The sequence below is a fragment of the Hylobates moloch genome, unplaced genomic scaffold (genome assembly GCF_009828535.3).
Source record: "Hylobates moloch isolate HMO894 unplaced genomic scaffold, HMol_V3 SCAFFOLD_15, whole genome shotgun sequence".
In the NCBI taxonomy this organism is placed as follows: domain Eukaryota; kingdom Metazoa; phylum Chordata; class Mammalia; order Primates; family Hylobatidae; genus Hylobates; species Hylobates moloch.
The window spans coordinates 54,329,932-54,392,886 of NW_026652290.1; the positions used below are offsets into that span (position 1 = coordinate 54,329,932).

The 62,955-nt window shown below is 47.0% G+C and overlaps 2 protein-coding genes across 7 annotated transcripts; one reads left to right on the plus strand and one right to left on the minus strand.

The window, feature by feature from the left end:
• The first annotated feature begins 233 nt into the window (after nt 1-233).
• On the plus strand, nt 234-43,862 carry CUNH2orf42 (chromosome unknown C2orf42 homolog). 6 transcript variants are annotated; one of them, XM_058429059.1, is made up of 11 exons: nt 522-711; nt 5,218-5,273; nt 9,104-9,369; nt 10,385-11,219; nt 12,656-12,766; nt 16,528-16,632; nt 22,831-22,935; nt 27,835-27,942; nt 28,285-28,385; nt 32,682-32,844; nt 43,179-43,862. In XM_058429059.1, exons 4-11 carry the CDS (start codon nt 10,397-10,399, stop codon nt 43,385-43,387), a joined length of 1,725 nt encoding a protein of 574 aa, XP_058285042.1. In that variant the 5' UTR covers nt 522-711; nt 5,218-5,273; nt 9,104-9,369; nt 10,385-10,396; the 3' UTR covers nt 43,388-43,862. The 6 variants fall into 6 exon arrangements, with proteins under 6 accessions (XP_032034912.1, XP_032034914.1, XP_032034915.1 ...); XM_032179021.2 differs by lacking the exons at nt 522-711; nt 5,218-5,273 and adding an exon at nt 234-281; XM_032179023.2 differs by lacking the exon at nt 5,218-5,273 and having other exon boundaries at nt 235-711.
• Nucleotides 26,023-26,503, minus strand: LOC116484161 (large ribosomal subunit protein eL31-like). Its single transcript, XM_032753661.2, has one exon. The coding sequence runs from the start codon at nt 26,495-26,497 to the stop codon at nt 26,084-26,086; it is 414 nt and encodes a 137-aa protein (XP_032609552.1). The 5' UTR covers nt 26,498-26,503; the 3' UTR covers nt 26,023-26,083.
• Nucleotides 43,863-62,955: the final 19,093 nt, after the last annotated feature.

Consider the following 62,955-nt stretch of genomic DNA (forward strand, 5'->3'; position numbering starts at 1 on the left):
GAGCCTTGGAGCTGTGCCAGCAGTAAGATCGGCCAGAAGCACTCCAGCTCCAAGGCAGAGCCTGAGTTTTACATACGCTAGGTCGGCGTAGGTTCTACCACCGCATTCCCCCAGAGTCTCAGCGGTCTCTGAAGGAGAAAACTAAAACTCCCATAAGACAACGCGAGCTCAGGTGGGCGGCCACTTGCCGCGCGTAGGCGGCTCTGACCAATAACGATTGTCGTTACAGCGAACAGTTTGGCCCCGTTTGTAAAAGGCCGCTGCAGGCGAAGAGAGAAGAGGTGAGGGCGGTCATCAGCGAAGGGCTCCGGGGCTCCTGGGGGGGGCGCAGGGCAGGTAAGGGGGTCGGGTTGAGCGAGGACCTGGGCGGCGGTGGGGCAGGGGTGTAGAGCTGGGGTTCCCAGCGGAGAGCATGTCCAAGGAGCGGCTGCTGGCGAGGTGATGCTTCTGCCTGGGCCTACTTGGGACCGGAAGTGAGCGCTCGCGCGGGGAGGATGCCGGGAAGCAGGTCCCAGGGGATATGTGTGTGTCGCTGCAGACCCATCCCGGAAGCTGGCCGGGAGGTGAGCGTCCCAGAGTCGGGCGGCCGCTCCGTTGACTGCAGGGCCCCGGCGGCCTTCCTTCGCTGTTCCGAAGTCGTTCAGGGCTGATGTGCCCCAGCCTCCCACTTGTGGTTTGGCAAGCCATCCAGCCGACTGCAAACCCACGTTTGTGAGTTACCTGCTGGCTGTGACATTTCCGTCAAATCTGAGTAACAGTTTCCTCATCTCTAAGATGGGTAACATAGTATCTACCTCACAGGATCGTGTGGGCAGTACACGAGTAAATGCATAGAAAGGATTTAACACGCAGTGTACTCAGCTAGTTTTATTATTTATCCGTGATGATCATTTGTTCTCTTCCCCTAACTGTGCCTCACAAGCATGAAACAGCATCCACCAAACATTTAGGTCTGGGTAGTGGTTGGATGGAAACCCACCGCGGGTTAACGCTTCCAACACCAGTCCCTTGACACTCTCCCGCCGAGGAGGCTGATTTGTAAACTTGCTGAGAAGAGACTACCCAGCAGATCTTTCAGGTTTCAAATCCAAGTTCTTTACAAGTCGTGTTAATTGTTTGTATATGCTTTCGATATAGAGCCTCTAGGAAGTAATACTAGTACGTGTTTTAAAATTCAAATACTGCCAAACAGTGAAATGTAAGTCTCCCTCCTAACTTCTATTTCCGAACTCCCATGTCGTTTCTTCTGAGGCAATAGACATTGTATGTGTGTGTGTATAGATAGATACATATGTGTATCTCTGGTCTTTTTTTTTTTCTTTTAAAAGAGTAAAACCAAGAATAGCATATTACAAAGTGCTGCAGTTTTTTCACTCCACAGTGTATCTTTTTTTTTTTTTTTTTAAGAGACAGGGTCTCACTGTGTTGCCCAGGCTGGTCTTGAACTCCTGGGCTCAGTGATCCTCCCGCCTCAGCCTCCCAAAGTGCTGGGATTACAGGCGTGAGCCACCACGTCCAGCTACTCAGGCCATTTTTTTTTTTTTTTGAGATAGAGTCTCACTGTCGCCCAGGCTGGAGTGCAGTGGCACGATCTCGGCTCACTGCAGGCTCCGTCCCCCGGGGTTCACGCCATTCTCCTGCCTCAGCCTCCCGAGTAGCTGGGACTACAGGTGCCGCCACCTCGCCCGGCTAATTTTTTGTATTTTTAGTAGAGACGGGTTTCCACTGTGTTAGCCAGGATGGTCTCGATCTCCTGATCTCGTGATCCTCCCGCCTCGGCCTCCCAAAGTGCTGGGATTACAGGCGTGAGCCACCGCGCCCGGCCGTTTTTTGTTTTGTTTTGTTTTGAGATGGAGTTTCCGTCTTGTTGCCCAGGCTGGAGTGCAATGGCATGAACTTGGCTCATCGCAACCTCTGGCCCCCAGGTTCAAGCGATCCTCCTGCCTCAGCCTCTGGAGTAGCTGGGATTACAGGCATACGCCACCACGCCCGGCTAATTTTGTATTTTTAGTAGAGACAGGGTTTTTCCAAGTTGGTCAGGCTGCTCAGGAACTCCCGACCTCAGGTGATCTGCCTGCCTCAGCCTCCCAAAGTGCTGGGATTACAGGTGTGAGCCACCGTGCCCGGCCGTGCCATTTTTTTTTTTAAACAGCTGTAAAAATATTTTATTTTCTGGAAAGTATTCCATTTTATAGATATACCATAATTAATTACACCAGTGTCTTCTTGAGGGACATCAGGTTGTTTCCTATATTTTACTGCTACAAAGATGCTTCATTGAGTTGCCTTATAATTTCCCTCATTTCACACATGTGGGAGTCAGTCTGTAAAATAAATTCTTAGTAGTGTAATTGCTGGGTCAGAATATCAGATCAAAATATACTGATTCCAAATATGCAAGGAAGATATCAGACAAGCTCAAATTGAGGGACATTTTGTAAAATATTTGACTCTTCAAAACTGTCAAGATTAGGAAAAAGAAAGACAAACTCACGGACTCAAGGAGACTAAGGAGACATGATGACTAAATGCAATGTGGTATCTTGGATTGGATCCAGAAACAGAAAAAAGGGGCAAAGTCTAGAGTTTAGTTAATAATAATGTGGCAACGTTGTTCCCTTGGTTTTGACAAATGTCCCATGTTAATATATGATGTTAACATTGGGAAACTGGGTGAGGGGTGTTTGGGAACTGTGTTCTGTCTTCCACTTTTCTGAAAATCTAAAACTAGTCTAAAAGATTTATTCTTTTTTAAAAGGGAGATTTTTTTTTTTTTGAGACGGAGTCTCGCTCTGTCACCCAGGCTGGAGTGCAGTGGCGCGATCTCGGCTCACTGCAAACTCCGCCTCCGGGGTTCACGCCATTCTCCTGCCTCAGCCTCCTGAGTAGCTGGGACTACAGGCACCTGCCACCACGCCCGGCTATTTTTTTGTATTTTTAGTAGAGACAGGGTTTCACCGTGTTATCCAGGATGGTCTCGATCTCCTGACCTGGTGATCTGCCCGCCTCAGCCTCCCAAAGTGCTGGGATTACAGGCGTGAGCCACTAAGCCCGGCCTTTAAAAGGGAGATTGAGGCCAGGCGTGGTGGCTTACGCCTGTAATCCCAGCACTTTGGGAGGCCAAGACAGGCAGATCACCTGAGGTCAGGAGTTCGAGACCAGCCTGGCCGACATGGAGAACCCCTGTCTCAACTATAAATACAAAAAAAATTAGCCAGGCTTGGCCGGGCGCGGTGGCTCACGCTTGTAATCCCAGCACTTTGGGAGGCCGAGGCGGGCGGATCACGAGGTCAGGAGATCGAGACCACGGTGAAACCCCGTCTCTACCAAAAATACAAAAAATTAGCCGGGCGTGGTGGCGGGCGCCTGTAGTCCCAGCTACTCGGAGAGGCTGAGGCAGGAGAATGGTGTGAACCCGGGAGGCGGAGGTTGCAGTGAGCCGAGATCGCGCCACTGCACTCCAGCCAGGGCGACAGAGCAAGACTCCGTCTCAAAAAAAAAAAAAAAAAAAAAAAAAAAAAAAAAAAAAAAAAAAAAATTAGCCAGGCTTGGTGGTGGACGCCTGTAATCCCAGCTACTCAGGAGACTGAGGCAGGAGAATTGCTTGAACCCGGGAGGTGGAGGTTGCAGTGAGCCAAAATCACGCCACTGCACTCCAGCCTGAGCGACTGAGCAAGACTCCGTCTCAAAAAAATAAATAAATAAAATAAAAAAGGGCATTAGTGGACAACTGGTAAAATCTGAATAAAGCCTGTAGTAGAGTTAATAGTGTTGTACCAATGTTAAGACCTGATTTTTAGCCAGGCGCGATGGCTCATGCCTGTAATCCCAGCACTTTGGGAGGCTGAGGCAGGCGGATCACAAGGTCAGGAGATCGAGACCATCCTGGCTAACACAGTGGAAACCCGTCTCTACTAAAAATACAAAAAAAATCAGCCGGGCGTGGTGGCAGGTGCCTGTAGTCCCAGCTACTCGGGAGGCTGAGGCAGGAGAATGGCGTGAACCCAGGAGGCGGAGCTTGCAGTGAGCCAAGATCGTGCCACTGCACTCCAGCCTGGGCGACGGAGCCAGATTCCGTCTCAAAAAAAAAAAAAAGACCTTATTTTTGACAAATGCCCCATAGTTATGTGAGACGTTAACATTTGGGGAATCTGTGTGAAAGGTAGGTAGGATGTCTCTGTACTGTCTTTAGCTTTCCTATAAAAGCCAAAATGTAGTTGGGCATGGTGGCTCATGCCTGTAATCCCAGAGCTTTGGGAGGCTGAGGTGAGTGGATCATCTGAGGTCAGGAGTTCGAGATCAGCCTGGCCAACATGGTGAAACCCTGTCTCTACTAAAAATACAAAAATGAGCCGGGCATGGTGGCACGCGCCTGTAGTCTCAGTTAATTGGGAGGCTGAGGCAGGAGATTTGCGTGAACCTGGGAGGTGGAGGTTGCAGTGAGCTGAGATCACGCCACTGCACTCCAGCCTGGGTGACAAAGTGAGACTCCGTCTCAATTTAAAAAAAAACTAAAATTAATAAATTTGTTGAAATAAATTTTCTAAAATTATTCCAAAATTGAAAGCATTTTTAATAAAGAAATATGTATTTATAATGTTAAAGATGCTCACAAATCACCCACTAGAGGGCATAATCAAAAAGTAAAAGAAAAGACAGGTGGCTCACACCTGTAATCCCAGCACTTGAGAGGCTGAGGCAAGTGGATCACTTCAGGTCAGGAGTTTGAGACCAGCCTGGCCAACATAGTGAAACCCTGTCTCTACTAAAAATACAAAAAAGTTAGCTGGGCGTGGTAGCAGGTGCCTTTAATCCCCACTACTCGGGAGGCTGAGGCAGGAGAATCGCTTGAACCCGGCAGGTGGAGGTTGCAGTGAGCTGAGATCGCGTCATTGCACTCCAGCCTGGGCAACAAGAGTGAAACTCCGTGTCAACAACAACAACGAAAGTAAAAGAAAAGATAAAAGAGTGCAACTCCATTGTTGATGCTACAGCTATTCCTATGCTAAAGCTACAGCACCAACAGCTGGCAAACCACCTCCTCCCTTAATGACAGAAAGGTTTTTTTCTACTTTGATAATATGTTAAATCATCATTAGCAACATAATTTTTAAATTAATTTTTTCTAAGCTCTTTCTATATATAAATTGTATATATATATATGTGTGTGTATATATATACATATACATATATGTATGTCATATCGTAATTTTGCAGATGAAAAAATCCTGAAGCTCAGAAGTTAAAGGACTTGGTCACAGAGATCATTCATGGTAAAGAACAAACTGATCCTTCATGTTTTGACTTTGGAACAATATTCTAAGAATCCATGTGGGACTGAATGAGAATACCTACTAAAGAAGTTCATTGAGCTGGGAAGGAATGCTGTGTGAACAGGCTAAAGATGCTACATCAGTGGCTTTTAACTGGGGAAGTTTTGCCTCCAGAGGACATTTGGCATTATCTGGAGACTTTTTTTTTTTTACAATTTTTTTTTTTTTTTTTTTTTGAGACGGAGTCTCGCTCTGTCACCCAGGCTGGAGTGCAGTGGCGCGATCTCGGCTCACTGCAAGCTTCTCCTCCTGGGTTCACGCCATTCTCCTGCTTCAGCCTCTCCGAGTAGCTGAGACTACAGGCGCCCGCCACCACGCCCGGCTAATTTTTTGTATTTTTAGTAGAGACGGGGTTTCACCGTGGTCTCGATCTCCTGACCTTGTGATCCGCCCGCCTCGGCCTCCCAAAGTGCTGGGATTACAAGCGTGAGCCACCGCGCCCGGCTACAATTTTTACAATAGGGATGGGGCTTGCTACCGGGACTTAGTGGGTAGAAACCAGGGATACTGTTAAACATTCTGCAATGCATAGGATGCATAGGATAGCCCCCACAACAAAGAATTATCCAGCCCTAAATGTCAGCAGTGCCAAGGTGGAGAAACCCTGCTATGCATCTTATTTCACAAAGCACTTGTTTTCCTTAAAATATATATATGTGTGTGTATATATGTGTGTGTGTGTGTGTATATTTTGTGTGTGTGTGTGTGTGTGTGTGTGTGACAAAGTCTCTCTCTGTTGCCCAGGCTGGAGTGCAGTGGTGCGATCTTGGCTCACTGCAACCTCTGCCTCCTGTGTTCAAGCAATTCTCATGCCTCAGCCTCCTGAGTAGCTGGGGTTATAGACATGTGCCACCATGCTTGCCTGATTTTTGTATTTTTAGTAGACACAGGTTTTCATCATGTTGGCTAGGCTGGTCTTGAACTCCTGGCTTCAAGTGACCCTTCCACCTCAGCCTCTCAAAGTGCTGGCAATTATAGGTGTGAGCCATTGTGCCTAGTCTTCTTTTTAAAACTTTTTTTTTACACGGAATTTCACTCTTGTCGCCCACACTGGAGTGCAATGGCGTGATCTCAGCTCACTGCAACCTCTGCCTCCCAGGTTCAAGCGATTCCCCTGCCTCAGCCTCTGGAGTAGCTGGGATTACAGACGTGCACCACCACGCCCAGATAATTTTTTTTTTTGTATTATTAGTAGAGACAGGGTTTTACCATGTTGGCCAGGCTAGTCTTGAACTCCTGCCCTCAGGTGTTCCACCCGCCTCGGCCTCCTAAAGTGGTGGGATTACAGGCACAAGCCACTGCGCCCAGCCTAAAACATTTTTTTTTTTTTGAGATGGAGTCTCGCTCTGTCGCCCAGGCTGGAGTGCAGTGGCGTGATCTCAGTTCACTGCAAGCTCTGTCTCCCGGGTTCATGCCATTCTCCTGCCTCAGCCTCCCAAGTAGCTGGGACTACAGGTGCCCGCCACCACGCCTGGCTAATTTTTTGTATTTTTAGTAGAGACAGGGTTTCACCATGTTAGCCAGGATGATGTCGATCTCCTGACCTTGTGATCCACCCACCACAGCCTCCCAAAGTGCTGGGATTACAGGTCTGAGCCACTGTGCCCAGCCTGAAACTTTTTTTAAGAAGAATAGAGAGCACTGGGCATGGTGGCTCACACCTGTAATCCCAGAAATTTGGGAGGCCGAGGCAGGAGGATTGCTTGAGCCCAGGAGTTCAAAGCCAGCCTGGGCAACATAGTGAGACCCCATCTCTATAAAAAATTTATGGCCGGGTGCGGTGGCTCACGCCTGTAATCCCAGCACTTTGGGAGGCCGAGGCGGGTGGGTCACAAGGTCAGGAGATCGAGACCATCCTGGCTAACACGGTGAAACCCCGTCTCTACTAAAAATACAAAAAAAATTAGCCGAGCGTGGTGGTGGGTGCCTGTAGTCCCAGCTGCTCGGGAGGCTGAGGCAGGAGAATGGCATGAACTTGGGAGGTGGAGGTTGCAGTGAGCCGAGATCGCGCCACTGCACTCCAGCCTGGGCGACAGAGCAAGACTCCATCTCAAAAAAAAAAAAAAAAAATTTATAATTAGCTGAGTGTAGTGGCACATACCTGTGGTCTCAGCTATTTGAGAGTCTGAGGCAGGAGGACTGCTTAACCTTGGGAGGTCAAGGCTGCAGTGAGCCATGATCTGCACTCCATCTTTGACAACAGAGTGAGACTCTGTCTCAAAAATAAAAAAAAAAGAATAGGGCCAGGCACAGTGGTTCATGCCTGTAATCCCAGCACTTTGGGAGGCCAAGGCGGGCAGATCACTGGAGGTCAGGAGTTCAAAACCAGCCTGGCCAACATGGTGAAACCACATCTCTACTAAAAATACAAAAATTAGCCAGAGAATTGCTTGAGCCCGGGAGGCAGAGGTTGCAGTGAGTCGAGATCACGTCATTGCACTCCATCCTGGATGACAGAGCAAGACTGTCTCAAAACAATTTTTTTTCTCTCTACATCTTCTATAGTCCACTGATTAACAAATTGGAAAGTACAAATAAGAATAGTTTTAAAATGTCCACCTTTTCCTTGGTGCTATGAACTAGTCCCTGACTGTAATTTTTACTGAGTAAATGAAGCTTTGTGGCTTACACCTGTAATCCCAGCACTTTAAGAGGATAAGGCAGGAGGAACACTTGAGGCCAGGAGTTCAAGACCAGCCTGAGCAACAAAGTGAGACCCCTGTCTCTACCAAAAATTTTTTAAAAAATTAGCCAGGCATGGCAGCATGTACCTATAGTTTCAGCTACTTGGGAGGCTGAGGCAGGAAAATCACTTGAGCCCAGGAGGTTGAGTCTGCAGTAAGCCGTGATCACACCACTGCACTCCAGCCTGGGTAACAGAGCAGAAAATAGTAATGTATTACTATTAGGAAGGATGAGTTATTGACTAATTATGTAACATAGCTCTAGGTGTGTTCTTTTTTCTTTTTTTTTTTAAAGAGATGGGGTCGGCCGGGTACATTGGCTCACGCCTGTAATCCCAGCACTTTGGGAGTCTGAGGCGGGCAGATCAGGAGGTCAGGAGATCGAAACACAGTGAAGCCCCATCTCTACTAAAAATACAAAAAATTAGCCGGGCGTGGTGGCATGTGCCTGTAGTCCCAGCTACTGGGAAGGCTGAGGCAGGAGAATAGCTTGAATCTGGGAGGTGGAGGTTTCAGTGAGCCGAGATTGCGCCACTGCACTCCAGCCTGGGTGAGCAGGGTGAGACTCTGTCTCAAAAAAAAAAAAAAAAAAAAAGGAGATGGGGTCCTGCTCTGTCACCAAGGCTGGGGTATAATGGCACAGTTTGCAGCCTTGCTCTCCTGGACCCAGGTGATCCTCCCACCTCTCCCTCCAACGTAGCTGGGACTACAGGTTCACACCACCATGCCCAGCTAATTTTTAAATTTTTTTATGGAAATGAGGTCTCACTATGTTGTCCAGGCTGGTCTTGAACTCCTGGGCTCAAGTGATCCTCCACCTCAGCCTCCCAAATCTCTGGGATTACAGGAGTGAGCCACCATGCCAGACCTCTAAAGTGTTCTTGATAACCCCCTTTGTAATGACATTAGCACCTTTTTACATTCTTGCAGTTGGAAGTACAAAACACTTAACCATTTCCATAATCATTTCTGTCAAATATTTCTCAAGTAATGTGAAAGACTTTGATTCCTATTCTGTTTGATTTCTAAGGAAAGAATCATCCTGTCTTTGTATAACTTTGATATTTTTTCTTGTTTTACTTGCAGACTATCAAGATCTCCACTTAGGGAAGTGGGAATCTTATTTGCGGAACATTGGGCAGAAGCTTTGCCATTGGCTGGTGAAGCAGGAGGCAGAATGTCTGCATTGTTACACCATACAGCTCAAACTTCAGAAGACTTTGGGTTAAGCAGTTATCATTAGTCTGCAAATGATCGTGTTTTCACCTGATCATTAGAAACTAATGAAACACCTTTTAGGTCTTATGAATTCAGGTTACACTGTTTTCCAGATGCCTTGGCAGCTGGTACAGGTAGGATTGGGCTGGGTTTTGTGGGGAATGATGGAAGGGAAAAAACTCATCTTTCATGTTCTCTAATTCTTTTTTTTTTTTTTTTTTTTTTTTTTTTTTTTTTTTTTTTTTTTTTTTTTTTTTTTTTTGAGACGGAGTCTTGCTCTGTCGCCCGGGCTGGAGTGCAGTGGCGCAATCTCGGCTCACTGCAAGCTCCGCCTCCCGGGTTCACGCCATTCTCCTGCCTCTCCGAGTAGCTGGAACTACAGGCGCCCGCCACCGCGCCCGGCTAATTTTTTGTATTTTTTAGTAGAGACAGAGTTTCACCGTGGTCTCGATCTCCTGACCTCGTGATCCGCCTGCCTCGGCCTCCAAAAGTGCTGGGATTACAAGTGTGAGCCACCGTGCCCGGCCTTATGTTCTCTAATTCTTGCTGAAGTTAAACATCTGGGCATGTAAAGATTAGGTTAACTAACTTCCGTTGTTATATAGAACAGTGTTAAATCTGGAGAAATGCTTTGATTATTAGGATTTAAAAAAATAGGTATGAAAGGCAGTTTCCTCCACTTTCATTTTGTTTGTGGGTTTAAATTTATGTTGTTTTGTGGTACAGTTTAAAAATAGTGGATAGCAGCCAGGCACGGTGGTTCACACCAGTAATCCCAGCACTTTGGGAAGCTGAGGCAGGTGGATCACAAGGTCAGGAGTTCGAGGCCAGCCTGGCCCACATGGTCAAACCCTGTCTCTACTAAAAATACAAAAATTAGCTGGGCGTGGTGGTGGGTGCCTATAATCCCAGTTATTCGGGAGGCTGAGGCAGGAGAATCGCTTGAACCCAGGAGGCGGAGGTTGCAGTGAGCCGAGATCGCGTCGCTGCACTCCAGCCTGGGCGACAGAGCGAGACTCCGTCTAAAAAAAAAAAAAAAATAGTAGATAGCTTTTTTATATTTTGCTTTCTGTACTAAATATCATAAGTGATTTTAACTTTTTGTGTGTGAAGGTATACTCATACTGTTGGGTGTATTATCTTTTGTAGAGCCTCTGAAAAATGGAACCGAATTCTCTGAGGACTAAAGTCCCAGCTTTCTTATCTGATTTGGGGAAGGCCACATTGAGGGGAATCAGAAAGTGTCCCCGATGTGGCACATACAATGGAACCCGGGGACTAAGCTGTAAGAACAAGACATGTGGAACCATATTCCGCTATGGTGCACGCAAGCAGCCTAGTGTTGAAGCTGTCAAAATCATTACAGGCTCTGATCTTCAGGTCTACTCAGTGCGGCAAAGAGACCGGGGCCCTGATTACCGATGCTTTGTGGAGCTCGGGGTTTCAGAGACGACAATCCAGACAGTGGATGGGACGATCATCACTCAGCTGAGCTCTGGACGGTGTTATGTCCCCTCATGCCTGAAAGCTGCCACTCAAGGCGTTGTGGAAAACCAGTGCCAGCACATCAAGCTGGCGGTGAACTGCCAGGCAGAGGCCACCCCTCTGACCCTGAAGAGCTCGGTCCTGAATGCAATGCAGGCCTCCCCGGAAACCAAACAGACCATCTGGCAGTTGGCCACAGAACCCACAGGTCCTCTGGTGCAGAGAATTACTAAAAACATCTTGGTGGTGAAATGCAAGGCAAGCCAGAAGCACAGTTTGGGATATTTGCATACATCTTTTGTGCAGAAAATCAGTGCCAAAAGCTTGCCTGAGCGCCGCTTCTTCTGCTCCTGTCAGACTCTGAAATCGCATAAGTCAAATGCCTCCAAGGATGAGACAGCCCAGAGATGCATTCATTTCTTTGCTTGCATCTGTGCCTTTGCCAGTGACGAGACACTGGCTCAGGAATTCTCAGACTTCCTAAATTTTGATTCCAGCGGTAGGTGGTGTGGTTAATATGGTTATTATGTTTTTCTAAAATTGCAGTGAAAGAGTTCCACTGATGCATTTGGAGATTGTCTTAGCAACCTTCAGCCTTCAGAAACAGTTGCTAGATAATTCAAATGAAAAGTGTTCCTTCTTTTTTTTGAGACAAGGTCTCACTTTGTTGCCCAGGCTAGAGTGCAGTGGCCTGATCACAGCTCACAGCAGGCTTGACCTCCCAGGCTCAGATCCTCCCACCTCAGTCCCCGCAGATAGCTAGGACCACAGGCACGTGCCACCATGCCTGGCTAATTTTTAAAATTTTTTGCAGAGATAGGGGTCTTACTTTGTTGCCCAGGCTGGTCTTGAACTCCTGGGCTGAAGCAGTCCTCCTGCCTCCACCTCCCAAAGTGCTGGGATTACAGGTGTGAGCCGCCACACCTGGTTGCATTCCTTCTTTCAGTCCCAGTCAGCACACTTGCATAAAGGTGGTTGGTTGGTTGAAATTAATGATCAAGAGACAGAATCTCGTGAGTCTCATGTCTCCAGGCTGGAATCAATGGTCAATCTCGGCTCACTCAATCTTCACCTCTAGTTTCAACTTTTCTTCCCTTATACAGGCGTGTGCCACCATGCCTGGCTAATTTCTGTATTTTTGGTAGAGACGGGGTTTCACTGTGTTAGCCAGGATGGTCTCGACCTCCTGACCTCGTGATCCGCCCGCCTTGGCCTCCCAAAGTGCTGGGATTACAGACGTGAGCCACCACACCAGGCCCAAAGAACTTATTTTAAAGCAAGCAATCACTCCATAATTTTGTTTTTGTTTTTGTTTTTGGTTTGTGTTTTTGAGACAGGGTCTGCCTCTGTCGCCCAGGCTGGCATGCAGTGACATAATCACGGGTCATTACAGCCTTGACCCTCCTGGGCTAAAGTGATCCTCCCACTTCAGCCTCTCGAGTAGCTGGGACCGCAGGCGTGCTAATTTTTTATTTTTTGTAGAGATGGAGTCTGCCTATGTTGCCCAGACTGGGATAATTCGTTTGGGTGATTTTTAAAAAGAAATTGACTTTTTGGGCCGGGCGCGGTGGCTCACGTCTGTAATCCCAGCACTTTGGGAGGCCAAGGCGGGCGGATCACGAGGTCAGGAGGTCGAGACCATCCTGGCTAACACAGTGAAACCCCGTCTCTACTAAAAATACAAAAAAAATTAGCCAGGCGAGGTGGCGGGTGCCTGTAGTCCCAGCTACTAGGGAGGCTGAGGCAGGAGAATGGCGTGAACCCTGGGGGGCGGAGCCTGCAGTGAGCCGAGATCATGCCACTGCACTCCAGCCTGGGCGACAGCGAGACTCTGTCTCAAAAAAAAAAAAGAAATTAGCTTTTTGCTACATAGAGGCCCATATTCATACTTACCCTTGGATAGGATTAATAATTCAGAAATCTTCTGTTTTTTAGGTCTTAAAGAGATTATTGTACCCCAGTTAGGTTGCCATTCAGAATCAACAGTATCTGCTTGTGAGTCTACTGCCTCTAAGTCAAAGAAGAGGAGAAAGGATGAAGTATCTGGTAAGAGTCTGGTTGGCTGGTTTGGTGGTATTGTCTTTAGAGATTGTTTTACTGCATTTTATGTCTTTGACTGAACCTCAGCAATTACAAGAAAATACTATATTTTATTTTATTTTTATTAAAATAAAGAGACAGGGGTCTTACCATCTTGCCCAGGCTGGCCTCGAACTCCAGGCCTTAAGTGATTCTCCCATCTTGGCCTCCCAGAGTGCTGGAATTATAGGTGTGAGCTATCACACCTGGCCAAGAAATATTATGTTTTTGTTCTTATGGGTTTTTTTCCTGAGAAAAGTTTTACTCTCCATTGATGATTCTTTTTCAAGTTAAGCTAAAAGTTTGATCCCTTAGCCAAAAATAAGATCCAACCAAATTCCACTTTTACTGTATATGTTTGTACTTCCCTTAAACAGATTAATCTTATACCTTAATCTGCCTTAGGATAGTATTATGAAGTTTTCATCCATAGAGTGTTTAAAAAAATTTTGCGACAATGGTTATATTCCTCACACTAATTTAGAAATATAGGTTATTGTCTTCATTTTCAGTATATGGAGACACACACACACACACACACATTTTTTTCTTTTTTTTTTTTTTTTTTTGAGATGGAGTCTTGCTCTGTCGCCCAGGCTGGAGTGCAGTGGTGCGATCTCAGCTCACTGCAACCTCTGCCTCCCGGGTTCAAGCAGTTTTCATATCAGCCTCCTGAGTAGCTGGGACTAAGGGTGCACGCCCAGTTAATTTTTATATTTTTAGTAGAGATGGGGTTTCACCATATTGGTCAGGCTGGTCTCGAACTCCTGACCTCAGGTGATCCACCCGCTTTGGCTTCCCAAAGTGCTGTGATTACAGGCCTGAGCCTGTAATAAATAAGGCGTGAGCTGCTACACCCAGCCTTATTTATTTATTTATTTATTTATTTAGAGATGGAGTCTTGCTCTGTTGCCCAGGCTGGGGTGCACTGATGCGATCTCGGCTCACTGCAACCTCCACTGCCCAGGTTCAAGAAATTCTTCTGCCTCAGCCTCTTGAGTAGGTGGGATTACAGGCGCCCACCACCATGCCCGGCTAATTTTTGTATTTTTAGTAGAGACGGGGTTTCGCCATGTTGGCCAGGCTGGTCTTGAACTCCTGACCTCAGGTGATCCACCCGCCTCGGCCTCCCAAAGTGCTGGGATTACAGGCCTGAGCCACTATGCCCAGCCAGGCCACATTTTTAAATTCAAATACTTAATACTAGTGTCAGTTAAGGACTTTGATAAATCAATATAAAAATGGTGAAGTATCCTAGTAGGTAAGCATCAAGAGACCTAGAGTCTAAACAAAATGAAAATATTACTTGGTCCACACCTGTGGACCAAACTCCAAACTTACTAGTAAACAGAGAAATGCAAACATTTTAGAAATGCAAAATTAAAACAGGATACCTTTTGCTACCAGATTAGCAAAGTTTTGTGTGTTTTTTTGTTTGTTTGTTTGTTTTTTAAGAGATGAGTTCTCACTGTGTTGCCCAAGCTGGAGTGCAGGGGCACAATCATGGCTCAGTGCAGCCTGGACCTCCCAGGCTCAGGAGATCCTCCTGCCTCAGCCTCCCAAGTAGCTGGGACTACAGGCACAAGCCATCATGCCTGGCTAATTTTTTGGTTTGTTTTTTGTAGAGACAGGGTTTCACTGTGTTGACCAGGCTGGTCTCAAACTCCTGACCTCAAGTGATCCTCCTGCCTCAGCCTCCCAAAGTGTTGGAATTACAGGTGTAAGCCACCATGCCCAGCTGGCAAAGTTTTTTAAAATGATGAGACCACAGGCAAAGGTAAAATCCAGGCTCTCTGGCATGGCTAGTGTAGTATACATTGCTATAATCATTGGTATATAGCTTATAGTATCTGTTAAGATCCTTAAAATGGTCCTACCTATAGGAAATATTGCTAGGGATGGATCAGGTGGTCATGCACAAGAGTTTTGGTACTGGGAAGTTGAAGAAAGATGAAGAAACAAAGTGACATGGTCATTTGTGCATTTTAGAGAGGCAATTCTGGCAGGAATATAGAGCAGAAAATGTTGTTAAATGTTTACTTATTAGTCTTTCCCTTTTTTTTGGAAATGGAATCTTGCTCTGGATTGTGCAGTGGCGTGATCTCGGCTCACTGCAACCTCCGCCTCCTGGGTTCAAGCAATTCTCCTGCCTTAGCCTCCCAAGTAGCTGGAATTACAGGCTCCTGCCACCACGCCTGGCTATTTTTTTTTTTTTTCTTTTTTGAGATGGAGTTTGGCTCTTGTCGCCCAGGCTGGAGTGTGATGGGGCGATCTCAGCTCACTGCAGCCTCCACCTCCCGGATTCAAGTGATTCTCCTGCCTCGGTCTCCTAAGTAGCTGGGATTAAAGGGGCTCGCCACCACACCCAGCTAATTTTTGTATTTTTAGTAGAGATGAGGTTTCACCATGTTGGCCAGACTGGTCTCAAACTCCTGACTTCAGGTGATCCACCCGTCTCGGCCTCCCAAAGTGATGGGATTACAGGTGTGAGCCACCATGCCCGGCCCCACTTCTAAATAATCTTTTCTAAGGAAATAATTATTGGTATAGGAAAAACGTTTTGTCTGGAGTGTTGATTTTATGATTATTTAGAATATTAAAAAATTAGAAACAACTAAGGGTTAACCACTGGAGATAGTTAAATGAACCATGGTAAAGTCACTTTACCATAGAATATCAGGCAGGCATAAAAATGATTATAGTCTGGGTGCAGTGGTGCATGCCTGTAGTCCCAGCTACTCAGGAAGCTGAGGCAGGAGGGTCCCTTGAGCCCGGGAGCTCAAGGCTCTAGCACACTGTGATTGGACCTGTGAATAGCCACTGTATTCCAGCCTGGGCAACATAGCAAGACCTCATCTCTACAAAATAAAAATAAAAAATAAGTGATAATAAAGAATTTGGGAAAATGCTCAGATCACTTGGGTAGCCAGATAAAGTATAGAATACTCAGTTAAACTTGAATTTCAGTTAACAAATAATTTTTTTTTTTTTTTTTTTTTTTTTTGAGATGGAGTCTCGCTCTGTCACCCAGGCTGGAGTACAGTGGCGCAGTCTCGGCTCACTGCAAGCTCCGCCTCCTGGGTTCAGGCGATTCTCCTGCCTCAGCCTTTTGAGTAGCTGGGACTACAGGCACCCGCCACCACGCCCGGCTAATTTTTTATATTTTTAGTAGAGATGGGGTTTCACCATGTTAGCCAGGATGGTCTCAATCTCCTGACTTCATGATCAGCCCACCTGGGCCTCCCAAAGTGCTGGGATTACAGATCGAATAATTTTTGGTATAAGTATCTCCATGCAATATTTTTGACATACTTTGATACTAAGACATTATTTGTTGTTTATCTGAAATTTAAAAGAACATTTTCTTTTTGCTAAATTTGGCAACTCTGGTAAAATCACAACTACTTAAAAGTCACAAAACCAGCAACATATTCACAGAGAAGAAAATGGGAGACAGTTCACTAGAAAATTCATCGTAATTGTCTGACAGGTGGGAGCAATAAGTGAATTTTTTTCTTCCTTTCATTTCTGTTTATTCACCCAATTTCCTATAAAGAGCATAAGAAATCTAAAATTTTATGTGTAAGGGCTAATGCTAACTCCTTCTAGAAATTGTGAAGCTAACCTAGAAATTAGCAAAGACTGTTTATATGTTTTAGACTCTAAAAATTAACATCAATTTATATTTAGCAGATACATTGTTAAACCTGTAATGATTTGTGGTTTAGGTGCACAGATGAACAGTTCACTACTGCCTCAAGATGCAGTGAGCAGTAATCTAAGGAAAAGTGGCCTGAAAAAGCCTGTGGTTGCTTCCTCGTTAAAAAGGCAGGGTAAGTTTCCCTTCCCTGGAATAGGCTACAGTGGTGGAAAGTCATCCTAAAGAAGCCAGAAGCAGTATAATCAAAAGAAATTGTTGCACATTGTTACCCAAAGAGTCCCAGCATAAACACTAACAGAAGCAATGAGGCTGAGGTCTTTCCTGTCCCACCAGTTTCAAATCATGCTCAAAGCTAAATTATGCTGGAGGCCATTATCCTTAGCAAACTAATGCAGGAACAGAAAACCAAATACAGCATGTTCTCACTTATAAGTGGGAGCTAAATGATGAGAATACATGGACACATAGAGGGGAGCAACACACACTGTGGCTTATTGGAGGGTGAAACGTGGGAGGAGGGAGGGAAGGTGGAAGGGGGTGAGAGGATCAGGAAAAATAACTAGTGGATACTAGGCTTAATAACCTGGGTGATGAGGCTGGATGTGATGGCACATGCCTGTAATCCCAGCACTTTGGGAGGCCAAGCCAGGTGGATTACTTGAGGCCAGCAGTTGGAGGCCAGCCCGGCCAACGTGGCAAAACCCCATCTCTACTTAAACAAACATACAAAACATATGTGTAATTAAATTTAAAAAATACCTGGGTGATGAAATAATCTTTTTTAATTTAAAAAAATAATTTTTTAAAAAAGCTAAATTATGTCTAAAACCATAAAGATGGAGAACAGATTAGTAGTTGCCAGGATTTAAAGAGGGGTTGGGGCTGGGCACGGTGGCTCACGCCTGTAATCCCAGCACTTTGGGAGACTGAGGCAGGCAGATCACCTGAGGTCAGGAGTTTGAGACCAGTCTGGCCAACATGGTGAAACCCTGTCTCTACTAAAAATAGAAAAAATTAGCCAGATGTGGTGGCAGACGTCTGTAATCCCAGCTACTCAAGAGGCTGAGGCAGGAGAATCACTTGAACCCGGGAGGCGGAGGTTGCAGTGAGCCAAGATCGCACCATTGTCCTCCATCCTGGGCAATAAGAGCAAGACGTAGTCTCAAAAAAAAAAGAAAGGGGGTTGGGAGGGTTGTAACAGCAGCAATTAAAGAGTAGCACAGGGAGTCTTGTGATGGACTGTTTTACGTCTTGAGACGGACTGTTTTACGTCTTGACTGTGGTGTTGGTCACACAAGTCTACACATGTCCTAAAATGCGTGGAACTATATGCATGCCTACCACACACAAGTACATAAAGCTGGTGAGATGTGAATAAGGTCACTAGATTGTAACCATGTCATTTTCCTGACTGTGATGTACTATAGTTTTACAAAATGTTACTCTTGGGTCAATCCGGATGAAGGGTATAGAAGCCTTATATTTCTTACAACTGCATGTGAATGTACAATTATCTCAAAAAGTAATTTATGTATTTATTTTTATTTATTTATTTTTTGGAGATGGAGTCTCACTCTGTTGCCCAGGCTGGAGTACAATGACGTGATCTTGGTCGCTGCAACCTCTGCCTCTGGGTTGAAGCGATTCTCCTGTTTCAGCCTCCCAAGTAGCTGGAATTGCAGGTGCACGCCACCATGCCCGGCTAATTTTTGTATTTTTAGTAGAGATGGGGTTTCACCATGTTGTCCAGGCTGGTCTCAAACTCCTGACCCCAAGTGATCTGCTCACCTCAGCCTCACAAAGTACTGAGATTACAGGTGTGAGCCACCACGCCTGGCCTAAATTATGTCTTTAAACAAAAAAATTCTGACATGTTTAGCAGCAGGTGTCTTGCAGGATGTGTTCATCTTATTGCTTATTACTCATGTGCAATTGGTATAGGGATTCAAAGTTGAAGGAAAAAGGCGTTTTATGTGACTGGGTGTGGTGGCTCACACCTATAATCCCAGCACTTTGGGAGGCCGAGGTGGGAGTAGTGAGACTCCATCTCTACCAAAAAAAAAAAAAAAATTAGCTAGGTGTGGTGTCACATGCCTGTAGACCCAGCTACTTAGGAGGCTGAGGTGGGAAGACTGCTTGACCTGGGATGTTGAGGCTGTAGTGAGTCATGATTACACCACTGCACAGGTAAAAGGATGAGATCTTGTCTAAAATAAAGAAAAAAAAGAATAATATAAAATAATACTAATTAACTAATTCATTAAGAACTTATGACCAGGCGTGGTGGTTCACACCTGTGATCCCAGCACTTTGGGAAGCTGAGGCGGGCGGATCACTTGAGGTCAGGAGTTCGAGACCAGCCTGGCCAACATGGTGAAACCCTGTCTCTACTAAACAGTACAAAAAACATAGCCTAGTGTGGTGGCGTGTGCCTGTAATCCCAGCTACTTGGGAGGCTGAGGCAGGAGAATCACTTAAACCTGGGAGGCTGGGAGGTGAAGGTTGCAGTGAGCCAAGAAAGTCCACCCCACTACAATACAGGCAGCAACCTGAATAACCATCTCAAAAAAAAAAAAAAAAAAAAGAACTTATGCATTCTAGGCATAAGTGTTTAAGGAAAGTCACAAAGTAAGCAGATCAACAGTATCAAATAGGTTTTTTTTATTATTTATATACATATATTTTTTCAAGACAGAGTCTTGCTTTGTCACCCAGGCTGGAGTGCAATGGCACCATCTCAGCTCACTGCAACCTTCGCCTCCCAGGTTCATCTCGTGCCTCAGCCTCCCGAGTAGCTGGGATCACAAGCATTTGCCACTATGCCCATCTAATTTTTGTATTTTTGGTAGAGATGGGGTTTTGCTATGTTGGCCAGGCTGCTCTCGAACTCCTGGCCTCAAGTGATCCGCCTGCCTTGGCCTCCCAAAGTGCTGGGATTATAGCCATTAGCCACTGTGCATGGCTGATTTTTAATAATTTTTTGTCACTTCCTTTGGTGCAAAGAAAAAGGAAGATAGCTTCAATCTAAATTATCACTGTATGCCTTTACCTCTGATAATCTTAGTTTTAAATGAATAGTCATTGAGGCATTATCTCTACAAAAGGTGATACTGTGCTTCAGACATGTGAAGATATTTTGTTGTTGGCGGTATTTTTTTGTTGTGTTTTTCTTTGACACAAGGTCTTGCTCTGTCACTCAGGCTGGAGTGCAGTGGCGGGGATACAGCTCACTGCAGCCTCCTGGGCTCAAGTTATCCTCCCACCTTAGCCTCCCAAGTAGCTGGGACTACAGGCACATGCCACCACACTTGGTTATTTATTTGTATTTTTAGTAGAGGTGGAGTTTCGTCATGTTGCCCAATCTGGTCTCAAACTCCTGGGCTCAAAAGATCCACCCGCCTTGGCCTCCCAAAGTGCTAGGATTACAGACATGAGCCACCGTGCCCGAAATAAAGATATTTTAAGAGAAGAAATAGAATGATAGATCTGTGGAAGGCTCTTGAATTTGGAGATCATCCAGATGCATATCTTCATCTTAGAAGAGAGGAACTTGAGATATGGACCCTGGTCACTCAGTGGGTGGGGATCCTAGGTCCCATAGCCTTTTTTTTTTTTTTTTTTTTGAGACAGAGTCTCATTCTGTCGCCCAGGCTGGAGTACAGTGGCACAATCTCAGCTCACTGCAACCTCCACCTACTGGGCTCAAGCGATTCTCCTGCCTTAGCCTCCCGAGTAGCTGAGATTACAGGCGCACACCACTACGCCTGGCTAATTTTTTGTATTTTTAGTAGAGACAGGGTTTTACCATGTTGGCCAGGCTGGTCTCGAACTCCTCACCTCAGGTGATCCACCTGCCTTGGCCTCCCAAAGTGCTGGGATTACAGGTGTGAGCCACTGCACCCAGCCTCCCATAGCCTTTTGACTCCTAACTCTAAACTCTGGCTCCATTAAATTCTATCACTCGTTACTGTTTTTTCCAGTTATTTACTCCAGGGCTGCAAGATTTCACTCTTTCACTTATATTTAAAAGTGAATTCGGCCGGGTGCGGTGGCTCATGCCTGTAATGCCAGCACTTTGAGAGGCCGAGGTGGTTGGATCATGAGGTCAGGAGTTCAAGACCAGCCTGACCAAGATGTTAAAACCCCATCTCTACTAAAAATACAAAAATTAGCCAGGCACGATAGCAGGCACCTGTAATCCCAGCTACTCAGGAGGCTGAGGCAGGAGAATCGCTTGAACCCGGGAGGCAGGGGTTGCAGTGAGCCGAGATCGTGCCACTGCACTCTAGCCTGGGCAACAGAGCAAGACTCGGTCTCACAAAAAAAGTGAACTCATTCATTTTACATTTCTGAATACAAGGTTTTAGGTTTTAAGTCTAAAGGTATTAATCATTGCAACCCACAGTGCGTGCATCACTCAGTCATCTATTTGTGCTCAACCTTGGCATGAAACAATATGTTCATTATTGAGAGGGTCTGGGGCATATGGATACATATTCATCAGGAATAGAACTAATTTATAAACCTCTAAAACAGCCATTATTTTTATTTATTTACTTATTTTTATAAATATATATATATATTTATTTTATTTATTTTTTTTAACTTGAGATGGGGTCTCACTCTATCACCCAGCCTGGAGTGCAGAGGTGTGATCTTGGCTCATTGTAGCCTCTGTCTCCTGGGCTCAAGCAATCCTCTCACCTCAACCTCCTGAGTAGTTGGGACCACAGTTATGCACCACCGCGCCTGGTTAATTTTTTTTTTTGAGATGGAGTCTCGCTCTGTCGCCCAGGCTGGAGTGCAGTGGCACAATCTCGGCTCACTGCAAGCTCCACCTCCCAGGTTCACGCCATTCTCCTGCCTCAGCCTCCCAAGTAGCTGGGACTACAGGCACCTGCCACCTTGCCTGGCTAATTTTTTGTATTTTTCGTAGAGACGGGGTTTCACCGTATTAGCCAGGATGGTCTGGATCTCCCGACCTTGTGATCCGCCCGCCTCAGCCTCCCAAAGAGCTGGAATTACAGGCGTGAGCCACCGCGCCCGACCTCGCCTGGTAATTTTTTGTATTTTTGGTGGAGACAGGGTTTCGCCATGTTACCCATGCTGGTCTCAAACTTCTGAGCTCAAGTGATTCTCCTGCCTCAGCCTCCCAAAGTGCTGGGATTACAGGCGTGAGCCACCAAGCCCAGCCTTAAACAGTCATTATATAGGACCATTCTTTAACATGCAGTTCAGTGTTGCTTCTCATTTCCTATTTTCTTTTTCTTTTTTTTTTTGAGACAGAGTCTCACTCTTGCTCAGGCTGGAGTGCTGTGGCACGATCTCAGTTCACTGCAACCTCTGCCTCCTGGGTTCAAGCAATTCTCCCACCTCAGCCTCCAGAGTAGCTGTGATTACAGGCGCATGCCACCACGCCCAGCTAATTTTTGTATTTTTAGTAGAGACGGGGGTTTCACCATGTTGGCCAGGCTGGTCTTCAATTCCTGACCTCAGGTGGCTCACGCCTGTAATCCACCACTTCTGGAGGCCAAGGCGGGCAGATCACTTGAGGCCAGGAGCTTGAGACCAGCCTGGGCAACATGGCAAAAACCCTGTCTCTATTAAAAAGAAAACAAAATTGGCTGGGCATGGTGATGCACCTGTAGTCCCAGCTACTCAGGAGGCTGAGGCATGAGAGTCGGTTAAACCTGGGAGGCGGAGGTTGCAGTGAGCCGAGATCATGCCACTTCACCCCAGCCAGGGCAACAGAGTGAGACTCTGTTGGAAAAAAAAAAAATCCCAGAATATCTTATTTCATTTAGTTTATTTGCTTTCTTTGAAGTTCAGCTTCAAGTTTCTTTTTTTTCCTGGACAAACTTATTAACACTTCTCCCAGGACTTCAGGAGGCTGAGGTGGGTGGATTGCTTGAGCCCAGGAGTTCGAAGCCAGCTGGGCAACATGACAAAGCCTTGTCAATAAATAAAAAACAGGCTGGGCGCGGTGGCTCACGCCTGTAATCCCTACACTTTGGGAGGCTGAGGCGGGTGGATCACCTGAGGTCAGGAGTTGGAGACCAGCCTGGCCAACATGATGAAACCCCATCTCTACTAAAAATACAACAATTAGCCGGGTGTGGTGGCGGGTGCCTGTAATCCCAGCTACTCAGGAGGCTGAGGCAGGAGAATTGCTTGAATGTGGGAGGCGGAGATTGCAGTGAGCTGAGATTATGCCACTGCACTCCAGCCTGGGCAACAAGGGTGAAACTCAATCTCAAAAAAACTAAAATAAAAATAAAAAACTTCTTAACTTTTTCAAACTTCAATTAGCTGTTTATTTTGTAAGAAAAGTTGCTAAAGAAGTGTGTATGTGTGTTTTTTTTTTCCCTAGCCTGTGGTCAGCTGTTAGATGAGGCACAAGTGACTTTATCCTTCCAAGACTGGCTGGCCAGTGTCACAGAACGCATCCATCAAACCATGCACTATCAGTTTGATGGTAAGTATTGTTCATCTAACTGGGCTCTGGATGAAAGTAGGAGAAATTAAGGTAATTGTGCTATAATTCTCCTCTGATAGGAAACGTAATTGGACTTCAGTCCAGAGAGCACTGGGCCACAAGAAAGTAGAAATCTAATTGAAAGAAAAGAACAATCACATAATTAAAATTCAAGAACAGCAAAATTATTAAAATTTAGAGACAGAAGAGAAAAAACATAGCAAATAATCAGTAAAGGCATAGTCTGATTGCTTGCATAAGTTCGTGTGCGTGTGTGTGTGTGTGTGTGTGTGTGTTTGGTGAGGGAGATACCAAAGCTTTATAAGACTATTCTAACTCTCAAACTTAAAGCAAGGGGAAAAAAAGATGAGAGAAAATCTAAGCCTGCACAACATAGCGAACCCCATCTCTACAAAAAATAGTGCTACTGCACTCCAGCCTGGGTGACAAAGTGAGACCCTGTATGGAAAAAGGAAAAATTGAAAATCTAAACACATGAGACTAAAATAGTTATATAGAATTACTAAACATGCTGGCCAGGCACAGTGCCTCACACCTATAATCCCACACTTTGGGAGGCCGAGGTGGGCTAATCCCTTGAGGTCAGGAGTTCAAGACCAGCCTGGCCAACATGGTGAAACCCTATCTCTACTAAAAATACAAAACAATTAGCCAGGCATTATAGTGGGTGCCTGTAGTCCCAACTACGTGGGAGGCTGAGGTGGGAGAATTGCTTGAACCCGGGAGGCGGAGGTTGCAGTGAGCCAGGATCACACCATTGCACTCCAGCCTGGGCAACAGGGCAAGACTCCATCTAAAAAAAAAAAAGGACATAAACATGCTGAGGAAGATTGGAGAACACAGGCTGGATTTGGGTGTTATTTGTTACAGTCTCATGAAACGTCAGCGGTTTCAGATCTAGCCAGTCTCTGCTTGTTGCCTTAAAAGTATCCTATTAGCGGCCAGGCACGGTGGCTCACACCTGTAATCCCAGCACTTTGGGAGGCCAAGGCGGGTGGATCACGAGGTCAGGAGATCGAGACCATCCTGGCTAACACAGTAAAACCCTGTCTCTACTAAAAATACAAAAAAATTAGCCAGGCGTGATGGCGGGCGCCTGTAGTCCCAGCTACTCTGGAGGCTTGAGTCAGGAGAATGGTGTGAACCCAGGAGGTGGAGCTTGCAGTGAGCCGAGATTGTGCCACCGCACTCCAGCCTGGGCAACAAAGTGAGACTCCATCTCAGAAAAAAAAAAAAAAGTATCCTATTAGCTGGGCGTGGTGGCACAGGCCTGTAGTCCCAACTATTCAGGAGGCTGAGGCAGGTGAATCACTTGTCGCCCAGGCTGGAGTGCAGTGGCATGATCTTGGCTCACTGTAATCTCCACCTCCCGGGTTCAAGCGATTCTCTTGCCTCAGCCTCCCAAGTAGCTGGGATTACAGGCACGCACCACCATGCCTGGCCAATTTTTTGTATTTTTAGTAGAGATGGGGTTTCGCCATGTTAACCAGGCTGGTCTTGAACTCCTGACCTCGGGTGATCCACCTGCCTCAGCCTCCCAAAGTGCTGGGATTACAGGCGTGAGCCACCATGCCCAGCCCAGAAAACAGAATATTGATAATACTATAAGCTAAACACTTGTGGTCCTCTTCCATCCCATCCCATTCCCTCTTCCATCCCATTCCTGTACCACCCTCTACTCCGTCTCACCATCTCCATTACTACTACCTCTGTCTAAGTTTCTGTCAGCTCGCTCCTGAACTATGAGTGTGTGTGTTTTATGAAGGCTTCTTGAAGTTGATTCTTTTTTATTTTTTGAGACAGTCTTGCTCTGTCACACAGGCTGGAGTGCAGTGGCACAATCTCAGCTCACTGCAACCTCCACCTCCCAGGCTCAAGAGATCCTCGTCGGCCGGGTGCGGTGGCTCACACCTGTAATCCCAGCGCTTTGGGAGGCTGAGGCAGACGGATCACGAGGTCAGGAGATCGAGACCACGGTGAAACCCCGTCTCTACTAAAAATACAAAAAATTAGACGGTCGCGGTGGTGGGTGCCTGTAGTCCCAGCTACTTGGAGAGGCAACCGGAGGCGGGCTTGCAGTGTGGCCGTGATTCAACTGCCTCAGGACCGAAACTTGGCCTCAAGAAAAAAAAAAAAAAAGATTTCCTTTTCAACCTCCTGGTAGTGGATTATGGCTAATTTTTGTATTTTTAGTAGAGACAGGGTTTCACCATGTTGGCCAGGCTGGTCTTGAATTTCTGACTTCAAGTGATCCACCCACCTAGGCCTCCCAAAGTGTTGGAATTACAGGTGTGAGCCACCGCTGTAATGGTCTGGACAGAATTTTTAAGAAAGACTCTGAACTCACTTGACCCCCTCCCCTTAACTCTCTTTTTGTTGACCTAATGTCTGACAAGTTTCTTTTTTTTTCTGAGACAGAGTCTCACTCTGTCACCTAGGCTGGAGTGCAGTGGCATGATCTCGGCTCACTGCAACCTCTGCCTCCCAGGTTCAGGTGATTCTCCTGCCTCAGCCTCCCAAGTAGCTGGGACTACAGGTGCCCGCCACCACGCCCGGCTAATTTTTTGTATTTTTAGTAGAGATGGGGTTTCACCATGTTAGCCAGGATGGTCTCAATTTCCTGACCTGGTGATCCACCCGCCTCATCCTCCCAAAGGGCTGGGATTACAAGTGTGAGCCACCGCGCCTGGCGGCAAGTTTCTTTAAGAGGTTTGTTAAGTACTTTCAAGTATTTTATCTGCCTTGAGGACATATTCAGAGAGAAAGACAGATGCTTGCTGGGTAAGTAGTGTCCTAACTTGTAGTCCCTCAGCATTCATGGTGCTGACCATTGGGTGAGAGAGCATGTCGTTAGTTTGCTTAGACATGAATGCAAATAGCAAGAACCTGGGGATAGCAAGCAAAAGGGAATCAAATGGAGGCAGCTACCTCGGCCTTATTGTTCTCATCCCATCCTACTTCGCATACCCTTTAAGGGGGAAGTCTGTGCTGTGTTAGTCATTTTAAAATTGCGGATTTGAAATATTATACTTGGTGGATGACAAGGGTCTACTGTGTTAGTTTGTTTTTTCTTTTTTTTTTTTTTTGCAATTTTATAACTTTATTTGATGTATCTGACGATCAGCAATTAGTTCTCATCCACATTGACTGTCTGTAGATTTTTGAAAGTGGTGACAGCTACATAGGTAACCAAAGTATATAGCTTATTTTGTGAATCTTCATCCTCATTACATTTTCTGGACAGCCGCACATGGATTCGGTATGGGACATTCCTTATTCCTTTGGCCCAGACAGCTTTGTTGAGCCTGGTGTCAATGAGCACATCTGGAGTTCCCATCTCCTTCATGGCAAATTTCCGAATCTCTTTGAGTGCCTGAGGGGCACGCTTCTTGAAGCCCACTCCATGGATGCGCTTGTGAATGCTGATGGTGTATTCTCGGGTTACCACTTCATTGATGGCAGAACGGCCCTTTTTCTTCTCGCCACCCTTCTTTGCGGGAGCCATTCTGCCGGGTCCAAGTTGGAAAGACTGTTTTTTCATTTTCTTTTTTCTGTTTTTTCAATGGAGTCTCGCTCTGTTGCCCAAGCTAGAGTGCAGTGGCATGATCTCAGCTCACTGCAACCTCTACCTCCTGGGTTCAAGCAATTTTCCTGCCTCAGCTTCCTGAGTAGCTGGAATTACAGGCACGCACCACCATACCCAGCTAATTTTTTTTTTTTTTTAGTAGAGATGGGGTTTCACCATGTTGGCCAAGCTGGTCTCGAACTCCTGACCTCAGGTAATCCACCCACCTCGGCCTCCCAAAGTGCTGGGATTACAGGTGTGAGTCACCACGCCTGGCCTTTCTTTTCTTTTCCTTTTTGAGGGAGGGTCTCACTCTGTTGCCCAGGCTGGAGTGCAGTGGCGTGATCATGGCTTACTGCAGCCTCAACCTCCTCGACTCAGTTGATCCTCCCACCTCAGCCTCCCAAGTAGCTGGGACAGCAGGTGCATGCCACCACACCTGGCTAATTTAAGAAAAATTTTGGCCAGGCACAGTGGCTCATGCCTGTAATCCCAGCACTTTGGGAGGCCGAGGTGGGCGGATCACGAGGTCAGGAGTTCAAGACCAGCCTGGCCAACATGGTGAAACCCCATCTCTACTAAAAATATAAAAATTAGCCAGGCATGGTGGTGCACACCTGTAGTCCCAGCTACTCAGGAGGCTGAGGCAGGAGGACTGCTTGAACCCGGGAGGCAGAGGTTGCAGTGAGCCAAGATCATGCCATTGCACTCCAGCCTGGGCAACAACAGAGTGAGACTTCATCTCAAAAAAAAAAATTTTTTTGTAGACACTGGGTCTTCATTTTGTTGTTGCCCAGGCTACACTGTGTTTTTTATGTTTGCAAGGGATCAACAGTAGGGCTAGTGACAGTTCTTGGCCCAGAAAGGTCAATCAAAACCTTCTTTTTGCCTCTGTATAAAGAAATCTCAGGCCGGGCGCGGTGGCTCACGCTTGTAATCCCAGCACTTTGGGAGGCCGAGGCGGGCAGATCACGAGGTCAGGAGATCGAGACCACAGTGAAACCCCGTCTCTACTAAAAATACAAAAAATTAGCCGGGCGTGGTGGCGGGCGCCTGTAGTCCCAGCTACTCGGAGAGGCTGAGGCAGGAGAATGGCGTGAACCCAGGAGGCGGAGCTTGCAGTGAGCCGAGATCGCGCCACTGCACTCCAGCCTGGGTGACAGAGCGAGACTGTCTCAAAAAAAAAAAAAAAAAAATCTCAGTGGTATTTTTAGTTATTAATGTCCCTTGATTCCTTTTCTTCCACCTCTCCCTGTACCTCAGAAAGTCCACTGAGTTTCTTTAAATGAGTTGTTTCTTCTTGTTTCCCATAGGCAAACCAGAACCACTGGTGTTCCACATTCCTCAGTCCTTTTTTGATGCCCTGCAACAGAGAATATCTATAGGAAGTGCAAAAAAACGGCTCCCCAACTCCACCACAGGTACAGGATTTCCCTTTGGTATAGTGATGGATGTCTTGAACATAGAGAATTATGTTTGGAAAAAATCTGTGTGGAATACTCACCGTGAGATTCAGAGTTAGGACTTCTACTCACACGTCTGGGGCACAAAGCCTTCAATGATCAGCATATCAATTATCTACATCAACTGATTTGTCACATTTCTGCCAAAACCTTTTATATATTTGCCTCTAGATTTTCTTTTTAAAAGTGCTAAGAATCTATAAGGAAATAATAGTACTGTATTAGAAACTAGGTAACAAATACAATAAAAGAAAATGTTATTTTTTGGTAATCTAATTTTGTCCTTTTTTCACGTTGAAGCTTTTGTTCGGAAAGATGCCTTGCCACTGGGAACCTTTTCCAAGTATACTTGGCATATCACTAATATCCTGCAAGTTAAACAAATCTTAGATACCCCAGAGGTGAGAGTTTATTTCTATAACAGTGGGAGGGTTGTGAAGGGAAGAGAGGGAGGCAAGTACAGGGAGTATATTTGCATGGTTCCTTGAGTTACAGACACCAGAGTTTCTCTTTTTCATGCTAAGAGATTATTCAGAAATATCCCTGGCTTTATAGTTCTGACTCCAATTTTTATGTGTGTTCCCTATGGCTTGAAAAAAGTATCTTAAATTGGAATATACTTTTTCTTTGCCTTTGGGATTAAAAAAACAGAGAATTTTTCTTATAAATTAAATAATGATCCCCTAATACTTATGATGAGTCCTAGATTTGACTGGCAGGCAGCTAGAAAGTATATAAATAATTTGAGATGATATAATATTTGTGAAGTCAGTGGCACCAGCACAATTAAAACCTCCTCCCCAAACTACAGCTTTGTTCTCATTAGAGAAATGACCCTTTTCATTTTATTTTATTTTATTTTATTTTTGAGATGGAGTCTTGCTCTGTCACCCAGGCTGGAGTGCAGTGGCGCAATCTTGGCTCACTGCAACCTCTGCCTCCCAGGTTCAAGCAATTCCCTTGCCTCAGCCCCCCAGCTAGCTGGGATTACAGGCACGTGCCACCATACCTGGCTAATTTTTGTACTTTTAGTAGAGACAGGGTTTGACCATGTAGGCCAGGCTAGTCTTGAATTCCTGACCTCATGATCCTCCCAAACTGTGCTGCAATTACAGGCATGAGCCACTGTGCCCGCCTGAGAAATGACCCTTTAAAAAAATTTTTTTTTTGGTCTTTTTTGTTTGTATTTTGGTTTTTTTGGGACAGGGTCTTACTCTGTTGCCTAGTCTGGAGTACAGTCACGTTTCACTCTACCTCTACCTCTTGGGATCAAGTGATCCTCCCACCTTAGCCTCCTGAGTAGCTTGGACTACAGGCACATGCCACCATGCCCAGCTAATTTTTGTAGAGATGGGGTTTCCCCATGTTGCCATGGCTGGTCTCAAATTCCTAGACTCGAGCAATCTGTCTGCCGCAGCCTCCCAAAGTGCTGGGATTACAGGCATGAGCCACCAGGCCCATCCTATTAATTTAAAAAAAAAAAAAAAATTAAGATGGGGTCTTGCTATGTTGCCCAGGCTGGTCTCAAATTCCTGGGTTCAAGCAGTCCTCCCATCTTGGCCTCCCAAAGTACTGTGATTACAAGTGTAATCTGCCACATCCAGCCACACTAGACATTTTATGTTTTTATTTTTTTTTTGGAGACAGAGTCTCTTGCTCTGTTGCTCAGGCTGCAGTGCAGTGGCATGATCTCAGCTCACTGTAACCTCCACCTCCCAGGTTCAAGCAGTTCTCATGCCTCAACCTCCTGAGTAGCTGGGACTACAGGTGCGTACCACCACGCCTGGCTAATTTTTGTATTTTTAGTAGAGACAGGGTTTTGCCATATTGGCCAGGCTGGTCTCAAACTCCTGACCTCAAGTGATCCACCCGACTTGGCTTCCCAAAGTGCATGGATTACAGGCATGAGCCCCTGTGCCTGTCTTACACATTTTAAAATATGTTTTTGGGGCCAGGCACAGTGGCTCACACCTGTAATCCCAGCACTTTGGGAGGCCGAGGCAGGTGGATCACAAGGTCAGGAGATCGAGACCATCCTGGCTAACACAGTGAAACCCCGTCTCCACTAAAAATACAAAAAAATTAGCCGAGTGTGGTGGCAGGCACCTGTAGTCCCATCTACTTGGGAGGCTGAGTCAGGAGAATGGTTTGAACCCGGGAGGCGGAGCTTGCAGTGAGCCAAGATTGCACCACTGCATTCCAGCCTGGGCGACACAGCAAGACTCTATCTCAAAAAAAAAAAAAAATGTTTTCCAAGTAGATCCTGAAAATTTGAGATGGAGTTTTTCTTCCTATAGTAATAGAATTGTGTAGAAAATTCAGCATAGGCTGGGCACGGTGGCTCACACCTGTAATCCCAGCAGTTCAGGAGGCTAAGGTGGGCAGATCACCTGAGGTCAGGAGTTCGAGACCAGCCTGGCCAACATGGTGAAACCCCGTCACAACTAAAAATACAAAAATTAGCCGGGCATGGTGGCAGGCACCTGTAATCCCAGCTACAGGCAAGAGAATCGCTTGAACCCGGGAGCCGGAGGTTGCAGTGAGCTGAGGTCGTGCCATTGCACTCCAGCCTGGAGGACAAGATCGAGACTTCGTCTCAAAAAAAAATAGAAAATTCAACATAACGTGATTTGATACATTAAGAGTAGCTTAATTGCAAGGCATTCTTCTGTTGAGGAAAGAAAAAATAAGTTGTTTGGTAGCTACAGAATTTACATGTGAGCCAGGCGTGGTGGCTATAATACCAGCAATTTAGGAGGTTGAGATGAAGGATTGCTTGAGGCCAGGAGTTCAAGACCAGCCTAGGCAACACAGCGAGGCCTCTACCTTTTTTTTTTTTTTTTTGGGACAGAGTCTCACTCTGTTGTCTAGGCTGGAGTGCAGTGGCGCAATCTTGGCTCACTGCAGCCTCTACCTCCCAGGTTCAAGCAATTCTCCCACCTCAGCCTCCCAAGTAGCTATGATTACAGGTACACCACCCCGCCCGGCTAATTTTTGTATTTTTAGTAGAGACAGGGTTTCACCATGTTGGCCAGGGTGGTCCCAAGCTCCTGACCTCAGGTGATCCACCCTCCTCGGCCTCCCAAAGTGCTGGGATTACACGCGTGAGCCACTGCGCCCGGCCAGCAAGGCCCCTACTCTTAAAAAAACAAAAAAAAACGAAAGAAAGCAAAAGAGCCTGGCGAGGTGGCTCATGCCTGTAATCCCAGCACTTTGGGAGGCCGAGGTGGGCGGATCACCTGAGTTCAGGAGTTTGAGACCAGCTGGGCCAACATGGTGAAAACCCGTCTCTACTAAAGATACGAAAATTAGCCGGGCATGGTGGCTTGCTCCTGTAATCCCAGCTACTCGGGAGACTGAGGCAGGAGAATCACTTGAACCTGGGAGGCAGAGGTTGCAGTGAACTGAGATCGTGCCACTGCATTCCAGCCTGGGTGACAGAGCTAGACTCCATCTCCAAAAAAAAAGAAAAAAAGAAAAAGTGAGGCCTGGTGGTGTGTGCCTGTAGTCCCAACCACTAAGGAAGCTGAAGCAAGAGGATCACTTGAGCCTGGGAGTGGGAGGCTGCAGTAAGCCATGATTTTGCCACTGTACTCCAGCAAGGGCAACCAAGTGAGACCTTGACTCTCTTTTTTTTTTTTGACACGGACTTTCACTCTTGTAACCCAGGCTGGAGTGCAATCGTGTGATCTTGGCTCACCTCAACCTCCGCCTCCCAGGTTCAAGCGATTCTCCTGCCTCAGCCTCCGGAGTAGCTGGGATTACAGGCGTCTGCCACCAGGCCTGGCTAATTTTGTATTTTTAGTAGAGATGAGGTTTCTCCATGTTGGTCAGGCTGGTCTGAAACTCCCGACCTCAGGTGATCCACCTACCTCAGCCTCCCAAAGTTCTGGGATTACAGGCATGAGCCACCGCTCCTAGCGACCTTGCCTCTTAAAAAAAAAAAAAATACATGTGAACCCTAGAAAAGGGCTGTATTGGCATTAAAGACACTGGAGGAACTCCTTTAAATGCAGATGTCACAGAGTCAGCTTTTAGCCTGGAATGGATGACATTTAGGGAGACACTGAAGCAACCCAGGGTGCAGGCATGTGGGAGAAGAGAGCTAACAATCATGGAGCTTCTCACTGTCGGGCATTACTTACCTCCGTCACCTCATTTGACCTCCCAGCCATGCCCTGGCATTAACTGCATTTTGCCCATGAGAAAACACGCTCTGAGAAGTTTGTAATTTGCTCTGGGTCACCACAGCATCCAGTTCCAGTTCTGCTTGGCTCAGTCCCAAGGACAGTATGAAGCATACAGGAGGTGAGGTGAGCTGTAGGTGCTATGAACAGAGGAATTTAAGAGAAGAATGCTGCTAGCAGAGCAGTAGGGGAAGGAATAAAACTGATTTTAGAGCAGGTCTGTGCCAGCAGCAGTCGTGTACCCATGAAGATGTTAGAGGTTCAGTTGGTATATAGTTTGGCTGGGGTGGAAATTTAAGGTTTTAGAGAAAAAAGGAAAGCCATGAATGATGTAAGGGAGAAAAGGCAGATTTGTTGACAGGATTTTCTTGAAAAACAGGGAAGTTGTAATTCATTTGAATATGCTTAACAAGAAAGAAGGAATAATAAAAGATTTGTTGTCATCCAGATATTGGTCTATTTTGAAAGTTTTCTCTCTCACCTTTTTTTTGGTATTGTCTTGGTGTCCAGATGCCCTTGGAAATCACCCGTAGCTTTATCCAGAACCGAGATGGGACTTATGAGCTATTTAAGTGCCCTAAAGTGGAAGTAGAAAGCATAGCAGAAACCTACGGTCGTATAGAAAAACAACCAGTGCTGCGACCCTTGGAACTAAAAACTTTTCTCAAAGTTGGTAAGTGAACTTCAAAAGTGCATCTTCCTTTGAGTGTCAGCTGGTGAACAGTACAGTACACTGTCCAAAGCTTTGGATCTTGACCTTAAACAAAGAAGACACGTTCATTCACCTTGTAAAGGCAATCGTGGGATAAGGTATTTTGTTTCATTTGAACCAGTGTTTTCAAAAATAAAATTACAGGCCAGGTGCTGTGGCTCACGCCTATAATCCCAGCACTTTGGGAGGCCGAGACAGGTGGATTGCTTGATGTTAGGAGTTTTGAGACCAGCCTGTCCAACATGGTGAAACCCCGTCTCTACTACAAAAATACAAAACTTAGCCAGGCGTAGTGGCGCGTGCCTGTAGTCCCAGCTACTCAAGAAGCTGAGGCACAAGAATCGCTTGAACCCAGTAGGCAGAGGTTGCAGTGAGCCGAGATCTCACCACTGCACTCCAGCCTGGGCGACAGAGTGAGACTCAGCCTCAAACAAACAAACAAACAAACAAACAACTTGCTGAATGAATAAATGCATGCCCGCCATAGTTTTTTTTTTTGAGACGGAGTCTCGCTCTGTCACCCAGGCTGGAGTGCAGTGGCACGATCTCGGCTCACTGCAAGCTCCGCCTCCCGGGTTCATGCCATTCTCCTGCCTCAGCCTCTCCGAGTAGCTGGGACTACAGGCGCCCGCCACCACGCCCGGCTAATTTTTTTGTATTTTTAGTAGAGACGGGGTTTCACCGTGGTCTCGATCTCCTGACCTCGTGATCCGCCTGCCTTGGCCTCCCAAAGTGCTGGGATTACAAGCGTGAGCCACTGCGCCCGGCCTTCGCCATAATTTTAACTAATTTAGGTTTGGGATCTATCTGGTGGCCCCCCTTTGTTTCTTCAGTTTTGCATTTATTCTTCCAGAAGAAATTTAGAATTTGTAATTATTCTGTCAAATTATTGTGAATATTATATTTTTTGCTGCTCTTGTGAATGAAATATCTATCCTGATTCTAACTTGTTATTGCCAGTTATGGAAATCTCTTAGTTTTAGTATAGTTAATATTAAATTGGTACTCTTGATGAAGTCCCAGTAGTGATAATAGTAAATGAAGGCTGGGCACAGTGGCTCATGCCTGTAATCCCAGAGCTTTCGGGGCTGAGGCAGCAGGATCGCTTGAGGCCAGGAATTCAAGACCAGCCTGGACAATATAGCAAGACCCCCACTTTACTAAAAGAACAAAAATTAAAATCTGTTCTAAGTCTGTTTTAGACTGCACTTGAATTTCATCTGCTTTATGGTGTTTTCCAAATCAGATAACTGGCTTTTATCAGTTCTAAATTTTTTTTTTTTTTTTGGAGAGGGAGTCTCGCTCTGTCACCAGGCTGGATGCAGTGGCATGATCTTGGCTCACCACAACTTCTGCCTCCCGGGTTCAAGCAATTCCCCTGCCTCAGCCTCCCGAGTAGCTGGGATTACAGGCGCCCACCGTCACACTCAGCTAATTTTTTGTATTTTAGTAGAGATGGGGTTTCACTGTGTCGCTCAGGCTGGTCTCGAACTCCTGAGCTCAGGCAATCTGCCCACCTCGGCCTCCCAAAGTGCTAGGATTACAGGCGTGAGCCACCGGGCCCGGCCCTAAATTTGTTTTAAATTGTTTCCTTCTTTTGTCTATAATAATTTCTCTTTTAAAATTTTTCCTAATATTTTCTTGGAACTGTTTTATTTTTGTAGATTTTAAAAGGAATACTCCGCCAAGGGCCGGGCGCGGTGGCTTACGCCTGTAATCCCAGCACTTTGGGAGGCTGAGACGGGCAGATCACGAGGTCAGGAGATCAAGACCATCCTGGACCATCCTGGCTAACATGGTGAAACCCAATCTCTACTAAAATACAAAAAATTAGCCAGGCATGGTGGCAGGCGCCTGTAGTCCCAGCTACTCGGGAGGCTGAGGCAGGAGAATGGTGTGAACCCAGGAGGCGAAGCTTGCAGTGAGCCGAGGTCATGCCATTGCACTCCAGCCTGGGCGACAGAGCAAGACTCCATCTCAAAAAGAAAAAAAAAAAAGGGATACTCAGCCGAGTGTGGTGGCTCATGCCTGTAATCCCAGCACTTTGGGAGGCCTAGGCGGGTGGATTACTTGAGGTCAGGAGTTCCGACCAGCCTGGCCAATATGGCGAAACCCCATCTCTACTAAAAATACAAAAATTAGCCAGGCGTGGCCAGGTGTGGTGACTCATGCCTGTAATCCCAGCACTTTGGGAGGCGGAGGCGGGCAGATCATGAGGTCAGGAGATCAAGATCATCCTGGCCAACATGGTGAAACCCCATCTCTACTAAAATGCCAAAAATTAGCCGGGTGTGGTGGTGCGTGCCTGTAGTCCCAGCTACTTGGGAGGCTGAGGTAGGGGAACTGCTTGAACCCAGGAGGCGGAGGTTACAGTGAGCGGAGATCCTGCCATAGCACTCCAGCCTGGGCGAGAGGGCCAGACTCTGTCTCAAAAATAAATAAATAAATAAATAATAAAAGGAATACTCAAGTTTTTAAATTAATGTTTGATAACATTTAAAGTTATTATCTGAATCATCTATAATTTAGTTTCTCTGTGTCCTCAGTACCTTGTATTTAAAATTTCAAATTAGTTGAGGCTTTTCATCTTCATATTCTTAGTTTCCAATTTCTAGTTTTATTATTTTGAGGTCAGAAGATGTATCTTTAATTTCTTCCTTTTTTTTTTTTTTTTTTGAGACCGAGTCTCACTGTGTTGCTCAGGCTGGAGTGCAGCAAGTGGTGTGATCCCGGCTTACTGCACCCTCCATCTTCTGGGTTCAAGCGATTCTCCTGCCTCAGCCTCCTGAGTAGCTGGGATTAGAGGTGCATGCCACCATGCCCAGCTAATTTTGTATATTTAGTAGAGACAGGGTTTACCATGTTAACCAGGCTGATCTCGAACTCCAGACCTCTGGTGATCCGCCCACCTTGGCCTCCCAAAGTGCTGGGATTATAGACATGAGCCACCAAGCCCGGCCTTAATTTCTTTCTTTTTAGGAATTTTAAAATGTCTTTTCACTAACAATATATGATATGAATTCGTGCTAGCATAGATGTTATTTATCCAGTATAAACTCGTATATAGTTTTTGTTTGTTTTTCAGATAGAGTCTTTTTCTGTTACTCAGGCTGGAGTGCAGTGGTACAATCTCGGCTCACTGCAACCTCCGCCTCCCGGGTTCAAGTGATTCTCCTGCCTCAGCCTCCTGAGTAGCTGAGATTACAGGCGTATGCCACCACACCCAGCTAATTTTTGTATTTTTAGTAGATACGGGGTTTCGGGTTTCGCCATGTTGGCCAGGCTGGTCTCGAATTTCTAACCTCAGGTGATCCGCCCACCTTGGCCTCCCAAAGTTCTGGGATTACAGGCGTGAGCCACCACGCCCAGCTATATATAGCTTTTAAATCAGTCATTTTATTTTGATGTTTAACTCCTCTCTGTTATCTCTTTGACCTGCCAAAGACTAGAAGAGTCACTTTACCATTTGCTACTAAAATTATGTTTCCCTGAATGACTTCTTATATTTCTAAAAGCCTTTATTTTAAATGCAGTGTTGTTGGTACATCAGAGTTACTGCCAGATGTTGTTAATGTAAATTGTATGTTATCAATGTAGAACGAACTTTTGCCCTAAATTCTTTGTCCAGTATTACAACAGTGACACCAGCTTTCTTTTGTTTTTTATTCTTTTAATTTTTTACATTTTACTTTTTTTTTTTTTTTTTTTGAGATAGGGTCTTGCCCTGTTACCCAGGCTGGAGTGCAGTGGCACAATCACGGCTCACTGCAGCCTCGAACTCCTGGGCTCAAGTGATCCTCCCACCTCAGCCTCCTGAGTAGCTGGGACTACAGGCACGTGCCACCATTCCCAGCTAATTTCTTTTTATTTTTAGTAGGGATGAGGTCTCACTCTGTTGCCCACGCTGGTCTTGAACTCCTGGGTTCAAGCAGTCCTCCTGCCTCAGCCTCCCAAAGTGCTGAGATTACAGGCATAAGCCACCATGCCTGGCCTGTTTTTTATTTTTTTAATATGTTCGCCATCCATTTAGTTTTAACTTTTTTGTGACACTGTTTTAACTGAATCTTTTTTTAGAGACAGAGTCTTGCCATGTTGCTCAGGCTGGAGTGCAGTGGCTATTTCCAGGTGTGATCATGGTGCACTACAGCCTTGAACTCCTGGGTTCAAGTGATCCTTCCACTCTGCCTCCCAAGGAGCTGGGACTACAGGCACACACCACCATGCCCAACTTAGATGAATCTCTTATCAACATTATATACTTGGTTTTGAGTTTTTCTAATTTTAGTAGTCTGTCCTCTTTATATTTATTATAATTGATATAGTTGGTCTTTTGTCTTATTTTTTGCTAAATGGACTACATTCTCTGTCTTGTCTTCATAGGTTTTGAAGGTGATACCATATTCTTTTTTTTTTTTTTTTTTTTTTTTTTGAGACGGAGTTTCACTCTTATTGCCCAGGCTGGAGTGCAATGAGGCAATCTCGGCTCACCGCAACCTCCGCCTCCCGGGTTCAAGAGATTCTTCTGCCTCAGCCTTCCGAATAGCTGGGATTATAGGCATGTGCCACCATGCCCAGCTAATTTTGTATTTTTAGTAGAGACGGGGTTTCTCCACATTGGTCAGACTGGTCTCGAACTCCCGACCTCAGGAGATCTGCCTGCCTCAGCCTCCCAAAGTGCTGGGATTATAGGCTTGAGCCACTGCACCCGGCCAGTGATACCATATTCTTAGTTTAGTTCTGCTGGTTTTTTTTTTTGTCTGTCTCGCAGGTTCAAGTAGTTCTTTTTTGAGATGGAGTCTCACTCTGTCACCCAGGCTGGCATGCAGTGGCGCAATCTCGGCTCACTGCAACATCCACCTCCCAGGTTCACACCATTCTCCTGGGACTACAGGTGCCCGCCTGTAGCTGGGCACTACTAGCTGGGACTACAGGTGCCCGCCACCACACCCGGCTAATTTTTTGTATTTTTAGTAGAGACGGGGTTTCACCATTTTAGCCAGGATGGTCTCGATCTCTTGACCGTGTGATCCGCCCGCCTCGGCCTCCCAAAGTGCTGGGATTACAGGCATGAGCCACCGCGCCCGGCCTTTTTTTTTTTCTTTTTTTTGAGATGGAGGCTTGCTTTATCGCCCAGGCTGGAGTGCAGTGGCACGATCTTGGCTCACTGCACCCTCTGCCTCGCAGGTTCAAGCAGTTCTCTTGTCTCAGCCTCCCCAGTAGCTGGGACTACAGGCACACACCACCACGCCCGGCTAATTTTTATATTTTTAGTAGAGACGGGGTTTCACCATATTGGTCAGGCTGGTCTCAAACTCCTGACCTCAGGTGATCCATCCGCCTCGGCCTCCCAAAGTGCTGGGATTACAGGCATGAGCCACCAGAGCCGGCCTAATTTTGTATTTTTCAAAAGTATTCTTTAACTTGAGTTTTTCTATGTTTAAATCTTTGATCTGACAGAGCACAGTGGCTCACACTTATAATCCCAGCACTTTGGGAGGCTGGGGTTGGAGGATAGCTTGAGCCCAGGAGTTTGAGACCAGCCTGGGCAACACAGGGAGACCCCATCTCTATAAAAGAATTTTTAAAATTAGCCGGGGGCTCCTCTGCCTATGAAGTAGCCATTCTTTATTCCTTTACCTTCTTTTAACCTTCTTTTTTTTTTTTTTTTTTTTTAGATGAAGTCTTGCTCTGTCACCAGGCTGGAGTGCAGTGGCGCGATCTTGGCTCACTGCAACTTCCACCTCCCAGGTTCAAGCAATTCTCCTGCCTCAGCCTCCTGAGTAGCTGGGACTACAGGCCTGTGCCACCACGCCCAGCTAATTTTTGTATTTTTAGTAGAGACGGGGTTTCACCATGTGTTGGCCAGGATGGTCTTGATCTCTTGACCTTGTGATCAGCCCGCCTTGGCCTCCCAAAGTGCTGGATTACAGAGGTGAGCCACCATGCCCGGCCTCCTTTACTTTCTTAATAAATTTACTTTCAAAAAAAAAAAAAAAAATTAGCCAGAAATGGTGGTACATGCCTGTGGTCCCAGCTGCTTCGGAGGCTGAGGTGGGAGGATCACTTGGGCCCTGGAGGTCGAGGCTGCAGTGAGCCATGATTGTGTCACTACGCTCCAGCCTGGGTGACAGAGCAAGACCATGTCTCAAACAAAACAAAACAAAACAAAACAAAACAACTCGATTCTCTGGAATTTATCATGATGTAAGTTAGGTAAGTTATAGATAAGATTCCACCACCTTTTATTTTCTTCCAGATGGATATCTGGTTGATACAAACCATTTACTGTAAGAAACATTTATTTGTTTTTCTTTTAGTAGTTACAAATGCCATCTTTATCTTAGGCTAAACTCCTGTTCTATTTGTATCTATTTCTAATCTTTCTGTTTTGTTCCTTTAATCTGTCTAGAGTGTGCCAGTACCACACTCTTTGGGTTATTATGGGTTTGTAATATATTTTAGAACCATGTCAGATTTTTTTTTAGTAAAAATTTCTTATAGAGATGGGGGTCTTACTGTGTTGCCCAGGCTGGTCTTGAACTCCTGACCTCAAGCAATCCTCCACCCTGATCATCCCAAAGTGCTGGGATTACAGGCATGAGCCACTGTGCCCAGCTGACCATGTAGATTTTAATTCTACTCTTTGTGATTCTTGAAATTTGGCCTTTTCTTGTTCGTCTTCCTTTTACTCTCATCCAGCTGCCTTTTCCTCCCAGTCTGGGCTCTCCTTAATGATTCTGGCCTTATTTTCATAAAGGCTGGATCTTATTTTTTTTCTTTTGTGGTTGCTAAACAGTTCCCTGAAATTTCTGTGTTTGTTTGTTTGTTTGTTTGAGATGGAGTCTTGCTCTGTCACCCAGCCTGGAGTGCAGTGGCGCAATCTCGGCTCACTGCAACCTCCGCCTCCCGGGTTCAAGCGATCCTCCTGCCTCAGCCTCCCAAGTAGCTGGGATTACAGGTGCCCGCCACCACGCCCAGCTAATTTTTGTATTTTTAGTAAAGACGGGGTTTCACCACCTTGGTCAGGCTGGTCTCGAACTCCTGACCTCATGATCCACCCACCTTGGCCTCCCAAAGCGCTGGGATTACAGGCGTGAGCCACCGCGCCCGGCCGTTTAAATTTTCTTTTGGATAGATGTATCAGTCATTGCTTTCCCTTCCTTTGATTCTTCTAGCTATTTACTCCCTTTTCCTTATGTAGTTTTTTTTTTTAACTTCCTGTTCTTTTCTTTACTTATTACTGAACAGATAAGATCTGTCCAGACTTTGGGAGGCCAAGGCAGGCGGATCACGAGGTCAGGAGATTGAGACCGTCCTGGCTAACACGGTGAAACCCCATCTCTACTAAAATACAAAAAATTAGCCGGGCATAGTGGCGGGCGCCTGTAATCCCAGCTACTCGGGAGGCTGAGGCAGGAGAATGGCGTGAACCTGGGAGGCAGAGCTTGCAGTGAGCTGAGATCGCGCCACTCCAGCCTGGCTGACAGAGCGAGACTCTGTCTCAAAAAAAAAAAAGATCTGTCCAGACTCAAATTTTGGTAACAGGCAGATTGCTTGGGACCACTCCTGCGTGATGGCTGGCTCCCTCTCAGATCTGTATGTGGAGTGCTGATGCAGAGTTCTCAGATCTAATGTTTCTCTTTCCTACCACAGTGGCATCTCCTGATCATCTCTGCCTCCTTCATTGCTAATAATGGAATATAGGAAAAAAACACACAAAACTAAGATTCCCCGCATATATAGTTTTCAAGGGTTTCTCCTCTTTCTCACACCCAAATTGCTTTACTAGTGCAGACTATACCTTCCAGAACACACTCTGCCACTGCTATTCACTTTTTTTTTTTTTTTGAGATGAAGTCTTGCTCTGTTGCCTAGGCTGGAGTGCAGTGGTGCGATCTCGGCTCACTGCAACCTCTGCCTCCCAGGTTCAAGCAATTCTTTTGTCTCAGCCTTCTGAGTAGCTGGGATTTCAGGGTGTACCACCATGCCTGGCTAATTTTGGTATTTTTAGTAGAGACAGAGTTTCACCATGTTGATCAGGCTGGTCTCAAACTCCTGACCTCGTGATCTGCCTGGCTTGGCCTCCCAAAGTGCTGGGTTTACAGACGTGAATGACTGCACCTGGCCCTGCTATTCACCTTAAATGCACCTACCCTCCTCTAAGTCCCCTTTGCAGTCATCAAGAATTCAGGTACATGAGTGGGGAGGGGTGTGTGTGAGATGTTCTAAAGGAAAGGAAGTGGCGCTGCTCATTTGCTGCTCTGTATAAGTACTAGCCAGGGCACAAACAGTGAGAGAGACAAAGTGTTTTCCTGACTTTTTCCATGTAGCCTCCCTTTATGAAGGAAAGATGGGATATGCTATGGCCAAAGTCTGGGTAGATTTCTTTCCATCCATCTCCACCTGTTTTATATTTCCTCCCAGAAGCTGCCAGTGGTCTTAGTGTTCATCAGTTGTGAGTTTTCTTTTTCTATGTCTTCATTGATATTTAAGTGAAAAGTTGGCAGCAGCTCCAGATATCATTTGAAATGGAAGCTAGAATGTCTGTGACAAACATGAGCTAGATAATACCTAACATTTATATTCTATGACTAAAAGAAACCAAACAGACCAAAATACCCTGCCAATAAGGCTGTTAGTCTGGGGTGAATGGATGGATGCTTTGTTTCTCATCATATCAGTGATGTCTTAGTCTTTGTGAGAAAGGACCAAAAGAAGTAGAGGGAAGGAGTTTAAAAGGGGTGACTATTTAGGCTAAAGTGGAAGGAGAGTAACATAGTGAAGTGAAAAGTAAAATATAAGCCAGGCGCAGTGGCTCACGCCTGTAATCCCCACACTTTGGGAGGCTGAGGTGGGAGGATCACCAGAGGTCAGGAGTTAGAGACCAGACTGGCCAACATGGTGAAACCCTGTCTGTACTAAAAATACAAAAATTAGCTGGACATGGTGGTACGTGCCTGTAGTCCCAGCTACTTGGGAGGCTGAGGCTGGAGAATCACCTGAACCCAGGAGGCAGAGGTTGCAGTGAACCGAGATTGCAACACTGCACTCCAGCCTAGGCAACAGAGCAAGACTCCATCTCAAAAAACAAACAAACAAAAAAGTAAAATACTAGCTTATGAAGTCGAAGGTTAAGTAGTGCTGAGAGAAAAATGTATTATTAATTTTTATAATATAAAAATGTATATACATTAATCCATCCTTCTTGGTTTTTTTGTTTTTTGGGGGTGTTTTTTGAGGCAGAGTCTCACTCTGTTGCCCAGGCTGGAGTGCAGTGGCATGATCTCAGCTCACTGAAGCCTCCGCTTCCTGGGTTCAGGCGATTCTTCTGCCTTAGCCTCCCAAGTAACTGGGATTACAGGAGCATGCCACCACACCTGGCTAATTTTTGTATTTTTAGTAGAGACGGTTTTGCCATGTTGGTCAGGCTGGTCTCAAACTCCTGACCTCAAGTGATCCACCCACCTCAGCCTCCCACAGTGCTGGAATTACAGGCGTGAGCCACTGTCCCTGATCTACCCTTCTTGTTTTCTTGTATTACTTTGTTTTTTTGAGACAGAGTCTCACTGTATTGCCCAGGCTGGCACTGAACTACTGGGCTCAAGCAATCCTCCCACCTCAGTCTCCTAAGTAGTTGGCCATAGGCACATTTCACCACATCTGGCTAATTTAATTTTTTGTAGAGACAGGGTCTCACTTTGTTACATAGGCTGGTTTTAAACTCCTGGCCTCAAGCTATCCTCTCACCTTGCCCGCCAACACTGTTGGGATTACAGGCGTGAACTACCATGCCTGGCCTAAATATGTATGTTTTAACTTCATGATGGCTGGGTGTGGTGACTCACGCCTGTAATCCCAGCACTTGGGAGTCTGAGGCAGGCAGATCATGACGTTAGGAGATTGAGACCATCCTGGCTAACATGGTGAAACCCCATCTCTACTAAAAATACAAAAAATTAGCCAGGCGTGGTGGCATGCGCCTGTAATCCCAGCTACTCTGGAGGCTGAGGAAGGAGAATCGCTTGAACCCGGGAGGCAAAGGTTGCAGTGAACCGAGATTGCACCACTGCACTCCAGCTTGGGTGACAGAGCGAGACTCCGTCTGAAAAAATCCCAACAACTTCATGATGATCAATAAATCTGATATCCCAATCACCACTGAATTTATAAACCTCATTTGGCCTTCTGATTATCAAAGCTGAACAGACTGCTCCAATTCCAGACACTTTTTTTGCAATTAGGAACACCCATTAGAGTCAGGTGGAATTGTACTAATACTCCTTTTTTCTCTTTAGGCAACACTTCCCCAGATCAAAAGGAGCCAACACCTTTCATCATCGAGTGGATCCCAGATATCCTTCCCCAGTCTAAGATTGGCGAGCTGCGGATCAAGTTTGAGTATGGCCACCACCGGAATGGGCATGTGGCGGAGTACCAAGACCAGCGGCCCCCCTTGGACCAGCCCTTGGAACTGGCCCCTCTGACCACTATCACTTTCCCTTAAGGCAAAACAAGAGAATAATCTTTTGCTGCTTAATTTGCACATCCCCACCCCTTGACAACTTTAAATGCTAGTTAGGCACTTAGATGGCCCTGTTCCTTGGTGAACTGCTCTTAGCTAAGATGCAAATTCTCAGTGCTTTCAAGTGGATTCTGTTGAAGAAAATCTCTTGTAAATAGCCTTTTTGGTGCTGCTGTGTACAGTCTTCATTATGCATTGGGCAGTATTTCTGGCTAGAGTTTAAAAGGAACAGAAAGAAAACCAGCTTATTTTCCTTCTTACGGACTCATCTTTAGTGTTTATTTCAACCTTTTGCTAATTCTCTGAGAAATTTGCAGCACTCAGCCATATACCAACAGTGTTGGAAAGTTAACACCCTGGTTAGGGCAGAATGTTAAAGACCATCTTGGCAGAGTTCCAGCCGTGCTCTTTATTCTGTTCTCAAATAAAGCACAGTGTCACTAGTTTTTCCAAATTATATCTCATGGTCGCCTGTTTATAAAATTATAAATTTTGGCGGGGGGAGGCGGGATTTAACTGATAGTGATACGGGAAAAACAGATCCAGGTATCAAAGGAATATTGATATTTCAATAGTGATACAGGAAAGAGATCCAGGTGTCAAGGGAATATTGCTGTTTAAAACTAATGCTTGTGATAGCTTGTTCACTTCATACTTGTATCTTTATATATTCTCCAGTTAGTAAAATTCAATTGCTGTTTCTGACTGAATGATCACAGAATAGAGATACTGAAAGACCCAGAAGTGCCGGGCGCGGTGGCTCAAGCCTGTAATCCCAGCACCTTGGGAGGCCGAGACGGGCGGATCACGAGGTCAGGAGATCGAGACCACCCTGGCTAACACGGTGAAACCCCGTCTCTACTAAAAATACAAAAAATTAGCTAAAAAAAGACCCAGAAGTATAAGCCTATCTTTAAGGAGGAAAGAAGGGAATGAACATTCCTTGCATGCCTACTATGTGCCAGGTAATTTCTTTGTTTTTGTTTGTTTTTTGAGATGGAGTCTCACTGTGTCGCCAGGCTGGAGTGTAGTGGCGCGATCTCGGCTCACTGCAACCTCCGCCTCCTGTGTTCAAGCGATTCTCCTGCCTCAGCCTCCCAAGTAGCTGAGACTACAGGCACCCGCCACTATGCCCAGCTAGTTTTTTTTTTTTTTTTTTTTTTTTGTATTTTTAGTACAGTCGGCGTTTCACTTTGTTGGCCAGGCTGGTCTTGAACTCCTGACCTCGTGATCTGCCCGCCTCAACCTCCCAAAGTGCTGGGATTACAGGCGTGAGCCACCACGCTCGGCCGTACCAGGTACTTTGAATTGCAAGTGACAGAAAGCCAGTTAACCAGCTTGGGCAAAATAGGCATGAATGACTGGTTCGTGGACACTAAAGTAGAGCTAGACAACCACACTGCGCTGGAGCTGATGTGGCTGGGCCTTGGGACCTGTGGAGCTAGGGTCCATCTGACCCATTTCTGCCTCTCTCTGGGGCTTCATTTGATCTCAGCACAGAGCAGCTCCTCCTAGTAGGAATTCTGGCTCCTGAAGTGCCTGAATGTATGGCTTCCTCACTGGAGCAGGACTGACTGCTCCACTCTCTGATCCAAAAGGCAGAACCCCTCCCTCCCACCCCCCAAAAAGGCACTCATTGGCCTAACGGGGAGACATTTTTGGTAAGAGAGGTGCTATGCCCCTAAAAGAGAAGGAATAACCACATTGTGTTGTCTACCCTCTGCGATTGAGGGGCTGGTTTGTGTTAGCTCCTCAGACAATGGGGGAAATTGTTGAGCATCCAGGGAGGTGCACAGAGACCTAAAACTTGAATTGGGCTTCAAAGGAGAGGAAGGGTTTGGATAGGTGTGGAGAAGATAAAACTAGATGAGGCATGCCCGCCACGGTGGCTCACGCCCGTAATCCCAGCACTTTGGGAGGCTGAGGTGGGCAGATCACAAGGTCAAGAGATTGAGACCATCCTGGCCAACATGGTGAAACTCCGTCTCTACTAAAAATACAAAAATTGGCCGGGCGCGGTGGCTCACGCTTGTAATCCCAGCACTTTGGGAGGCCGAGGCGGGCGGATCATGAGGTCAGGAGATCGAGACCACAGTGAAACCCCGTCTCTACTAAAAATACAAAAATTAGCCGGGCGAGGTGGCAGGCGCCTGTAGTCCCAGCTACTCCGAGAGGCTGAGGCAGGAGAATGGCGTGAATCCGGGAGGCGGAGCTTGCAGTGAGCCGAGATCGCACTCCAGCCTGGGTGACAGCCTGGGTGACAGAGCGAGACTCTGTCTCAAAAAAAAAAAACAAAACAAACAAAAATTAGCTAGGCGTGTTGGCGTGCGCCTGTAGTCCCAGCTACTCGGGAGACTGAGGCAGGAGAATCACTTGAACCTGGGAGGCAGAGGTTGCAGTGAGCCAAGATCGCGCCACTGCACTCCACCCTGGCCACAGAGGCGAGACTCCTCTCAAAAAAAAAAAACAAACAAGAACTAGATAAGGCAGAGGCTTGCCTGAAGAGCAGGAACACCCAAGGAAAGACCGTGGTTGGCCATTCTGAGAAATCCTTCAACCTGAGAACTTGGAGGACATCGGTCACAGCTTTTTGACAAAACACACCTGTGGGTGACAGGCAGATGCCTGGTCTAGTAATACCTGACTGACTCAGAAGAACCACAGGCGCCACAAAACACATGGGTGGAGCAAATCATCCACCCAAAGAGGACTCTACTCAAGCAGTCAGATCTTCCCCCCAGCACCACTCCAGGACACTATCACAGCCCATCACAATCTGGAATGGAGTTCAGAGTCACCCCTTTTTTCCTAACTTGACACCCCCTCTACCAAGTCAAGCACGGGCCTAGGAGGACCAGTAGAACTGCTGCACCCACTCCCAGCCTCCAGACACCTCTGGGACAACATCAGTATTGATCTCATTTTGGTCCTAGATACTCCCATAACAGCACTCCTCAAACCCCGCATCCACCTACCTCCCCACCCATACACATTCCCACATGTACTGTCCATTGCACCCCTCCTCCATCAGTCAATGGGATCTTTAAGGACTGCCCAGCTGCTGCCTCTCCAAGCTAAGCCACCATTTGTATTCTGGAGAGAACAGCTTAAAACCCTCCATACCCACACGGCCTCCTGTCTACTGCACAGACTGATCATTCTCAGACTGAGTGTATCAATAGGTCTGAGAGAGATGCCTTCTTAACTCTTCCTCCTCCAGGCAACATGGCTGGGGCCCCTGACATCATGGTCATCATGAGAACAACAACTTGCTACTCCTCCACCCAGAACACTTTGATTCTAATCTACTATGGCCCTGCCTCTACCAGTACTACTATTGTCTCAACAGATTGCATATATATATATATACACAAAACAGATTGCATATATATATATATATATAAATTTTTTTTTTGAGAGTCCCGCGCTGTCACCTAGGCTGGAGTGCAGTGGCACAATCTCGCCTCACTACAACCTCCGCCTCCCAGGTTCAAGCTATTCTCTTGCCTCAGCCTCCTGAGTAGCTGAGATTACAGGCGCGCACCACCACGCCCGACTAATTTTTTTGTATTTTTAGTAGAGATGGGGTTTCTCCATGTTGGCCAGGCTGGTCTCGAACTCCTGACCTCAGGTGATCCACCTGCCTCGACCTCCCAAAGTGTGCTGGGATTACAGGCGTGAGTCACGGCGCCCAGCCAGATTGCTAATATTTAGAAGCTACTTGGGGGACCTCCAAACTCTAACTCCAAGAACTATCCACCCAAGAGATCTGTAGGCCTGCCACCTGACTTTCAAGGTACCAGATGTCATCAGCCCTGTGGCTTTGTGGGCCCACTAATTCCCAATCACCTAAATTCACCCCATCTTTCAGTGACTGCTGTCCTGGGTTGGTGCCAATGCCCTGCCCTTCCCTCCAGCCCACATGTGCATACACAAGCACACACCATACATACTTCAGTCCTCATCCAACAGACACCGTTCTGTCAGAACCTCAGCCAGCTCCTCCTATCCCTGGTTCTCCCCTGTCCGAAAACGCCCAGAATATGCCTTCAGCTAGAAGAACCCAGAGAAATCTCACTATACCCTGCTGGAGGGGATGGGCAGGGGCTGGCTGCTCTCCCCAAGCTCTGTGAATTATAATAACTAGACCCTCTAAGTCATAGACAACACAAAAAAGTCAGCCACGGGGGGCAGCCCTTGTGTCTATTAGTGAATTTTCTCAAGAGATCTGCTTAACCTGCTTCACCTATTTCTTCTTCCTTTATCTCCCAGATTCTGATTTCCTGGTTTTCCTCTGTGGCAGATCATATTTTCTGACACTTGTAGGATTTTTTTTTTTTTTTTTTTTTTTTTTTGAGACGCAGTTTCGCTCTTGTTGCCCAGGCTGGAGTGCAATGGCATGATCTCGGCTCACCACAACCTCCACCTGCCGGGTTCAAGCAATTCTCCTGCCTCAGCCTCGCCAGTAGCTGGGATTACAGGCATGCGCCACCCATGCCCGGCTAATTGTGTATTTTTAGTAGAGATGGAGTTTCTCCCTGTTGGTCAGCCTGGTCTCGCACTCCCGACCTCAGGTGATCCGCCCGCTTCGGCCTCCCAAAGTGCGGGGATTGCAGGCGTAAGCCACCACGCCCAGCCTTGATTTTTTTTTTTAAATCCTCCTTACCGACCTTGCTCCCTGGCTGCCTCTCTTCCCATCATCCAGTTCTGCAAGTGCCCTTCGCATCTACCATCCCATCTGCTGTACCAAGTGAACAGGACGACTTATTTTATTTACAACAGCACTTCTTAAACTTCAATGTGCACAGGAATCACCCAGGGACCTAGTTAAAATGCATATTCTGATGTAGAAGCTTTATTTTTTAAATTTTTTGAGACAGAGTTTCATTCTTGTTGCCCAGGCTGGAGTGCAATGGAACAGTTTCGGCTCAATGCAACACTCTGTCTCCCGGGTTCAAGCAATTCTCCTGTCTCAGCCTCCCAAGTAGCTGGGATTATAGGCGCCCACCACCATGCCAAGCTAATTTTTGTATTTTTAGTAGAGACGGGGTTTAGTAGAGACGGGGCCAACATGTTGGCAAGGGTGGTCTCGAACTCCTGACCTCAGGTGGTCCACCCACCTTGGCCTCCCGAAGTGCTGGGATTACAGGCGTGAGGCATCGCATGCGGCCCGATTCAGAAGCTTTAGAGTGTGGTCCAAGATTCTGCATTTCCATCAAGCTTCCAAGTGATGCGGAAAGTGCTGGACAGCAGGGATGCTGCTGGCCTGCACACTGCACTTGGAGTAGCAGGTCTAATGCCTGATACAGTCCTGTAACGTCCCTCCCACCTTTCACTGTCACTCATAGGGAGGGCAGTGCTGGAGATGGGTGGCACTTAACAACTAGTGGCCAGGGCCGTGTACCAGTGTGAGCTTTGTGCCACTCTCTCACCAAATTGCTCCAGCTGGTGGGGCACTAACCTTGTTCCTTAGAACTAGTTCCCCACTCTCTTATGCGCGGCCTTGGGCATGACTCTGAGCCCGTTTCCTCCGGATGATGTGAGCAGTGATTAGCTACCGTGGACAAATCGCTCATTTTGTCTATTGTTTGAACTTTTCCTCTTCTACCTGTTCCTCTAAATTAGCCTTGAGGCCGGGCGCGGTGACTCACGCTTGTAATCCCAGCATTTTGGGAGGCCGAGGCGGGCGGATCACGAGGTCAGGAGATCGAGACCACAGTGAAACCCCGTCTCTACTAAAAATACAAAAAATTAGCCGGGCGTGGTGGCGGGCGCCTGTAGTCCCAGCTACTCGGAGAGGCTGAGGCAGGAGAATGGCGTGAACCTGGGAGGCAGAGCTTGCAGTGAGCCGAGACTGCGCCACTGCACTCCAGCCTGGGTGAGAGCGAGACTCCGTCTCAAAAAAAATAAAAAAATAAATAAAAATAAATTAGCCTTGAAACTGAAAGGTGCTTTTCGTCCCTTCTTAGGAATCTTTGTAGTTAATACCACTGTATACAGTCAGACCACAATATTGTTTCATGAAAAAGGCTGGAAGTTGGCCGGGCGCGGTGGCTCAAGCCTGTAATCCCAGCACTTTGGGAGGCCGAGGCGGGCGGATCACAAGGTCAGGAGATCGAGACCATCCTGGCTAACACGGTGAAACCCCGTCTCTACTAAAAAAAATACAAAAAATTAGCCGGGCGTGTTGGCGGGCGCCTGTAGTCCCAGCTACTCGGGAGGCTGAGGCAGGAGAATGGCGTGAACCCGGGAGGCGGAGCTTGCAGTGAGCCGAGATCATGCCACTGCACTCCAGCCTGGGGGATAGAGAAACACTCCGTCTCAAAAAAAAAAAAGAAGTAAACATAATGAAAGGTTAAAGATGCTTGCGGGTGCTAAGAATCATTTTCTACCTATCTTTTCCCTTTTCCCCTCAAGTTTTCTATAATTAACAATATTAACTTGACAGGTTTGAAAACAAAGTAAAATAAACGGCATGAAATCAAGCTTCCACCCTCTCCACTGAGAGTAAAAGAGAAAGAGAAACGCGCTGACCGCGCCTGGCTGGGGCTGCTCACGCGGCAGCCGCCCCCACGCCTCCGCCAGATGACGTAAGTCACGTTCTCGCCTCGCCCGCGCCGCCGCTTCCGGGGGGGCTCGGCTGCTTTGCTTCCACCAGGCGGCGCCGCAGGACGCTCAGTTGCCAATGCCTCTTGCGCAGCCGCCCTGGTGCACCGGACACGTCACCACCTTCGCGTCTTTTCTGGAGAGCGCGGGAATGCGAGCGCTGAAGGGTGGTGACGTCACCGGGGTTCCCCGCGTGGCTCGCAGGGGCGGGGCCAGGTACGTGGCGCGGTGCGGCCCTCCCGGGGATCGGGAGGGGAAGGAGAACGGAGAGGAGGAAGGGAAGGAGGGGGAGGGGAAACCAGCGGGACGGGGAGGGGCGAGATGGGTGGCGCCGATGCCTGGTCTAGCCGGGGCTGACCGGGCCGCGCCCGCCTCGTGACCCACCGTGGGGCTGCGCTGCGGGAAAGGTGCTGACGAGGCGAGCGCGCGAGCTCGGCGGGGAGGGGTGCAGCCGGTCGGCGGCTGGCTGGTCCCCGACTTCCTGGCACGCTGGGCGACCGCTCCCTAGTGCGAGCGGGACCACGCCTGGACCGGGGCCCGCAGGTTTTCCAGGGCAGCGGGGGGGACTTGGGACACGTGGGGTCGGGCCGCACCCCGACCTCGCGACGGCGCGGCGCTGCGGGCTAAGAGCCGTCGCGCCCGGAGCCAGGCCCCGCCCTACCTGGGATCCCGTCGCCCTCCCGTCCCCGGGCAGCTCCGGCCTAGTCGGGGAGGAGGAGGGGGCGCGCCGGGAGGGCCGCCCTTGCCCGCGACTGGCTGCCTGGAGCCCGCGGCTCAGGCTCTCCCTGGCGCTGTTTTCCCCTTTGTACAGCGGGATCCGCTTCGCACAGTCTCTGCCTAACACATGCTGGGTGTTGTGTCCAAATACACTAATTCCTTTTCCCCTTCTTCCCCGCCAGTCCCTAGAGCCGGTCTGGAAGGGCACTAACGCCTGGGTAGTGCTTCAAACAAAAGGCTTTGTGTGTCTTGCGTACTGGCTGTTAATAGAAGTTTCCCTTTTCTAAGTGTGAGCTCCGCACTTGGGAGTGGCTTTGGTTTGGAAAAGGTGGCAAAGGGCCCATCCCTGAACTGATTAGTTGAGCCTGGGACCTGATCAGAATTGAGGGGAGGAGTGTTACCAGAATTTTCTCTGTGCCCTGCACTTGCATAAGTTGCTTACGGCTAAGAGCCCTGTTTAGGGCACACATTATCTTGGGGCGCCCTTCGCTTCTTTCTCCTCTTGCCCCTTCCCGGAATTGTCACCTCATGACATGGCTACGGTCAAGTCATCGTTTCTGGGATGGCCTGACCCCTGGGGAGACGCTAGCCTCCAGGAGCTTATATGAGGCTGGTCTACCAGAGTAGACAGTGTAAGGCCGTCTCCTGGAAGGAGGAACATGAATGTGTCCTGAAGTGCTTGTGTCATGTGTCAGGGGTTGTCCTAGGCTTTTCGCATGAGTGATCTCATTTGATTCCCACAGCTGTCCTGTGGGCTGGGGGGAATCATCATCCCTCTATGTAGTTGAGGAAACTGGTTCCGCCGGTTTAAATAACTCACCTCACATTTCACAGCAGGGAGGTGATGGTTGTAGGGCTTTGGCAAGAAAGGGTCAGTACCTGGTCAGACCTCTAGAGTGTGAGACGCTCAGGGCCATCTGGAGGGTATGGGTGAAAGCATATAACACCGTAGTTTCCCCCCTCTGTCACCCCGTTGTCTTGGCCACCCCTGCCATTTATATCAAGGCAAAACCAGGTTAGGTGACAGATGGATAGTGTTTGAGGCAGAAGAAGCCCCAAAAGGCAAAAACAGGGCAATTCCTTCCACCTCTCACCCCACACACACTTTGCCTTGGTCATGGATGGGTTAATGGAAGGACGCCTGTGTATCAGACTTGGGCCTTTTTTTAGCACCATCTGGCAGAAGTCACCTCTCCTCACACTTGCTGCTTCTACAAAACATTATTCACTTGCCAGTCAGCAGTGCAAAAGGCGGAAGTGTGGTGCATGTGTAATTTGGAATCAGTGGACCCCAGAGACAATTGTGTTGTCTGCATTATGTTGCGATTGACAGCCTATATACACTGCTATGTTGTATGTGGAACCACAAAAGACAAGAGAAAGGCAACAAAAGCAGAAGTCACCTCTCCTTTTAAAATTATCTTGTCGCCGGCACGGTGTCTCACGCCCGTAATCCCAGCACTTTGGGAGGCCGAGGCGGACGGATCACGAGGTCAAGATCGAGACCATCCTGGCCAACGTGGTGAAACCCCGTCTCTACTGAAAATACAAAAATCAGCTGGACGTGGTGGCACGTGCCTGTAGTCCCAGCTACTCAGGAGGCTGAGGCAGGAGAATCGCTTGAACCCAGGAGGCGGAGGCTGCAGTGAGCCGAGATTGCGCCACTGCACTGCAGCCTGGCGACAGAGCGAGACTCTGTCTCCAAAAAAAAAAAAAAAAAAAAACTTGCCTACAGCATTGGATAGAGAAATTCCCAGAGGAAGGCAAACAAATAAGGGCGCAGACATTTGTCCTTCAGAACCGAGGTGGGCAGATCACGAGGTCAGGAGCCAAGACCACGCCATTGCCCTCCATCCTGGGCGACAGAGTGAGACTCCGTCTCAAATAAAACAAACAAACAAAAAATCCCCAGGGCTTTGTAGGTAGACGCTTTTTGGCTTTGAACAAGGCACGTAGCTTCAGTGTTTCAGATCAAGGGAGTGGATGGATGTAGGTTGAAGTGGGCAAATCACTTGAGGTCAGAAGTTTGACACCAGCGTGGCCAACATGGCGAAACCCTGTCTTTACTAAAAAACATGAGCTGGGTGTGATGGCACACACTTGTAATCCCAACTACTCCGGAGGCTGAGGTGGGAGGATGGAGGATCGCTTGAACCGGAAGGCGGGGGTTGCAGTGAGCCAAGATCGCACCACTGCACTCCAGCCTGAGCAACAGAGCGGGACTCCATCTCAGAAAAAAAAAAAAAAAAAGAGTGGATGAGCCTGATTGACCCAGGGACACGTTTTGTTTGTTTTTTTGTTTTGTTTTGTTTTAGATCAAGGACGCTCTCTGTTGCCCAGGCTAAGTGCAGTGGCACAATTATAGCTCAGTTAACCTCAAACCCCTGGGGTCAAGCCACCCCCCCACCTCAGCTTCCTGAGTAGCTAGGACCACAACAAGCACATGCCACGACACCCGGCTAATTTTTAAAAATTTTGTAGGTCGGGTGCGGTGGCTCACGCCTGTAATCCCAGCACTTTGGGAGGCCGAGGCGGGCGGATCACGAGGTCAGGAGATCGAGACCATCCTGGTTAACACGGTGAAAACCCGTCTCTACTAAAAATACAAAAAATTAGCCAGGCGCAGTGGCGGGCGCCTGTAGTCCCAGCTACTCGGGGGGCTGAGGCAGGAGAATGGCGTGAACCCGGGAGACGGAGCTTGCAGTGAGCCGAGATTGCGCCACTGCACTCCAGCCTGGGCGACAGAGCAAGACTCCGTCTCAAAAAAAAAAAAAAAAAAAAATTTTGTAGAGATGGGGTCTCGATATGCTACGCAGCCTAGTCTGGAATTCTTGGCCTTGAGTGATCCTCTCGTCTCAGCCTCCCAAAGCACTAGGATTACAGGCATGAGCCACAGCACCTGGCCCAGGGACACTTTAAATGGGGAGTGAGGCCAGGGGAGATGGCTCATGCCTGTAATCCCAGCAATTTGGGAGGCTGAGGTGGGAGATCGCTTGAACCCAGGAGTTCCAGACCAGCCTGGGCAACATGGTGAAACCCCATCTCTATTAAAAAAAAAACAAAAACAAAAAAAACAAACACTAGCCAGCGTTGTGATACACGCTTGTAGTCCTAGCTACTTGGGAGGCTGAGGGTAGGAGGAAAGTTTGAGCCCTGGAGATTAAGGCTGCAGTGAGCTGTGATCGCATTCCAGCCTGGGCGACGGAGACCCTGTCTCTTAAAAAAAAAAAAAACAAAACTGTGGGCGGAGTGAGTTTTCTATTTCTTTCTTTGCTGACAGAGCGGCTCTTTCTCTCACAACATACTTACTGAAACCTGCTGGCTGGGCGCGGTGGCTCACGCCTGTAATCCCAGCACATTGGGAGGCGGAGGCGTGTGGACCACGTGAGGTCAGGAGTACGAGACCAGCCTTAGCATGGAGAAACCCCATCTCTACTAAAAATACAAAATTAAGGCTGGGCGCAGTGGCTCACGCCTGTAATCCCAGCACTTTGGGAGGCCCAGGCAGGCGGATCACGAGGTCAGGAGTTCTAGACTAGCCTGACCAACATGGTGAAACCCCGTCTCTACTAAAAATGCAAAAATTAGCCGGGCATGGAGGCACCCGCCTGTAATCCCAGCTACTTGGGAGGCTGGGGCAGGAGAATCGCTTGAACCCGGGAGGCGGAGGTTGCAGTGAGCCGAAATCGCGCCACTGCATTACAGCCTGGGCGACAGAGCAAGACTCCGTCTCAAAAAAAAAAAAAAAAATACAAAATTAGCCAGGTGTGGTGGTGCATGCCTGTAATCCTAGCTACTCAGGAGGCTGAGGCAGGAGAATTGCTTGAACCTGGGAGGCAGAGGTTGCGGTGAGCCGAGATTGTGCCATTGCACTCCAGCCTGGGCAACAAGAGCGAAACTCCATCTCAAAAAAAAAAAAAAAAACCTGCAAGGCATGGGCCCTCGGGAGCTTATAGTCTAATAGGAGAGGGGCTGGAAAGTGGTTGTAATTTAGGTGAAGTTTAATTAATTGGGTTATAAACCAGTTTGGCAAACTTAACAGGAGGGGTTTGGCCATCTTTGAAAGTACCTATACTTCCAAGTACAGCCCTGGCAGGACCCAGGGCTAGTGGGAGAACAGGTGAGCTCCGTGAGTTCCTTAGTCAGGCTGCTGCTCCTGTTGCAGGAAAGAGGATCTTCTGCCTTAAAAGTGAGACCTGACTTTAGGTTGGTTACTTTTGTTCTAAGTCTGCATTTTACTAAGCAATCCTTAGCCCATGGGGACATCGGCCAGTCAGGCCAATTCAGGCATTGCAGTCCATTTTGAATGTCTGTCATTCCTCAGTGTGAGTAAATTGGCATTTGATTTATATGTCCCTCATCATTGTGTGAACTCTCTAGGTGTTTGAGAGATGAGTCCCCTCGTACTGGGCCAGCCTGAAAGTGTAAGTCCCATATCTGGGTCCTTGTTTAAATTCCACGAGGTAAGAAGTGAGGAGCTGCTGGAAAGAGGGGAAAGGGTTGGTGCAGGAAGCCAGCTTTGCTCACATTCAGGAGAGTTATATTATCCACACAAGGCAGAAAGTGCTAAATTGTAGATGAATGATACATGCACTAGATGCTGTGAGTTCAGAAGAAGGTGAGATCACTGTGGGAGGTTAAGGGATGGTGCTGCAGAGGAGGCGAGTAGGACTTGCAAAATGTTTGTGCTATCAGTAGATGGAGATGCAGGAGATGGAGAGGAACTACCCACTGTTTTGGTGGTTCGCCTCCGGAGCTTACACAGAACATACAGTCATCTGATCTCTTAGGGACTGAGCCAATGGAAAGACACGTTGTGGCAGGAGAGGGAAGTGGTAGGCCTCAGAGACAAGGAAGTAAAAATCAACTATTTATTCACCAATTTATTTGTTCAACCTTTATTGAGTATCTTTTATGTGCCAGGCACTGAGCTGGGCCTGGGAATACAGCAATATACAAAACAAACAAAAGCCCTGCCCTCAAAAAGTTTACATTTTTTTTTTTTTTTTTTTTTTTTTGAGACAGAGTCTGGTTCTGTCACCCAGGCTGGAGTGCAGTGGCGCAATCTCGGCTCACTGTAACCTGCAGGCATGCACCACCACGCCTGGCTAATTTTTTTAGTAGAGATTGGGTTTCACCATGTTGGCCAGAGGCTGTTCTCAAACTCCTGACCTCAAGTGATCTGCCAGCCTCGGCCTCCAAAAGTGCTGGGATTACAGGTGTGAGCTACCATGTCTGGCCAAAAGTTTACATTCCAATGAGGAAAGAGAGAGAGACAAACAATGAATGAATGATGAACAAATGAATAAGCTATCTAGTATGTCGATAGTGACAAGTGCTACGGAGAAAATTAAAACAAGGGGGCTGGGCGCAGTGGCTCACGCCTGTAATCCCAGCACTTTGGGAGGCCGAGGCTGGCAGATCATGAGGTCAGGAGATCGAGACCATCTTTGCCAACATGGTGAAACCACTAGCTGGGGGTAGTGATGCGTGCCTATAATCCCAGCGACTTGGGAGGCTGAGGCAGGGGAATCGCTTGAACCCGGGCGGCGGAGGTTGTAGTGAGTTGATATCATGCCACCGCCCTCCAGCCTGGTGACAGAGCAAGAGTCTGTCTCAAAAAAAAAAAAAAAAAAAGAAAAAAATTAAAACAAGGGGTGGGAGGCAGGAGGAAGTACAGAAGTTTTCCCCTAAATTTTAAATAAATTTTGTGGAAGTGAGTGATATAAAGGTAAAAGGGGGCTGGACGCGATGGCTCACGCCTGTAATTCCAGCACTTTGGGAGGCTGAGGCGGGCGGATCACCTTAGGTCAGGAGTTTGAGACCAGTCTGGCCAACATGGTGAAACCCCGTCTCTACTAAAAATACAAAACTTAGCCAGGCATGGTGGCAGGTGCCTGTAATCCCAGCTACTCAGTAGGCTGAGGCAGGAGAATCGTTTGAACCCGGGAGGCGGTGGTTGTGGTTAGCCGAGATCATGCCATTGCACTCCAGCCTGGGCAACAAGAGCGAAACTCCATCTCAAAAAAAAAAAAATGGTAAAAGGGACACAAAATCTTTGTGATCATTTTCTGTGAGTTGGGGTAGCTAACTGACCAGGTTGTGTCCCAGGAGGTAAGGCGTGTTTGTGAATATGACTCATTCCCTGGGGAAAAATAAGCCAAGATCTCCAAAGGAGAAAGCCAGAAAAGCCAGTTGCAATGATAGATGAAAATGGAATTTTACCCTAGACCCCAAATATAAACCCTATATAGTTCTAAGAAAATAACAGTGTTGATGTGGTGAGATGTGATAGATCTAAGAACAGAAGAGGAAGGAGCTGAAGACTCACTTTCTCGGCTCCTTTTCCTGCCCAGGGGGTGGAGGCCGGGCAGGGGGGAGGGGAGGAAGCCAGGTCATGAGATGGGTGTGGCTGTGGAATCTGTGGAGACCACGTGTGTTTCCTCAGGAGATTCCCTGTTCACAGATACAGGCATGAGCCTGGAGGGACTGCAAGTTGTGGTCTCAGGCTGACCACCTAGCTCTCCATGGCATTATTTTTTGAACCAAGAGTTTCAGAGCTATAAAGTTTATCATGCCAGAGATGAAATCGGAACACACAAAAAATTGGCATTCTGAAGACATTTTGATGGTTTATGAGAATCATGGGATAGAATAGCAGAAGGAAATAAAAGTTTGTGGTTGAGGGCAAGGTGCGGTGGCTCACGCCTGTAATCCCGGCACTTTGGGAGGCTGATGCGGGTGGATCATGAGGTCAGGAGATGGAGATCATCCTAGCTAACATGGTGAAACCCCATCTCTACTAAAAATACAAAAAAATTAGCCGGACGTGGTGGCGGGCGCCTATAGTCCCAGCTGCTCGGGAGGCTGAGGCAGGAGAAAGGTGTGAACCCGGGAGGTGGAGGTTGCAGTGAGCCAAGACCACGCCACTGCACTCCAGCCTGGGGGACAGCGCGAGACTCTGTCTCAAAGAAAAAAAAGTTTGTGGTTGAGGAGTAAAGATCGAATATGGGATAGTAGGAATACTAATGTTAACAGATAGTATCCATTGTAACCTGGCTAAGAGAGACAGCAGGCTCCCAAGAATTTGCACTGGCCAGGCGCAGTGGCCCACACCTGTTATTCCAGCGCTTTGGAAGGCCGCAGCTGGAGGATTGGTTGAGCCTAGGAGTTCAAGACTAGCCTGAGTAACATAAGACCCTGTCTGTACAAAACATACAAAAATGAGCTGGGCATGGTGGCACATGCCAGTAGTACCAGTTACTTGGGAGGCTGAGGAGGGAGGATTGCTTGAGCCCAGGAGGTTGAGACTGCAGTGAGCTGTGATTGCACCACTGCACTCCAGCCTGAGTGACAGGGCAAAACCCTTTCTCAAAAAAAAAAGTCCGGATGTGGTGGCTCATTTCTGTAATCCCAGCACTTTGGGAGGCGAGGCAGGCAGATCATTTGAGGTCAGGAGTTCGAGACGAGGCTGACCAACATGGTAAAACCGCATGTCTACTAAAAATATTTTTAAAATTAGGCAGGCATGGTGGCTCATGCCTGTAGTCCCAGCTGCTCGGGAGGCTGAGGCAGATGAATTGCTTGAACCCAGGAGGCGGAAGTTGCAGTGAGCCTAGATCGCGCTACTGCATTCCAGCCTGGGCAACCGAGAGACTCCGTCTAAAAAAAAAAAAAAGTGCTCTATAGATGTCTATTGAATGAGTGAATGAATGCATTAATGAATGGATGGGTGGTCTGTCTGATCCTGAGCTTGCCATGACAAGCCTGGAGAACAGACATCTAGCCTATACCCTCCTTTTAATGGATTCCCCTTCATTGTAGGGTTCCTCCAAGGAGACAGCTACTGTTCAAAGTATAGCCTTACACTGTTCTGCTGAGCTGATCTGCTTACACCTTACACTGTTCAATGGTAGATGGTGAGGCGTGCAGGGCCTATGGGCACTGGGGAATTCAAAGGCAATCTTCAGTCACCAACAAAATAGGGCCTACTACTTATGTAATGCTTGTACACTGAATTTGTCACGTCCTTATGACAAATTTGGACCAAGGTTGTTGGTCTGAGACAAGACCCAGTCTGCCCAGAAACTGCATGGGGCCTTCCCCAGCCCAGATTCCTTGAGTCATTTCATGCTCCCATGTTCCTGCGATCCTCTTTGCCTGGAAGAAAAACTATCTGTCGTCAATGGGAATGGGTGATTTTCTACTTGCTTTTGAGCTCTATTTCATAAACTGACAGTTTTCTGAGATTCCCAAGGAAATAATGTAGCAGTTTCCCATCTGCAGGTTATCTTATGTTTTTAAGTGAGAGACCTGTGTTTCAAGCCAGGATGTCCTGACAGGAAACCTGAGTAATATATTGCTCTTTCTTCCTGCTGGTGTGTTTTGGGTGGATGTGTGGGAGCCACAAATGTGCGGTAGCTTCTTGCTGCTTCCAACAGTCTGTGGTGTTCATTATCTTCTGGTTGGGGTTTTCCTTTGAGAATAAGCCAGCAAAGAATGAATGTCGAGGTATGGTTCCTGGTGACGCTGTGCGTGTGTAATGGGGAGTGAGCATGCTTCCTCCACAGAGTCCTCTGCTCCATGTGCCCAGTGAATTGAACAACGCTCAAGGGAAGACGTGTTCTGGCCCAGCGTTCTCTGGGGAGTATATGGTATGGTTCTAGACACCTGAATCTCTGCCAAGCTCAGTGTCTCTCAAAATGACTTGCTTTTAGACTCACATTTGATTTTGCAAAATCTTTCACCGAACACACCAGGCAGACATCTCAAATTTCCTGCACATTAGCCAAGGAATTCTAGCTAATGAAAGCTGAAAGCTATGACGCTGTTATGACAAAATTAACACCCTGAAAGGCTAATTAATCTTATATGGATTACATTACCTAGAGTTTGAACTTTGGCCATTGTCTTTGCAGTATAAAAGCTATTTCCCCAAAAACCTTAAAAAAGACAGAAAAGAAACCCATTCCCATAAATCATATTTCCGACACATAGCTCACCATGAAAATGCCCAGAACACAGTGATACAACTGATACCTTGCAAATGGCTTTTGAAAAGCAAAACAAATTAGGCCAGGCACTAATGAGCGGCTTGATGACCCGAAGGTATCCTAACGTGGCTGTTAGAGATTTGAGGGCAGGGGCTGAGTCTCCGTGTTTGTTTCTGTCCCTAGCACAGGGCCTCAGACAGTGATGGATACATATTAGGTGTCGATTAACAGTCACTGAATTACTGAATGGAAATTTACTGGTGCTCACTGCACCACTAGACTCCACACACAAATAGACCTGCCCCGTGGGATTCTTCACAAGAGCAAATATTTTATGAGAGCTGGTACTCCGAGTTGATTGGATGGACAAAGTGAAAGCACAGAATTGGGCTTCAAAACCAAATACATTTACTCTGCTAAATTTTACAACTGGGATCTTCTGCTCTGGGTGGAGAGTTGGACAAAATAACTTCGAATTTGGGGTTTGTAGGTTCTATGAAAATACAGGTTTTTTATTTTGTTTTGTTTTTTAAAGACAGATGAACCCAGCGGGCAAGCTGGCAGGAAGTCTGACTGCAGTACTTGCCTGAGAGGATGACACAGGCCAAAGGAGAGAAGGAAAACAACAAGGCAGCCAGAGCTAGTAAAGCACTTTGCAAAGTAGCTGCAGAGCTTTCCAGGATTTTCTGGAAAAAGGAAGAAAAGGAGCGTAAAGGGCAGGAAGAGGATTGTTTAACAACTGGATTCAAAAATGCCGACGAGTGGATTTGCCTATTGTTTTTGTTTTTCTAAGTCAGGGATAAGGAAAGAGGGTACACTTGGCCTGGCGCTGCCTGCTAGCAGGGCTCCCTTCCCCAGGCTGTGCTGAAGCCATCCTTAGAGCTGCCAGGGTGTCCCGAGGCCCGCTGCCCTGTGCAACTCACTGGAAAAGGGGACAGATTGCCCTCCAAAGATGTCTAAGGCACATGGTACAGTGGAAGGAAGGGACAGCAGTTTTGTTTAATTTCATGTTGCTTAAAAAATGTTTATATGCATTTGCTTTTTTGAACAGGTAATTTATTTATATGGTTCAAAACTAAAAAAAATGAAAAGATGTACATCTCTCCTGTCTCTGTCCCCCAAATGCCCAGTTCCCCCACCCTAAATAGATAACCCTGTTATAAGGTTTTTGTTTATCCTTCTAATGTTGTTTTTCTACACATACAAGCTAAAACAAATCTATACCCTTCCTTACTCCATTTTAACATAAATAGTGCCAGTCTGTACATGTTCTACACGTTTGTTGGGTTTTTCCCCCGCTTTAACACCCTATCTTGGTGACATTTCCTTATCGGTATATGAGAGTATTCTCATTTTTATCTGTCTTTGTGGCTGCAGAGTATTACACTGTATGGACTACGGTAATTTAACTGGTTCCCATCAAGGGGTGTTTAGATTGTTTCCAGTCTTTTGGCATTACAAATAAAAGCATGGACTTTAGAGACATGTGCTTTCAAACCCCAGTCCCAATGCCTACTAGATGATTGACAATGGGTCTTAATTGCCTCCTCTGTAAAGAGGAATTTTTTGTTTGTTTGAGACAGAGTTTTGCTCTTGTTGCCCAGGATGGAGTGCAATGGCGCGATCTCAGCTCACTGCAACCCCCGCCTCCTGGGTTCAAGTGATTCTCCAGCCTCAGTCTCCCGAGTGGCTGGGATTACAGGCATGTGCCACCATACCCGGCTAATTTTGTATTTTTAGTAGAAACGCGGTTTCGCCATGTTGGTCAGGCTGGTGTCGAACTGCTGATCTCAGATGATCCACCCGCCTCGGCCTCCTAAAGTGTTAGGATTACAGGCATGAGCCACTGCACCTGGCCAGGAATTATTTTATGTTTATTTCACCTGTCCCTAAACATTGCTATAAAGGACTCATATAATATACAAAGAACTTGAGAAATCCTAGGTGCTCAGTGAAAACAATATACCTTGCAATGAAGCATATTCAAATTTATTCTTGAAAAAGAGAATACTGATCAGGACCCCTGGCTCATGCCTGTAATCCCCACGCTTTGGGAGGCCAAGGTCTCAAGAAGGACTGCTTGAGACCAGGAATTCAAGACCAGACTGAGCAACAGAACAAGACACTACCTCTTCAAAAGTAAAAATTAAAAAATTAGCCAGGCATGGTGGCACATGCCTATAATCCCAGCTACTTGGGAGGCTGAGGCAGGAGGATCTCTTGAGCCCACTACTGCACTCCAGCCTGGGTGAAAGAGCAAGACCCTGACTCTAAAAAAAATGTGTTTGATTATTTTTTGAGACAGTCTTGCTGTCACCCAGGCTGGAGTGTAGTGATGCAATCTCGGCTCTCTGCAACCTCCGCCCTCCGGGTTCAAGTGATTCTCCTGCCTCAGCCTCCTGAGTAGCCACCACGCCTGGCTAATTTTTGTATTTTTAGTAGAGACGAGGTTTTGCCAGGAGGTGGAGGTTGCAGTGAGCCGAGATCACGCCACTGTACTCCAGCCTGGGCAACAGAGCAAGACTCCTTCTCAAAAAAAAAAAAAAAAAAAAAAAAAAACGTGGCTACTGAAAAATTGTTAACATGATTCACTTTATATTTCTATTGACAGCATCTTCTATGCACTTTCCTACATAATCATCCTTCACTTGGGTGAAGACAGTCTGTGTGATCGCCTGAGTCTTGTCTTCTCCAGTTATATCACACTGCTTGCGCCTTTTATTTTTTATATTTTTTCAGATGGAATCTCGCTCTGTTGCCAGGCTGGAGTGCAGTGGTGCAATCTCGGCTCACTGCAACCTCCGTCTCCCGGGTTCAAGCAATTCTCCTGCCTCAGTCTCCCAAGTAGCTGGGACTACAGGCACACACCACCATGCCCAGCTAATTTTTGTATTTTTAGTAGAGATGGGGTTTCACCATGTTAGCCAGGATGGTCTCAATCTCTTGACCTTGTGATCCGCCCACCTCGGCCTCCCAGAGTGCTGGGATTACAGGTGTGAGCCACCACGCCCAGCCTGCTTGCTCCTTTCAAATCTGTTGATAAACTCAAACCTCCTGAACTGAGATCAGCCCGGGACCTCACTGTCTTTAACATGCTCAGTTCCCTCCACTCTTCCTCACAGATGATTTCTCATAGGACCAAATTTTGTCATCCTTGTTGTCCACATCTCAATATTCTCCACATTATGGCTATCTCTATCCCTCTTGCCCTCCAAAATGAGACCATAGGCGGGG

Coding starts and splice junctions, on each gene's coding strand:
- LOC116484161 (XM_032753661.2), bottom strand. CDS start 26,497: ATGAAAAAACAGTCTTTCCAACTTGGACCCGGCAGAATGGCTCCCGCA.
- CUNH2orf42 (XM_032179021.2), top strand. CDS start 10,397: ATGGAACCGAATTCTCTGAGGACTAAAGTCCCAGCTTTCTTATCTGAT. Junction 11,220..12,655: donor CCTAAATTTTGATTCCAGCG/GTAGGTGGTGTG, acceptor TCTGTTTTTTAG/GTCTTAAAGAGATTATTGTA. Junction 32,845..43,178: donor AAAAACTTTTCTCAAAGTTG/GTAAGTGAACTT, acceptor TTTTCTCTTTAG/GCAACACTTCCCCAGATCAA.